The 60,948-nt window shown below is 36.5% G+C and overlaps 8 protein-coding genes across 9 annotated transcripts in view; 1 reads left to right on the top strand and 7 right to left on the bottom strand.

Annotated features, from left to right (window-relative positions):
• Positions 1-8,160: 8,160 nt before the first annotated feature.
• Positions 8,161-12,389, top strand: LOC18032515 (leucine-rich repeat receptor protein kinase EMS1). The gene is given in 4 exon segments (XM_024180667.1): positions 8,161-9,069; positions 9,072-9,146; positions 9,149-9,276; positions 9,278-12,389. Coding segments are annotated over 4 exon segments (3,894 nt in total). The 5' UTR covers positions 8,161-8,360; the 3' UTR covers positions 12,260-12,389.
• A 1,102-nt stretch (positions 12,390-13,491) lies between these two features.
• LOC18031428 (putative wall-associated receptor kinase-like 16) lies at positions 13,492-14,834 on the bottom strand. Its single transcript, XM_006421439.2, has 2 exons — positions 14,804-14,834; positions 13,492-14,568 (listed from the first exon to the last, which is right to left on the bottom strand). The coding sequence occupies exon 2, from the start codon at positions 14,561-14,563 to the stop codon at positions 13,568-13,570; it is 996 nt and encodes a 331-aa protein (XP_006421502.1). The 5' UTR covers positions 14,564-14,568; positions 14,804-14,834; the 3' UTR covers positions 13,492-13,567.
• A 900-nt stretch (positions 14,835-15,734) lies between these two features.
• LOC18031690 (non-functional pseudokinase ZED1) lies at positions 15,735-16,821 on the bottom strand. Its single transcript, XM_024188080.1, has one exon. It carries the CDS (start codon positions 16,819-16,821, stop codon positions 15,787-15,789), a length of 1,035 nt encoding a protein of 344 aa, XP_024043848.1. The 3' UTR covers positions 15,735-15,786.
• Positions 16,822-17,582: 761 nt separating this feature from the next.
• Positions 17,583-18,377, bottom strand: LOC18031439 (putative glycine-rich cell wall structural protein 1). Its single transcript, XM_006421437.2, has one exon. The coding sequence runs from the start codon at positions 18,270-18,272 to the stop codon at positions 17,787-17,789; it is 486 nt and encodes a 161-aa protein (XP_006421500.1). The 5' UTR covers positions 18,273-18,377; the 3' UTR covers positions 17,583-17,786.
• Positions 18,378-24,524: 6,147 nt separating this feature from the next.
• On the bottom strand, positions 24,525-26,373 carry LOC18032514 (cytochrome P450 93A2). Its single transcript, XM_024188073.1, has 2 exons — positions 25,453-26,373; positions 24,525-25,142 (listed from the first exon to the last, which is right to left on the bottom strand). The coding sequence occupies exons 1-2, from the start codon at positions 26,371-26,373 to the stop codon at positions 24,525-24,527; spliced, it is 1,539 nt and encodes a 512-aa protein (XP_024043841.1).
• An 8,560-nt stretch (positions 26,374-34,933) lies between these two features.
• Positions 34,934-36,052, bottom strand: LOC112098266 (sporozoite surface protein 2-like). Of its 2 annotated transcripts, XM_024184070.1 has the most exons (2): positions 35,031-36,051; positions 34,934-35,000 (listed from the first exon to the last, which is right to left on the bottom strand). In XM_024184070.1, the coding sequence occupies exons 1-2, from the start codon at positions 35,788-35,790 to the stop codon at positions 34,960-34,962; spliced, it is 801 nt and encodes a 266-aa protein (XP_024039838.1). In that variant the 5' UTR covers positions 35,791-36,051; the 3' UTR covers positions 34,934-34,959. The 2 variants fall into 2 exon arrangements, with proteins under 2 accessions (XP_024039838.1, XP_024039830.1); XM_024184062.1 differs by having other exon boundaries at positions 34,934-36,052.
• An 18,333-nt stretch (positions 36,053-54,385) lies between these two features.
• LOC18031684 (putative F-box/LRR-repeat protein At4g13960) lies at positions 54,386-55,663 on the bottom strand. Its single transcript, XM_006421435.2, has one exon. It carries the CDS (start codon positions 55,661-55,663, stop codon positions 54,386-54,388), a length of 1,278 nt encoding a protein of 425 aa, XP_006421498.2.
• A 4,789-nt stretch (positions 55,664-60,452) lies between these two features.
• LOC18032513 (3,9-dihydroxypterocarpan 6A-monooxygenase) overlaps positions 60,453-60,948 on the bottom strand; it is a 2,622-nt gene continuing 2,126 nt past the window's right edge. The window contains exon 2 of the mRNA XM_024188047.1: positions 60,453-60,948. This exon is cut by the window's right edge and continues 164 nt beyond it. Within this exon, the coding sequence (XP_024043815.1) occupies positions 60,453-60,948 (496 nt within the window).

Below are 60,948 nucleotides of genomic sequence, written 5' to 3'. Positions count from 1 at the left end.
TGGGCAAGATGGAAGAGACTAAGCCATGCAAAGTGTAGAGGTGGTATGGGCTTTAGAGAGTTTTGTAGTTTCAACCAAGCGATGGTGGCAAAGCAGGGATGGAGAATACTTCAGGATCTGAATTCTTTGACTGCCCAAGTTCTAAAAGCCAGATACTTTAAATGTTCAGATTTCTGGAATGCTAACTTGGGATCAAACCCATCCTTCCTCTGGAGGAGCTTGTTATGGGGTAGACAAGTTTTAAAAAATGGTGCTAGATGGAGAATAGGTAGAGGCGATATGGTGCAAGTTTATAAGAGTAATTGGATCCCAAGGCCAAATACCTTTAAACCCTCTCAGTACCATCTTTGCCGGAGGATGCTAAAGTGGCAGAGCTAATTGATGCAAGGAACCCGTGGAAAGCAGATCTAATTTTGGAGCATTTTAATAAAGAAGATGCAGCAGCCATAATGAAGATCCCTCTCCCTAGAAGCCCAAAGATGGATGAAGTTTGCTGGCATTTTGACAAGAAAGACATGTACACAGTTAAAAGCGGCTATCAAATTGCTCTAAGACTGAAATATCCTGATATCCCCAGCACCTCGGAGGATTGCTCTTGTTACTGGAAGGCCATATGGAGATTGGAGCTGCCTGAAAAAACAAAAATCTTCTTATGGAGAGCTACTCAAAACATACTACCAACGGGGGAGAATTTATGGAAAAAGAAAGTGACTGCATCCCCTTTATGCCAAATTTGCAGAAGAAGTGTGGAAACTATTTCTCATACCTTGATCGAGTGCAAAGCAGCAGGTAAGATTTGGAAGAAGTCAATCCTAGCTGATAAAGGCATTGAAGTTTATAAAGGGCAGGATATGCTGGAAGTGTGGTTTCAGATGTCAAAGAGGCTATGCAAAGCAGACTTGGAATTATTGGGTGCTACCTGGTGGATTACTTGGAGTGCTAGAAATCGGCTGATTTTCAAAAGGGAGAAAATTAACTCAAATGTCTTAGTTGCAAAGGCCCAAGCTATAGTCGAAGACTATCGAAGAGTGAAGCATGGTGGAAGTTCTCAAGCTGCAAACCGAGATGACAAGAAGCATCATCAGTGGACTCCACCCCCTGTTGGAAGCTTCAAAATTAACGTGGATGCTGCTATCAATGTTGAAGCTAAAACAGTAGGCTTGGGGGCTGTTTTCAGGGATGATAAAGGAAGAGTAGTGGCAGCTGCAGTTAAACCATCACGACTAAGCTTGGACGTGCAGTTTGCAGAAGCAGAGGCTGTCAAGCTGGGACTTCAAGCGGCCAAAGAAGTTCAATTGACATCAATTATCATTGAGACAGACTGCCAGAAAGTTGCTGATTTGGTCAACCGTAAGAAATGGAGTAAAACAAAAATTTACTGGGTGATATCTGCAGTTCAAGATATGAGAGGTGACTTTCACAAGGTTACTTTTCAACACACCCTAGGTTCACCAATGAACTAGCTCATAGATTAGCTAAGTATGCCCTTAAGAGTGAAAAGTCTAGTGTTTGGATGGACTCTTTCTCGAATGATATTGCTTGTATCTTTGAAAATTTTGCTTAATGGAAAGTCTATTTTCTTCTAAAAAAAAAAAATTAAACATGTGTATACATTTTAGAAATTATCTTTAAAAAATAAAAAAAAATTAAAAAACACCACTGTCACCCCCCACACTGCTAATATTTCATCGTCAGTTAACCCAACCAAAAAATTTCACAACAATGGCGACCAAAAACTCCTCATTTATTTGATTAATTCTGCTACTAGAGAGTTTCAGTTTAAGTCAAAATAGCTGGAAATTATGACCATCAAAGCAAAATATATATCATAGTGACGACAACTACTTGATATTCAGACATGATTTTTGGATATTACTTCTTCTTTTTAAGAAGAAAGAATTAATATTTAGGTTTGAAAGGAAAAGACAGGTCTCCAAAAAATTGTAATAAAAGTCAAATGGGTCTGCTCACGAGTGGCTTAGTGCGATGACAAATAAACGAGGGATTTTGGTTGGTGGCTATTGAGGAATTTGTCGGTAGGGTCAATTGGCGAAAAAGAGCTAGTAATGTGGTGGCTCAAGGAAGTGATAATGGTCGTGGAAGGTAGCTTAAGACTTCTAATTTTTATTTTTTTTGTATTAATTATATTTTTATTTGTAATAAGGATAATTTTAAAAATAAATGGGATTAATTGAAAAGTGGGGATTGATGAGAGAAATTAAGAGACTAAACATCATCACTTTTAAAGAGACTAAACATCATCACTTTTAAATAGGCTATTCATAAATGGGATTAATTGAATACCTATTTTTTAAATTAAATTTTCCTAACCAAAATCTACAAAGATAATCAATGAACATCATTTCTGTTGTGGCATGACCCTAATTACTATTTCTATGTCAAAGAAAAAAAAACAATTCTTATTTAAAGAGCAATTCTACAGTTGTAGGATCTGGAACTCCCACATGCATGAGAGAGCGGATTGTTGCCACGCTGACTACAAAAGCCCAATCACCAATTTAATGTTCTTTATAACATTTTACTATCCTGCTATCTTTGAAGAAGACTTTAACAAATAGTGTAGAACCTCTGTATGCGGAGAACGCATTGAAGTACAACTCACGCAATCGATGGCGGCTGCTTTCTTTGATGAAATAGCCGCTGTCCACCACCCTACTACAAATGTCTCTTCCTCATCCCCACCAGCAACTACTAATAAAAAAAATCATTTGCAGAGGTTACTGGAAAGCCGGTTGATTTCACACTTCCATTAAGCCAACTACCCAGGCGTATCAAAAGAGGTGATCTCTCATGTATCAAGATTTCAGAAAATGTTTTTCAACAGCGACTTCAGTCCTGCAAAACTAATCTTATTGGTCGTCTGATTCTCAACAAGGGAACAAAACCAATGCGCACCAATGATTTACAACTGCTTCTTAAAACAATTTGGAACCCTTCTGGACTTTGGCGACTAGTGCCTCTTGCAAAAGGCTACTTTGACATCCACTTTTCTCTTGAAGAGGACATGCGCAATGCATGGGCAGGAGGCACTTGCTCTTTTGGTGGTTGTGGTGTTTTTTGACTTTATCAATGCTAGCCTGATTTCGATCCTTATGCACCAGCTGTCCAATCCCACTCGCAAGTATGGATTCGTATGTATAGTCTAAGCCAGGAATATTGGGATGGTGCAACACGTGATGGTTTATTTGGACATTATGCCCAGGTCTTGGTTGAGGTTGATTTATCAGACATTCCTACATCAATCCTTGTCGAGCGCGAAGGATATAGCTTTTCAATTGGAATCCACTATGAGAATCTTCCCCCCTAATGTGATAGTTGTGGCCTCCTAGGTCATAAATCCTCTCAATGTCGACGCAACAATGATTCTGCTATAAACAAAAAGGACATTAAAAGGCATTCAATAATGGTATATAGACCAGTTTCTAAACCTTCTGCCGACGTTAATACCACAACAGTGCCGCAAGAAGTTTCCAAGATATCTATTGATGTTAATGCTGGTATGATGTAGCAAGAGGTATCCATGGCACTGGATGTTAATGCTACAATGTTGCATAAAGATGTGCCTATTCCGGTTAATGAGACTGGGATTATTAATGATATAACTCCTGAACAGAATGCCCCAAATGATGAACTAGTGGAGGTTGATAATGAGATAGATGTGAATGTTAATAATGATTTGAGTGAGCACTACACTGCTGATCCAGCTTTGAACCTTTTAGACAACTTTGTGCATGATTCAACTCAAGCCTTAGCTGCTGATGGCTCTTCAGTATCAGCAGCAGAGATAGCTACTAGTTCGGATCAATTGATACAAGAGATTAATGCAGTGACAAAAATTATTAAGAATCAGCCTATCAAGGACGCTAGCCAGCCGATTGATGCAGATGGTTTTCAACTGGTGATCTCTAAATCAGAGCAAAAAAAATGGAAGCAGCGTGCTCGACACGCATCCTTGTCCACTTCCTCAAGCCTCACCCGAGGCAAAACTACCCTATTGTCTAAATGAAAGTTCTCTATTGGAATTTGAGGGGTGTGGCTAATTTAAACACTCAATCTGAATTAGCCAATCTCTGCCACACACATAAACCCGACTTATTGTGCATTTCAGAACCAATGGTGTCCTTTGACTCTATTTCGCCATCATTTTGGAAATCTTGCAATATGAAGCTTGTCTGCACAAACAGTAGAGATTGTTTGCCTAATCTTTGGCTTTTTTGTGCTTCTATGCATAATTTACCAAATATCATTGTTATTTCTAGCCAGTCTATCACAGTTGAGATGATGGTAGATAATTTTACCTGTTATCTTACTTTTGTCTATGCAGCTACGTCTTACATTGATCGTAGATTTTTATAGCAAGAGCTAATTTCCTTAAGCTCTTTGTGTTCTTGCCCTTGGCTTCTGGTAGGAGATTTTAATGCTATTTTAGGAGCTCATGAAAGGCACAGTGGTGGTCTTCCTTTGGGTACTTCTTGCTCAGACTTCTCTAGTATGATTAACAACTGCAATCTCTCTCATTTGGAGGTGGAGGAAAACCAATTCACCTGGTCTTATGGCTCAGTTTTAATAAAAAACTGTATTACAAATTCAATTTTATTGTTAATAATAAAAAACAAAATTATTTTATAATCGTGAAACCGTAATATTTTAAATAAAAAATTGTAATATTTTAAATACAATTTTATGTCATCCTCCCATCATTTCATGGGTTAAAGTTAATACTGACGATCTATCTAAAGGAAATTCATGTCCAATTTCTTGTGGCGCTATTTATAGAGGTCCTCATGGAACGTTTTTGGGCTGCTTCACAATGTCAATTGGGAATCAAACTTCATTTTATGCTACTATTTGTGCTATTGAATTTACTTACCATAAGGGCTGGCATTCGTTGTGGTTAGAATGTGATTCGATGACTACTTATTCTTGCCTAAAAAGTGACATCTTCTTTTCTCCTTGGTAGCTCCACACTAGATGGCTCAATTGCCTAATTATGATAAAGTCTATGCGCTTTCATTGTTCTCATATCTATAGAGAAGGTAATGATGTAGCTGACACTTTACCCAACATCGACTTAAGTTTTTCCGATTTCACTTGGTGAGATTTTCCTCCCTCAAAAATTAAAAAGTCTCTGCTTGATGATACTTGGGAAATTCTTAAGTACCAATTGTCTTAATTTCATTATGGTCTTGTATTATTTTTAAGTTCTTTTATCTTTATTATTTTTAAATGAACTTTGTACCTTTCCTTTTCATTTAATAAATTTTACCTCTCTTGAGGTTTATTTAAAAAAAAAAAAAGAAGACTAGAGAGTAAGAAATAGGAGACACAAGTTGTGGGGCTCTAAACAATGCGTTAACATTAACAACCAAAAGATAATAACCAACGGCTTCAAGTTATAAAATTAATGAGGCACATGGCTTTTAATGTTGAGTCCCTATATATTCTAATACGTGAGCTTAATTTTTCTGGAGGTAGTTTTTTTCTTTATAAAATATTAGTAGGGTAAACATTTTTTGAATATTAATAAAAATAAAAACTAATTTTAATAATTATTTAATTATAAATAACAGTAATAATTTTATGTATTATTAATTATACTTTAATTGTAATACCAAGATAAAAAAAAAAAGAAAAAAGTTATAAAATTGACAATGAAGACAAACACTCTCAACCCAAAGCACTTTTTAATTAATTCTTGATCCATCAATCTATCAATGCATCATCATCGTCATACCGAAAATACATAAATTCACCAGTTCATCTCAATCATTCAATTTCGGCCTCTCCCATTATTTACTCTTACAGTTCCATAACTTAATTTGATCATAAAAGCAAACTTACCCATGCAAACAGATTAAATTTTCTCTCATTTAATGAATGTTCAGAGCGTGCACGCATAACTTATTAGTAATGCACTCCTTCTCCATCCGCAAACACTTTCTTGTTGATGCTTTTTTCGCTTGGTTAAGAAATCTCCGCATAGAAATTGATGCCCAGTAATGCAACTGATGAACGACATTAAACTGATTTCAGCTACTCTCCATTTATCATTTTGTTTTTTTGCTTTTATATATTTATCTGCAAAATGTAAGTTATAATAGTTTCTGAAAAAATGTGGTTAAAATTTTATTTTGGTCGGCCTGTTCGCACATGGTATGCTGATCTAAGCTGAGCAATTGCTCAGTTATGAGTAATCATATGGCATGGTATCTTTTCTCCATAACTTCTGCAGAGGAGCATAAGCCAGCCAATGGGGACATTTAAAGTTTCCTGAACCATTGCAGCTTTCCTTCAACTAACGTCAAAACATTTTGCAGCTTTGTAAATTTAAACTTGTCTGCAGTTTTATTCATGGGCTTAAAAAATTACCAATTTCTTTTTGACATTTTGGGTTCTAAAATGTTCAAAATTTTGGGTCCAATTACAACGGTTTGGACACCGACAAATGATCAAAAAGTTAATAAATATTAAAATCTGATGGGCGTTCAGAATATGGGAAATGATCAAATATCATAATCATAAGCCATAATTTTTATTAGATTAAAGTTGAGAAGAGGGGAGAAGTGAACAAAAATGAAACAATGAAGCCAAAGATAAAAATTGTAAAGAATCAATGCAAGATCAGGAGTAGTCTGACTCTCTGAAGAAACCCTATTTCTGGACAACTCATCTCCTATAAACTTGCAAGCTTTATTCTTTAGCCTGCTCATACGTCTCAACGTTTCACAGGAACCTAAAATACCCTCTGAATGTTTTGGAAATTAGCTGAAAAATTAGGGGCGTTTTCGACATTTCAGACGGACCCTTTTTTTTTCTTGGACTCGGCCCCAATAACATTATGCGGACTTTATTGTCGCCGTATTTCTTCGGAATAATTATATTTTCAGATTTTGTAGGGCCATAAAATTGGGACAGTTTAATGTTTCGTCTTTATTTGAAGATATTCTGTATTTTATTTTCAATTTTTAAAATTCAACCAATAAGAATTCAGAATGTAAGTTAATTTAAAAAATAATGAAAAAAAAAAGTAATTATTTTGATCTTTATCTCAAGGCGGAGGACACTCACGCAACTCACGTCGAATCAGTCAACCGTCTGTGATCCTCAGATATTTTATGTATTTGTACATTTATCCCAAATCTTGTGGGACCGTAAAATATGATCCTATTTGCAGTTTTGGCTGTAATATATCACTCTCTCTGCCAAATCATGTACATTTTGGCAGCAAAGTTGTTACGCTTAGCACAGCTGCAAGTCGGCTCCACATAGTGTATAATTAAGTCAAGCAAAATAAATGCAAGGTGAAATGTAATTAATGTAGTGTGAGATTTTAAATCAAAACTCATATTTTATTGGTTAGATACTTAAGAGATAAATGTTATAATTTTAATGATTTTAAGTTGTAGGTTTTTAATTCTTGACTTTTTGGGCGGTGATAACATAATGTCAGCCCTCAAAATTTTCCTCCCAAGTACTAATTATATAATTGAAAGAATAAAAATTTATTTTGTAAAAATGTTAATAGACCGAATACCACTCTTAATAATATTAACGAAGGTATATATAAGTTAGTTTTAGTATTTTTTTAATCGTAAACTGATTATAACGTAATGTGTACTATTAAACAAAAAGATTGTAAGTGTAAAATAATCACGAGTTTTACAAACTAAATTGGTTTAAATTACTAATCATAGTACCCTATTATATACAGTGACTCGTTAATAAGATTTGATTATTATAAAAGTTCATTAGTAACTAGATACTTGGCCTATACATAGCACCTAAACTAGCAGACGTCTTCTTTTTTAAACAAGGCGGGTAACATCACACATGGTTTGACACCGTCCAATAAAATCTATAGATAAATATTTTAAAATATTAAAGAAACAAAGAAAAACATTTAAAAAAAGAATTAAAAGACAGAAGTACAAAAAGTAGATGGGACAAGAACCGGATTCTCTCAAAAGTAGGCTTTGCTTTTGATATAATTCTGCATAGCATAGGCATCTCTAGAAAAATATCAATATTTTCAGATAATTTCGAATAATGAAACTCTTGAGGGACTTTTATGAAAATAACTTAATTGCCGTTGCCAAAACTAGAAAGTTGATCATGCCACGTGAGTTGCGTGCCGGTTTCTGAAACAGTGAAGCTCATTCATGCTGAAGCTTTTATTATGGCGCTTGAGCTTCCTATCTGAAAGTTCCTTTGTTGCCTCTTCATTTTGTAAAATGGCTTTTGTTCTTCTTCACCCTATTCTTTGTGTGTAGGAAAAAAAAAAAAAAAAACACTTGCTGGGTTAAAAGTTCTCATTTTTTTTTCTCTTGTCTGTAACAAAAATGGCTTTTAAGCTTCAATGGCTGACATGGATGTGTGTTTTTATGCTGTTTGTTTTAGAGTCTCAACAGGCGTTTGTAGAAGTTGACGAGCAAAACCCCGAAAGGGAATGTCTCATTTCTTTCAAAAACTCTCTTGAAAATCCGCAAAAACTGTCTTCGTGGAGCCAAAACACACCACATTGTAACTGGGTCGGTGTAACTTGTGAACTCGGCCGAGTCGTCTCACTTGTTCTCCCAACTCAGTCACTCAAAGGCCCTCTTTCTCCGTCTCTCTGCTCTCTTTCAAGCCTCAGAGTCCTTGCCCTCTCTCAAAACCTGCTCTTTGGTCAATTGTCACCTCATATATCGAACCTTCAACGTCTCAAACAGCTCTCTCTTGCTGAAAATCAACTGTCTGGTTCTCTCCCGAGTCAACTCGGTGATCTGACTCAACTCGAGACCCTCACCCTCGGTTCCAACTCTTTCATTGGTAAAATCCCACCTGAGCTTGGAAACTTGGAAGCACTTAAGATCCTTGATTTATCTGGCAATGGGTTGATCGGGACCGTGCCGAGTAAACTCTGTGAGTTGACACAGTTGCAGTTCTTAGACTTGGGTAACAATCTTCTCTCAGGTTCACTTCCTGTATCTCTCTTCACAAATTTACAATCTTTGAGTTCTCTAGATGTGTCAAATAATTCACTGTCTGGTCAAATCCCTCCTGAAATTGGAAGTTGAGGAACCTGACTGCTCTTTACCTTGGCATTAACAAATCACTGGCTCGTGCACGAGAAATTGGCGAGCTTTCACTCTTGAGAGCCTTTTTTCACTTTATTGTTCAATTAGTGGGCTTTACCTGAAGAATTATCCAAGTTGAAATTTTTTAAGCAAGCTTGATCTTTCATACAAACCTTTAAAGTGCTCGATCCCAAAAAGCCATAGGAGAGTTACAGAATTTGAGCATATTGAATCTTGTTTACACTGAGCTCAATGGTTCAATACCGTCTGAGCTTGGAAACTGTAAGAATTTGAAGACTGTGATGCTTTCTTTCAACGCATTATCTGGGTCATTGCCTGAGGAACTATCAGACCTCCCAATTTTGACGTTTGCCGCTGAAAAGAACCAGCTTTCAGGATCACTGCCTTCTTGGCTAGGAAATTGGAACCAAATGGAGTCCCTCTTGCTTTCTAGCAACCAGTTCATTGGCAAAATCCCACCTGAGATTGGAAATTGTTCCATGTTGAAGTCCATTAGTTTGAGCAACAACTTTTTGTCTGGTTCTATTCCAAGAGAATTGTGTACTTCAGAGTCCCTTGAGGAGATTGATCTTGATGGAAATTTGCTTACAGGGACAATTGAAGGTGTATTTGACAAATGTAGTAATCTTTCGCAGCTGGTTATATTCAGGAATCATATCTATGGTTCTATTCCTGAGTATCTATCCAAGCTTCCACTGATGGTTCTGGATCTTGATTCTAACAACTTCACTGGTATCATACCAGTGAGTATTTGGAATTCTGAGACTTTGATGGAATTTTCTGCTGCGAATAATTTGTTAGAGGGTTCTCTTCCTTATGAGGTTGGTAATGCTGCTGCACTGGAGAGACTTGTCCTTACTAACAATATGTTGAAGGGGCATTTACCTAAGGAAATTGGGAATCTCTCAGCTCTTTCAGTTCTTGACTTGAATTCAAATCTTTTTGATGGGATCATTCCTTATGAGCTTGGAGATTGCATTTCACTTACCACATTGGACCTGGGAAACAACAATCTCAGTGGGTTAATTCCAGAGAAGATTGCAGACTTAGCTCAGCTACAATGCTTGGTTCTGTCTCATAATAATTTATCGGGGCCGATTCCTTCAAGGCCTTCTTCCTATTTTCGTCAGGCCAATATGCCCGATTTGAGTTTTATTCAGCATCATGGGGTATTTGATCTTTCATACAATAGGCTGTCTGGTCCAATTCCTGAAGAATTGGGAAGCTGTGTGGTGGTGGTGGATCTTTTGCTCAACAATAACATGCTTTCTGGTAAGATTCCTGGATCACTCTCTCGGTTGACAAATCTTACAACCTTGGATTTGTCTAGGAATCAGTTAACAGGTCCCATTCCTTCAGAATTTGGTGACTCTATCAAGCTTCAAGGCTTGTATCTAGGCAATAACCAGCTTACTGGCTCCATTCCTTGGAGCTTAGGTAGTTTGGGTGGTTTGGTTAAGCTAAATTTGACTGGCAATAAGTTATCTGGCAAAGTTCCAACTAGTTTTGGAAACTTGAAAGAGCTAACCCACTTGGATTTAAGCTTTAATGAGCTTGATGGTCAGCTTCCTTCGTCTTTGTCGAACATTCTGAACCTAGTGGGGCTTTATCTTCAGCACAATAAACTTTCTGGTCCAGTGGATGAGCTTTTCTCAAATTCAGCAGCTTGGAAGATTGCAACAATGAACATGAGTAATAATTTATTTGATGGGGGCTTACCACGGTCTTTGGGTAATCTTTCATACTTAACAAATTTGGATCTTCATGAAAATAAGTTTACTGGAGAGATTCCTCCAGACCTTGGTAATCTTATGCAATTGGAATACCTGGATGTTTCAAGGAACAGGTTGTGTGGACAGATTCCAGAGACAATGTGCAGTTTGTCCAATCTGTTGTACTTGAGTTTGGCAGAAAATAGATTAGAAGGAATGGTGCCGAGAAGTGGTATTTGCCAAAACCTCTCAAAAATTTCACTCACTGGCAACAAAGATCTTTGTGGGAAAATTATAGGTTCAAATTGCCAGGTTAAAACGTTTGGTAAATTGGCACTGTTGCATGCCTTTGGACTTGCTGGACTTGTTGTTGGGTGTGTTTTTATTGTTTTAACTACTGTCATTGCTCTCCGAAAGCAGATCAAAAGAAGAAGCAGGTGTAGTGATCCTGAGGAGATTGAAGAAACCAAGCTAAACAGTTTCTCGGATCATAATCTCTATTTCTTGAGTAGCAGCCGGTCAAAGGAGCCTTTGAGCATCAATATAGCTATGTTCGAGCAACCTCTCATGAGACTAACTTTGGTTCATATTCTTGAAGCCACAAACAACTTCTGCAAGACAAATATTATTGGAGATGGTGGCTTTGGAACCGTATACAAAGCCGCTTTGCCTGATGGGAAAACAGTTGCTGTTAAGAAGTTAAGCCAGGCTAAAACACAGGGGCACCGTGAATTCACTGCTGAAATGGAAACTCTGGGCAAGGTGAAGCACCAGAATCTTGTGCCGCTGCTTGGTTACTGCTCATTTGATGAGGAGAAGCTTCTTGTTTATGAATACATGGTAAATGGAAGCTTGGATCTGTGGTTAAGAAATCGGACGGGTTCTCTTGAAGTTCTTGGCTGGGATAAACGCTACAAAATTGCATGTGGCGCTGCTCGTGGGCTAGCTTTTCTTCATCACGGCTTCACCCCACATATCATTCATCGCGATATCAAAGCAAGCAACATCTTACTCAATGAAGAGTTTGAAGCCAAAGTTGCAGACTTTGGGCTTGCTAGACTGATCAGTGCATGTGAGACACATGTTAGCACTGATATTGCAGGCACATTTGGTTACATTCCCCCCGAGTATGGGCAGAGTGGGAGATCTACCACAAGGGGTGATGTATACAGCTTTGGTGTAATCTTGCTGGAATTGGTGACTGGAAAAGAGCCTACTGGGCCCGAATTCAAAGATATAGAAGGTGGGAACTTGGTCGGTTGGGTGTTTCAGAAGATGAAGAAGGGACAGGCTGCTGATGTTCTAGATCCTACAGTCCTTACTGCAGATTCAAAGCCCATGATGCTTAAAATGCTCCGGATTGCTGGTGATTGCCTCTCTGATAACCCTGCTATGAGGCCTACCATGCTGCATGTGTTGAAGTTTCTGAAAGAGATCAAAGTTGAGTAAGTTTCTTTTTGTTACTCTGGATAATAGAGCAAAAGATGGAATAACTCTGTGAAGTATGTAGAATTAACTTAGAAGGATAAGCTGTAAGAGTTACTTATTTTAATCAAATCATAATATAGCGTCAAATTCTTCTTGATTGTCAATTAAATTCATTACGTGGGGAGTTGCACTGACTTTTAGAACAATCCTATTACCATGATAGCAGAAAACTACAACTGAGGCTTGTGCATCTGAACACTTTGCTATGTTAAATACACTTTGCTGTCTCACAGCTGCGACCTGCTAACTAGGCTAACATTATCTTGTTTGCATCCCCTGTGAAAAATTGTGATACTCTAGTCATTTTTTTGTTAGCCATGTGCTGGAAGGTGCTTTTTAATAATTGGTCAGTCCGAAGTTGTTCAGGTCTACCTGTTCTGAGCCTCTCTGGACCAGTTAAGACTCAGTTCTATTGCTGCTAACAGGTGGCGCATTTTCATCTGCATAAAATTTAAGCTTGCTGCACTATTTGCTGAAGGCTATCAAAGCATACTTAATGATCATTCAACTTTCATACATAACAATATAGTATCTCAAAATCGTCCAGCTACCCAGAATTGATCTGTAAATATAATCGAATATAACAATTTCTTCTAGATTACATTTGAGCATAGGCATCTCACTGCAACCTGATCTCTTTAGTCTTTAGTCAATAATTTGAAGCAATAAGCACGGATATATGTTGATTCTACTGGTGGGATATTATAACCCTGATGCCACTTTGTCCGGGAAAGTCACATGGGGTTGGTATTTTGCTAACTCGGGCAATTTTGCCTGGATGAAGCAGAACTTTTAATGTTATGAATATTATATGTTGAACCATCGATATGCTTTTAGCCTTAAAAATAGTGAAAAGTTGTGTCCCATGCAAATACGAACAGCATTGAGTTACCAAGATTCAAGAATGATGTATCCGAGTATTGAATTACTACATCGAGTGAACAGCGATTGAACTTCAAACTTTTTATTTTCATGTAAGTAGAAGGATAGTAAGGCTTTGATTATCTAGTTCTTTGAACATCACCGGTTAATAGATCATTCAAAGTTAAGGACAGACAAGAAAAAAGGACAAGTGCAATGTGGACTTCAAAATTTACTCATCCACAGGTGTGTGCGGTCTGCACAATCTATCACGTACATGATGTTGAGTGCAGCAACTACATAACGAGTAACACAACATGCACACACCCGATCATGTGGGAGCTTTTTAACGTCTATTACATACGTTTTCTAATACAAAAGATATACACATGAGCATAAATTTAGATATCAAACAGCAGATAGATACATTTGCCTGAGTTGCTTTGCAGCATAAACCATTGTTGGCCTATCTCCCGCAGATTCATTGACACATTCGAAAATAAGTTGTAACAAAGCTTGCAGCTGCTGCTCTTTCTCAGGACAGGACTTGTCTTCAACTACTATTGGATCTACTATCTCACCAAGTCTATTATTTTCAACATGTTTCTTCACATGTTCTAGTAAAATGTTATCTCGTCTTCCCGTGAGAAGCTCTAGTAGCAACATCCCAAAACAGAAAACATCCGTCTTCTCATTGCATAAACCTGTTAAAATGTACTCAGGTGCAAGATATCTCTTTGTTCTAGTCAGCATATGACTTGTTACATGGGTTTCGCCTTCTGGGATATATTCGGACTCTGAAAAATCACTGAGTTTGGCAACATTATATTCGTCGAATAAGATTTGTGATAGCTTGATGTCCTTAAAAACAATAGGCCTGCGGAATCCTATGTGAATATACGCCATTGCATTACCTATCTCCATTGCTATCTTTAACCTATGTCTCCATAGTAAAGGCTCCAAGTGAGGTCCATGAGGACTGCAAATACGATCAGCAAGAGTGCCATATTCTACAAATTCGAAAACTAGAATTGGAATTTCGGTCTCTATGCAACATCCGATTAACTTTAAAATATTTCTATGGTTCATCTGTGCAGCAAATACAATGTTATTGAAACAAAAATTTTCTCCATTCTCGCTATAATTGTCTCCGAACTTCATGACAGAAATCGGGCGGTTCTCCAGGAAGCCTTTGTACAATTTGTAGTGTTCAGATGCTATAACTTGATGTCCATTGTAATTGTTTGTTGCTATCTTGAGTTCTCCAGCAGAGAAACTACGGATTGGATTCCGTTTACCATCACAAGAGATGATCAACTTTTCTAGCAAAATTTTGCCATTTCTCAAAAATGTTTTTTTATCTACTTTTTCCTGGTTCTTTGTTTTTCTCAAGAACCAATTCATTGTACCTATTCATAAATCCACAAGCCCTATATGTTAAAAAAACTAGAAATATAGTCTTATAATGTATATTACTCAATGCTATAAGCTTGATACAGTTTGAGAAAAAGGTGCTCTGTTAGAAATAAATCAAGATGTGTATCATATACAAACAATTGATTATGAGAATTCAGAGTCAGTTGAAAGTACAAACATGTCGCGCAAAAAATTCACAAAGCAGCTCAGATGGAGGACAGGACTTACCTGTTAAGATCACGAAAATGCGAAGACGAAATTTTGAGAGTTCTCTGGAATTGGCAATATTATGTAAATAGGAAATCTGAAGCAGCGGATGAACAAATGTAACCAGATACTTTGGTTTCTTGCAAGTATAGAAGTCTTCCCAGTCAACCGTTAATGCTTGAATGTAGTCTTTTATTCAATATCAGGCGCCTGACATGAGGAGAATTTGGACACTAGGAAAGTTCCATAAAAATGTGGATGTTTTCCAGTCAAACACCATATAAATCTGTGTGGATGGCATGATAAAAAAAAAAGATAATAACTATTCTTTGTTACACCTGGAGCACGCCATAAGATTTCATGATAAAAAAAAATTGGTTTAAAAGGAAAAGAGAAACCAATCACGAGCATAACTTTGCGGATTAAACAAGAGATAGATACAATACTATGAGCTGCTGGGCAAACATGCATCATTCTTGGCCTATCTTCCGGTGATTAATCATCCGCCCTAATTAAGGCAAAGTCTCAGCACTTTGCCAAGTAGCAACATACTAAAACTGAAAAAGTCACAGCACTTCTCATTGCAATCAGATGTAGTCAAGTACTGAAACAAATCCTACTGTTCCCATCACTTCACCGTATTTCTGGAATGAATGGGGATAGCGAAAAGTAAAACCGTTTTGTCAACATTTTGCTTTACATGACTGCTTGATATGATGATATCTCTAAAAGCAACAGGCCTAGAGAATCCGATGTGAAAATATGCAACAGCATTAGCTATCCCCATTGCAAAAGTGTCAAGCTAATGTAGCAAAGAAAAAGAGGAAGAATGCTAGGCCTCAGGACCAAGATTTTAAATTGAGTATCACATTTAGCAAAACCTACGCGAGCCAAAAAGCTTACATCAATTTTTGATGAATACATGAAATTCCAATTACAAGATCCATGGGGCTGCAGAATGAAGAAGATTCACTTCACAAATAAGAAAGTCTCCGCTCTGCATATTAAATAACAGATAGATACATTCGTCTAAGCTTCTTTGCCACGTCCATCATTGTTGGCCTATCCGCCGGTGATTCACTGACACATTCAAAGATAAGCAGTACAAAGGCTAGCAATTGCGGCTCTTTCCCAGGAAAAGACCTATCTTCAACAACTACAGGATCCACAATCTCTTGCAATCTATTATTTTCAACATGATTCTTCACATAATCTAGTAGAAAGAAACGATCATCTTGCGCAGTGTGAGCAAGACTATGTATTGCCTTTCCTGTCAAAAGCTCGAGTAGCAACATTCCGAAACTAAAAACATCGCACTTCTCATTGCTATAAGCTGTCATCATGTACTCAGGCGCAACAAATCCAGCCGTTCCCATCAGCACAGCATCTTTTATGTGGGTCTCGCCTTCAGGAATCGATTTGGATGCTGAAAAATCATACAGTTTGGCAACATTTTGTTCATCGAGTAAAACGTGTGACAGCTTTATATCTCTAAAAACAACAGGCCTGCGTAATCCAATATGAAGGTACGCCACCGCATTAGCTATCTCCATTGCAATCTTTAATCTGTGCGCCAATAGTAAAGGCTTAAAATGGGGCCGAGAACGACGACGGATACGATAATCAAGAGAGCCTGACTCCACAGATTCAAAGACTAGTGTCGGAATTTCAGTTTCCAAGCAGCATCCTATCAATTTTAGGACATTCTTGTGACTCATTTGTGATGCAAATACGATGTTGTTATAGCAGTATTCTTCTGCCCACTTGCTATTATGGCCTAAAAAGCACATAACGGAAACTGGGCGGTCCTGAAGAAAACCTTTGTACAATTTAAAGTCATCATCATATGCCATAACTTGGCGTTGATCATAGTTGTTTGTCGCTGCTTGAAGCTCTTCAGCTGAGTATCCGCGGATGGGATTCTGTTTACCATTACAAGAGCGAATTAACCTTTCTAATAGAATTTTGCCATTCCTTAAAAATCTAGTGTTCTTTTCCTTTTCCTCATTGTTTCTTCTCCTAAATAACGAAATCATCATCTCACCTATTCACAAATTCATGAAACATTCTTTAATTACTTAAAAAGTAGAAAAAGGAAATGGACCGTTATGTTGATATAAACTAGGAATATAGATAGTGTGACTAGGCAAAATTGAAAAGCAGCTGAGGAAGAAAATTTACCTTGTATGGATGCCCAATTAAGGTATCAGGATCAAGCAAAGGCATAGATTGAATTTGTGAGACAGCTCTGGGATTGGCTGTAATGTGCGACTATGAAGTAGCCAAATCATTAACATATATAACCAAAAAATCGTGATTTCTTGGAAGTATGGAAGTCTACATGGTCAATCATAAATAATTGAATTTTTATTAGCCAGGAAATTTCGTAAAGGTAGTAATTTGAGCTGTCGGGTTGAAATTCGTGTCCAGTTCTACATGAATCTTGTCATTGTCAACTTTTAATTACCACGGATTCAACATGTTTATTATTTATGAAATAATATAAATTTTGAATTTAAACTGTTTAATAAATGACTACTACGAGTCAATTCATTTAAATTCATTAGACATGGTTAATATGATTAAACTCAAATTCGACCCGTTTAACTTAAATTTGAATTTAATTTAGAAGTTATATACAATAACAATTCAAACATATTTTCATCCGAAGTTTCAAACTCCAAACTATCAATCCATAAATGAGTTTTAAGCACAACCCTAAGGTTTCCATGAATCATGCGGCCATAAGGCAATGAGAAAGATTGCCAACCAAAATAAATAATAAATGAAGACAAACAAATAAAAGAAGTAAACACTCTTTATATATTGGTGCTAATGTAACATAAATAGCACTAGCACATTAAGCCAATAACATAATTTAAGTAGCCAATCATAAACTATATAAGCTTATACCACACACCATCCATGCATGAAACATAAACTATAGCCACATATATTCTCCTAAAAGTACACACAAGCCAAGTGAACAAACAAACTCATTTAATTAGCCATGGTGGCTCCTGTCCCTAGCATCCGACGGAGAGTGACTCCCGTAGCCACCACCACCGGCGCCACCGCTTCCTCCACCAAACCCACCGCCAGCAGAGTTGCCGGACCCACTTCCGGACCCATACCCACCACCATGAGCACCACCACTTCCGGACCCATATCCATAGCCAGAACCCGATCCTGACCCAGAGCCAAACCCAAATCCGAAACCTCTTCCAAACCCATTTGGTGACCTCCCCGAGCCCGACCCATAGCCCCATCCACTCCGAGGGCTTGAACCCCAGCCCCAATTGGAATCCCAATTCGGCCCATGTGCTGAACCAGTAGCACCATTCGAAGAACCACTCGGCCCATTGGTCCCCATGGGGGAGTCTACTATTTTCTCAATCTCACCGCGGGTAACAAAATCAAAAGCAAACGAAGCTTCAAAGATGAAGAAACAGCAGAGGAGAGTGATGAATTTGAATAAGTTAGCTTGCATAATTTTTCCTCCTTTGTTTTTTGCTTTGTGGGTGTGTAGTGTCTAGGCTTGTGAAATATGATGCTTTGCACTTGAATGACTTTGGGTGCATGAAAGTGGAGGGGGATTTTATAGTGGTCATGATAATGATATTGAGCACTCGTGATGGCATTTACTAGTGCACATGTCGGGTTTTTGGAATTTACCCGCAAGATAGAAAGGGAGAGCCTAATGATACGCACCACCGCCTCACACTAAAATAATGGTTACATTTATTTGGTGATCATGACTAATGACAAAGTTGTTTTATCCGCAAAAAGGACACCGTAAACTTTCCAACTACACCCTATCTCATATGGGATTTAATTTCGAGGATATACTGTTCACTAGCCTCATTCTTGGTGTGTTCGTCTGCTTTTGTTTTTTCAACAACTTTTGGAGGGTACCTAAATCATTCTTGCATGCAATATTTTATATATGTATATAACAAAAGATGCGGTTTTACGATATTGATTAGATGAGATTATTGCACGACTCATATAATTTATTTTTATTATTTTATTTCTTATAAATTAATTTATATGAAAAAAAAAAATTAATGAAAGCTAGGCATGAAGCAATGCAGCTTATCCTTATTTGCAGGACTAAAATTTAATAGGAACGTTTTGAGTTATGCCAAATAAAACCATCATTTAAAAAAAAATATTATAACGAATGACTTATTGATATTAACAATTATAATTTTGGTTGAAACCTCATTTTTTTCTAGAATTACAATTACAATTTTAATTTTTATTAACAATTTGAATTTTATGAGGTTATATTTAGAATAATTTTTTTTTAATTTTTCATTAACATGCAGGAAGTGATTCGAATTCATCCTCATAATTTAATACATCATTCTTAGCCGATGCGAGATAATAATATTTCACTAGTTAAACAAATTAGTATATTCTTTATTATTAGTGTTGGCTAAAATTTAAGCATTTCTACACTCAGTGTGAAACAAATTTGAAATATTCTCAGTTGCAGAAATTTTCCCATTTTCTACTTGAACACATCAAGGACATATTTTATGGGGAAACACATGGAAAAGGAAAGAGTGCACAGTAGAGGTCCCCGTCCGGCAAGTTTTAGTGGCGGCAGATTTAACCGGCCAATAACACCCGGGACACGTGGCAACACGGAGCAATTACCACCTCCTCACCTCTCTCTTTTTTCGGCATTATTGTTGGTTTGGTTGGAAGTTGCCAAAAGGCCTTACTTTTTGTTGTGCTTGTGCCCTTCTTCTACCCATAGTGAGTGGCACATTACTAAACTTTTTGACTTTGAACAAGAATTTTTTTTTTTTTTGTTCCAATGGTGATTCATGGATCTGATCCAGTTGTGCAAGTGACCTGATCTTGCCACGTGTACATCCGTTCATGATCATCTTTTCTGTGGTGGGACTTTATTTATTTTATTTATTTTTTTAGTGCACGTACCGGATTTAACTGCTTTGCAATTCAAAAATATCAGAGAATTTTTTTTTAAATGTGTATTATGTATTTTTTCTGGACCACAATTTCACTGCTGCTTTTGCATTTCTGCCGTCGTCGTCATCCAAATTCGTACGTGTACAGCGCCATTTCCATAACATCAAATCAATCCCCACTAATGTTCTTTCCATCTTAAGAAAATGTCCGGCGTTAATTTGACTTATTAATATAAAGAAGAGGAGAAAAAGGGTCTCCTCTTTTTGCCTGTCTCGCATAAATGAAATTCTTATTAATTTAAAAAAAATCTCAGGTAGGGTTAGGGTTTTGATTAAAATTTTATCTGTTTTTCAGTCTCTTAAGATTTGCAAATTTAACAACTTAACATTATCTCTCCCGTGAAATCAAAATCCTGATTCTGTTGTTAATGGACTGACTTCTTTATTTAAAAATTCTGATGGAAAAGGTTACAAAGTTTTAGAAGAAGAAATCTTAACTAAAATCTTATTACATGGCTCTTCCAAGTATTTAAGTAGTTTTATTTATATATCATTAGTTATATCCCATTTGGACGTAATTTTATATAGGACAAGGCAATCCCTAAGTTGCGTTTAATGTATCTTACAGTCTGATTAATATCAACAATTAAATATCTTCAATTTCAATCCAACGGTTGACGTTTAATTTATGCAGCAGTAATAACAAAAGGGAAACCGGCTGAATTGGTTAGGAATAACTTATGGGCAACCGACCAAAATGTTTCACCTTTCATCATCGTTTGAGAAGGCAAAAATCACTAAGAAATGGAGAGAGGGAATGATTTAGGGATTGTGGAGGAGAATAGAAATTTGGTAAATGTTTGACGAAATAAGAGATGGGATTTGATCTAATTAACCAATTCTATAGATCTCCAAACCATGAGAAAATTAAGGAAGAATGAATATAGAAATTAAAGAGGCCATTACTGTTGTTGATCAGCTGCCTGCAGAGAATTGCAAATTTCCAGTAAATTACATGTATCGGTAATTGATTGATTACCAAATGCAAGAAAATCAAATTATACTCAGCAATTTATCATAAAACTAGAATTAAAACCCTAGAAATTTATGTTTCTCTTAAGAATTTGAGTAGCCAAGAACTCGGCTTTGAAATTGGCTAGCAACAACTGGAGATCGGAGGAGAGGATAGAGGTTGCGACCTCCCAAGCAGCGTTGGTTTGTCGAAACTAAATGAGCCACTAATTTGCTGCCAACCGGTTACATGATTTGGTCTTGTCATTCAAGAAGTGAACAGCGTGCGCCACTTTGATTTGCAAGTCCATTTGCATTAATTGAAGCCTAGTTTGTAGAAAATTCGATGGTGGATTTTGAGTAGGATGGTCGTTGGAGGAGATGCAGCTTCGGCTTCTCTTGGTGGTGGACTTTCAGTAGGATGTTGGTTGGAGGAGATGCAGCTTCAGCTTCTCTTCGTCAATGTTTTTTATTTTTTATTTTAAGAGGTGAGGGATTCAATTGTGAAACGAAGTTGTTTAATCGATTGCAACCACCTGCAACAGTCGATCATTTGGCTTGACTTTTTCAGTCAACCCGGTCTGCAACCGTTTCAACCAGTTATGCTTTCTCTCTTTTTTATCCATGTGGCAGATTTTTATTGGCTAGTTAGTCAAATCGCAGGCTGTAAGTTACGAAAATTGTAACTTAGGGGGATCCATAGGACAAATGCGCTTGAGTTGAAGTGGAGGGGAAGGAAGCATGTAAGGATGGCTTAGCTTGGTTTCAACTTGTCAGAGTGCTACTGGTACCCTAAAGCCTGAAGCTGCCAAGGATCTAGGGCACAGTGCTACTGGTACCATACTTTCAGAATTCACGTGCACCCACTTGTGAGAAATATCTAAGCCCCCATTTAGTTGAAGCTCATTTTGGGCCCCTCTCAAGTCTCAACTAGCCCAACTGTGTGGGGTACTTTACCTTTGTTTCCTCAGTCCTCACATGCACCCATTGGATTTGGATAATCACGTTGCAGTATTTTTATGTTGTTAATGGGAATCAAGTTGGATACTTGTACTGGTTCAACGAGTCACTTGAGTATACATTGGCCCAACTCATGTGCAATACATATATATGTTCAACAAGATCCTGGGTGATGCTGTCGTTTGGATAATTTTTTCTCTAGTAATAAACAAAATAAATAAATAGAGACTCAGGTGACGTTTGTTTTTTAACTTAATAACTTAAAGTGACTTAACTTAATTAATTAAGTTAATTAGAGGTGTTTATTTTTATAACTTAATAGGATTTTTTAGATAATTTTAACTTAATAAAATAAGCCAATTTTTTTGATTTTTTTACTTAATGGAGACATTTGAATTAAGTCAATTACTTTCTAATGTAAAAAATATCCATACTTTATAATTTATTTTTCATGTCTATCCCAAAACTCACCCATAGACATTTAACTCACATAATAATCTCATCATTATTTTTTAGCCGTTATGGAATCCCTCCTCACTTTGGTATCAACTCCTCAAGTATTGAAGATCAAAATTAAATGCAACAACTTTGAGATGAAATGGCAAATCAACTGTTTCAAGCATCTTATTAGATTTTTTGTCTTATATTATATACGATAAAATTTAAAATTTATGGTATTTTATATATTAAAATTTCAAAATCATTATATATTCACTTGAATATAGTTTTACTTATAAATGTTAAAATATTGTGGTATTTAATATATTATTTATTTGACATTCAAATTTAATAAGGATACAAATGTAAAGTACATATTTTTTATTTTTTAAGTTGAAAAAAACAACAACTTAATAATTATTTTTCGAGATTCAGATAAAAAAATAAATATATTATTCAGATTTAGACATTCGGATCTATTCAGAATTTAGACTAATTCATGTTTATTCAGATTTTAGAAAAAAAAAAAAAACAAACGCCACCTCAATATACATGTACGTTAAGTAAAATATTCAGCTCTTTGGTGCTCTTTCTTCATTCAATTTTTTGAATATTCATATTTTCTTTTGTGGATGATGACACGAATACTATTGGGCATCCAATTATTGCAGACAAGACTTGAGAGAGGACAATGGAACCCGGATGAAAAGATGTCCCAGCCAGCAAGGTTTGGCTAATTATTTTTCTTTCCATTTTACATCAATTTTTAAAAAAAATTCGTCAATCATCTATCTTACAATGACATCATCAACTCTTAATTTCTATCAATCAATTTCTACCGTCTATCATAATTACGAGGCAATCATATATATGAATACAATCATTAAGATTTTAAAAATACGTAATTTGATATTGATATTGACATGGACAAATTTCCAAAAATTTAATTTTTTTATACGTTGCAAGTTGCGAATAAAAAGTAGAAGCTTGTTGTACGATGAAAAGGGGCGTGCATTTGTTTACAAGCTCGTGGATTTGCATAAACAGCTTAAAAATATATAATACAAATGTTTTATCTTTTATGCTTCAATTATTTTCCTTCTGACTTCTTAATTGAATTTTATTTATAGGTAGCCAATCTCATCAAGGAGTTTGTGATGTGGTCCATGACATAGAAGAAGCTAAAAAATGCAGATTAATTAGTGAAATGTCTAACGAAAGCTTCTTCTTCTCCTCAGATTATTTTATAATTGATTGAATTCTAAACATTGCAAATCCTTACGCAAAGGCATTATTTATATGGTAATATGATTATGACATATAATAATGTTATAACTATGACAATAAGTTTTATTAAAATAATTAGTTCAACAATTTGTTATCGAAATAATAAGTCATTTTTTAGTGTGGTGTCCGCGTCTTTTAAAATACAAATTCAAGATTTTATAATGTTATAAAAAGCTTTTACAATATTGTAAAATGATTTTTTAGTTTACAACATTGTAAAACATCCACATTTAAAAAAAAAAAAATAGACATCGGTACCTGAGAATGATTATGAAGATACATATCTCTCAATAATGATTTCTTTAAAGGACTTGTTTATGAATTTAGAACTTAGTTTTTGATGATGCAAGAGGCTTAAATTTTTCTCATTTATTTATGTTTCCGTATATAAGGCTCATATGTATTAATAAACAAATTAAAACAATGAAATAATTAGATTGAGACTAATTTTTTAATAATATTATATTATATAGGACAGTTAACTCAACATGCATTCGTGCAAGAAGTGAAGTTCAGCTTAATATCTGTCGAGATCTGTCTTAATTAGTGTATCAAATTTGAAGTTCCATTCAAAAATTTAAAAATGAAAAGTAAATAAAAATGATGATGACTTCCACACACATAAAACAGAAGAATAAGGTATCAAGTCATGATTTTGGGAGAAGATTCTGGGAAGGGACTCCATAGGAAGATTTTTCTATCTGAGTTGACATAGTTAAATTTTTCTTAATTTTTGCAAATCTTACACTGGATAAAGCATCTTCAAAAAGAATTTAATTCAAGATTGGAAAAAATGAAGGAAAAATTAAACTTTGTCAACTCAAGAATTGAGTCCCTGCCTATATAAGGAATATGTAAAGATTTCAAGGATTTCCTTCAAAGAATTTAGTCCCTACCTAAGGAAAGATTTCAAGATTTAAAATCTTCACACATACCGTGCACTAAATTCTTTGTGATGTATCAAGGCATGGAGAACCTAGCAAAGATTTCCTTCAAATGCTATCAACTGTTGTAGTAATATTTCAATAAACGTTCCAAATTAGAGTAATACACTCAAAGACTCAAACATCTACTGAAATTGATCACTTCTTTACATCATGCATCTAATTAAAAGGATCAAAACGTATGATAGGGTAACAAACAAGAGGACGCGCCAAAGCTCCTGTGTATCCCGTGACAATATCAATACCAGCCTCGTTTTCATCTTTGAGTTTCCAATCAAAGCATTGAACCAAAGATCCCACCGTGGCGTGCATCACAAATGAAGCATGTGATGAGCCTAAGCATGCTCTTCTTCCGCTGCCAAATGGAAGGTAACGAAAATCTTGGCCCTTGAAATCGATCAGTCGGTAATCAGGCTCCAAAAATCTCTCAGGCAAGAACTTATCAGGATCATTCCATTCGTTTGGATCACGCATGATTGCGTAGACATTCACAAAGAATTTAGTCCCGGCCTTTATGTCATAGCCGTTGAGCTTGCAATCCACGGTGCATGTTCTACGGTGCATGGGTCCTGGAGGATGTAGTCTTAGGGTTTCTTTAAGGACTGCCTGTAAGTATGGGAGACTTGGGACGTCTGATTCTTTGATCAGCCTATCTGATCCCACCACTGTATGAATCTCCTTCCTCAGTTTCTTGAATATTTGAGGACGGTTGATGAGCTCTGCCATAGCTGATTGCAAGGTCGTTGCTGTAGTATCAACGGCTGCCATTAATATTTCCTTGACATGCATAAACAATAGAAGGATAAGAAAGAATTAGAGGTATTGCAAAAGGGCGCCGGCAGTGGTCGAACCAAGATTTATTGCCTCTTTCGGGGCCAAATGAAGAAACTAGAAACTTCCTGAGAATATTGTAAAACTAAGGCGGCCTAAATTTAAAAAAAGAAATTGAGTTAAATTTCAATTAAATCTTTTTCTTCAGAAATGAAGAGGAAAATCTTCCAACCAAACAACAATATTCCTATTTTGTGAACAAGTTTTTACTTTTTTAAATCTTAATGTTTTAGCATGAAATTGCAATGAAACTCACCATGAAGAAATATTTGATATGATCTTTGGTCAGCTTGATTTCAGCATTTGTGTCATTATATGTGTCCAGCAATATATCCATCACATCTTTCTCTTCCTGTTCACTTATGTTCATCCGATTATCCTCATACTCCTGAATAATCTGATCTAATTTCTGATCATACCGTAAAAATGCATCTTTAATTCTTTTCCCATTTCCAAATAGGTCCAAATTCTTCAATGGACCATATACCTCAATGAGAGAAAACTTTGCCCCACACTCCATAATGTCCCTAATTAGTCTCCTAATCTCCACAGCTTGATCAGAATATGCTTGTGATGTGCATCTTTTTCCCATAGCCATCCGATAAATCATACGATTTGTCAAGGCCTCCAGTTCCAAACTCAAGTTACATGACTCTCCTTCTACAGATCTTTGCAGTAGAAATTTAATTAGCTTCATCCTCTCTTGCTCTCTGATATAAGTGAACCGATCAAGTTGTGACCCGGCAAACAGCTTAGTAATGCATAGCTTCTTCATGAACCGCCAATATGGTCCATAAGGGGAATTAACAAAGCTTGATCCTCTATACACGAGATATTGTGCAGGACCAGGCTCAAACTTAGAAGCAAAATTAACATCATGGACTTTCAAGACTTTTTCAGCCGTGCTAGCATCCGAGACAATGACAAAAGCTGTGTCCCCCATACGTATCTTCATAAGAGGACCACAGCGTTTGGCTAGGGTTTGAAGGGACTTTGGTAATGTTGAGCTTAGTAAATGTAAGTGACCGATGAAGGGTAGAGCCGGTGGGCTGGGCGGTGGCCGAGACTTGGTGGAATTATTTGTGAAAATTCTTATGATGAAACGCACCACAAGGGTTGATATTACCCATATGCTGAAGAGATAGCAGTATTCTCTAAGTTCAAATCTAGATGCCATGGATTGGAGCTTTAAGAGGTTCAAGCAATTAGCAAATGTTCGTCTTGGTTTGGTTTTTGCTTCATCTTCAGAAAAGGAATCCTAAATAGCACCTATAGTAAATGGCTCTACGTACTGCATGATAGCTCCTTTCTCATCGTGAAATATGAAAACAATTTATAAATAGCTAAGTTTTAATCCACATCATTGATCACGTACCTATTCATTTTTCAAATTTTGTGCTCCTTTCGAGGTCTCTTTTGATAATATTATTTTTGCTTCGCCCATGTCGTATGCAACATGCATCATTTTCCTCATGATGAGAGTGATGACAATTTGTTGAAATCAAGAAATTTTATATTTGTTTGAACTTTGAAATGAATAAGGTAATAAGAGACTTATGACATAAGAAGTTATTTTATTTAAGGTTTTTTTTTTCCAGCTAAGTCATTGTTGTTTGGTGAAAGAAACTCAAAAACAAAAGCTTTTAAGGATCAGGATCTCTCCTTCAATACATTCATCATCAAATTAAGAATGGTAAAAAAAATTTAATTTTGCACCTTTGATCTGTATATTCATCGATCAACTTCCATGAGTATTACTGTTACTTTTTAGTTACTTTCGGCTATTTTCCATTATGTCTTTTGTTGAAATGAACTCAAACTCGTCAGTACAACTTGTCGGTTTTAAGTTGTAAAGATGAGTGACGTGTCGTTTCATCTAAGCAAGATACCAGAGCTGACAAATTGCCAATGTCGTACAAGACCTTTAATACTCACATGTATAATGCATGCCTTATTTAAGCTTAAACGACAATGCTAGCAGTCGTTTAAGGAAGGCTTTATAATAGCACGTGAGAAGCTCGTGACAGGTTGGTTAAAAGGTTGTTAGATTTGGAGGGAAAATCTGGATCTGTTACACCTGCACAACTGGTATATAAACGAGATGGTTCTGGTGTTATCTTGCGTGATCAAGGGAAGAGAGATATAGCAACCATAGTGAGAGTAGAGCTTTGTGTGTAATCTCTGTTTTGTGTGCTTTCATCTCTGTAACCTTGATGCTTAATAAAGTTGCTCCTTGAGTTGTTTTCTCCAGTGGATGTAGGCACCCTCAAAGGTGCTGAACCACTTAAGTTCTTGACTGTTCTTGGTTTTTTGGGCTGTGTTCATTGATATGATCTTTGTTCTTGTTTAGCTTAAGTTTGATTCCTGAGTCTTTAAGTCTGAGTTAGGTCTTGGGGTGTGATTAATCTAGTAGTCATAAGGGTTGATTTCATAACAATTGGTATCAGAGCTTTAAATATGATTTCAAAGATTTAAGAATGGGTTCAAAAGTGGATCTTGAGAAGTTTACGGGGCAGAATGATTTCAATATGTGGAAGATCAAGATGGAGGCTTTGTTAATTACTCAAGGTCTGGGAGAAGCCATGATCCAATCACTAAGATTGAAGGAGGTGAGACTTCATCATCTAAAACCCCAGAACAAGTAGCAGAGATTGACAAGAAAGCCAGAAGCACAATCATTCTGAGTCTTGGTGACTCTGTAATTCGAGAAGTGGCTAAAGAAAAAACTGTTGCTGGTTTATGGGCCAAGTTGGAAAATCTGTATATGACAAAGTCTTTGGCAAATAGACTTTACATAAAAAAGAAGATGTTCTCACTGAAGATGATTGAAGGGGCATAATTAAATGTGCATATAGATGAGTTCAATAAGGTTTGTGATGAACTGGAGACTATTGAAGAAGGACTGAATGATGAGAGCAAAGCTTTGCTACTAATCAGTTCTTTACCAAATTCTTACGAACGCTTTGTGAATGCACTGCTGTATGGGAGGTAAACACTCTCCTTAGAAGAGGTTAAATCTGCTATTGGCACCAAGAAGCTGAAAGATAAGCAAGATAATCCAGAAAGTGAATCAAGTGAGGGACTGATGGCTAGAGGCAGACCTGAGAAGAGAGAAAGCAAAGGAAAGAAGCAAGACAGATCAAAGTCTACACAGAAAAATTTGAAGTGTTTCCATTGCCATAAAGAAGGGCATTTCAAAAGAGATTGCCCTGAAAGGAAGAACAAGAATTAAGAAACCAAAGAAAGAACAGGAAATGCAGCCATAGCCACAGAAGAAGAATGTAACTTTGAAACAGCTGGAGTACTCATTGCCACAAGTCAGAAACCTCAAGGTCAGTGGGTCCTTGACTCAGGTTGTACCTTTCACATGTGTCCAAATATAAGCTATTTTACAACATATCAGCCATGTGATGGAGGTATGGTTTTAATAGGTAATAACTCAATGTGTAAGGTGGTTGGTATTAGGATTGTTAGCCTTAGAATGTTTGATGGTGTGATAAGGGAATTGACACAAGCAAGGTTTGTTCCTGATCTTAAAAGAAACCTAATTTCAATTGGCATGCTAGATCAAATATGTTGTGTTATTAAGGCTGAGAAAGGTGTATTGAGGGTAATTAAAGGCTAAATGGTAATCATGAAAGGTATTAAACAAAATGGCCTGTATATGATGGATGGACATACTGTTGTTGGGGAGGAAAGTGTAACTGATAATAGAGGGAACATATCAATGTTGTGGCATTTGAGGATGGGGCATATGAGTGAAAGAGGTTTGAGAGAGTTACAAAAACAAAGAGTGTTTGGGGATGATCAGATAGGAGCTTTGGGGTTCTGTGAGGAATGTATTCTAGGAAAATCCTCCAGGTTAAGGTTTGAGACTGCAGCTCATTCCACCAAAGATAAACTTGGATACATACACTCTGATTTGTGGGGGCCTGTACAAGTGAATTCACTTAGTGGGTGTAGATATTTTCTGACTTTTATAGATGATTTTTCAAGGATGGTTTGGGTCTTTGCACTCAAAAGTAAAGATGAGGTTCTGAAAAAATTTAAGAACTGAAAGTTTTTTGTTGAGAACCAAACAGGTTTGAAGGTGAAAACTCTTAGGACAGATAATGGGTTGGAGTACTGCAACAAGCTGTTTGAAGAATTCTGTGAAAAGAATAGTATTCAGAGGCACAAAACAGTCACCTATACTCCTCAACAAAATGGTCTCGCTGAGAGGATAAACAGGACCTTGGTGGAGAAGGTAAGGTGCATGCTAATCTATTCTAAGCTCCCAAAAACCCTTTGGGCAAAAGCTTTAAACACAACATGCTACCTAGTCAACAGGAACCCATCAACTGCTATAGATTGTAAAACACCAATGGAACTTTGGTCAGAAAGAATGGCTGAATATGCAAAACTCAGAATTTTTTGCTGCACAACATATGCTCATGTGAAACAGGGTAAGCTGGAACCAAGAGCATTAAAATGCAGGTTTCTGGGGTATCCAGAGGGTGTCAAAGGCTATAGATTGTGGTGTGTTGACTCAAAGCCACCACAGTGCATCATAAGCAGAGATGTAAGATTCCATGAAGAAGAATTATTGAATAAACAAATGAGCCCTGTTAACAACACAGAATCAGGTACTGAGACTGAGAAAGTGAAGTGTCAGGTGGAGCCTTAAAACTTGAAAGAACTTGAGCTTGAAACTGAGGGTACTGAAACAGAACCTCAAGCTGGTGTTAAACATGAATCAGCAGAAAGTGAGGAGGACACTTATCAGTTGGCAAGAGACAGAAAGAGAAGGACAATAAGACCACCTAAAATATATGTAGTGGCTGATCTGATTGCATATGCTTTGAATGCTGCTCAAGAACCTTGGACTTATCAAGAAGCTATCACAGGCAAAAACAAGCTGGAATGGAAGAGGGCAATTGATGAAAAGATGGCATCCCTGATAAAAAACAAGACCTGGAAATTGATTGAAAAACCAGCTAAGAGGAAAACAGTAAGCTGTAAATGGATCTTCAAGATTAAAGATGGTATACCTGGAGCTGAACCTAGAAGATTTAAGGCTAGACTGGTGGCAAGGGGCTTCACACAAAAGGAGGGAATTGACTTCACTGAAGTATTTTCTCCTGTGGTGAGACATGCTTCCATCAGAATTATTCTTGCACTTGTGGCTGTCCAAAACATGTACCTTGAGCAGATGGATGTAAAAACAGCCTTCCTGCATGGTGAATTACAAGAGGAAATTGTAATGCAGCAGCCTAAATGGTATGTGACATATAGTAAAGAAGATTGTGTTTGCTTACTTAAAAAGTCTCTGTATGGGTTAAAGTAATCACCTAGGCAATGGTATCTGAAGTTTGATAACTTCATGATAACACATGCCTTCAACATGTGCAGCTATGATTGCTGTGTGTACTTCAAAGAGACAAGAGGAGGGGGAATGATATATCTTCTGCTGTATATAGATGACATGCTAATTGTATGCCATGACAGGGAAGAGATCAATCATTTAAAAAGGCTTTTGAGCAGAGAATTTGAAATGAAGGAGCTTGGAGAAGCTAAGAGAATTCTGGGAATGGATATCATCAGAAACAGGAGCAAGCAGAGTTTGTTCTTAACTTAACAGAGCTACATTCAGAAGGTTCTGGTGAGATTTGGAATGAATGATGCTAAGCAAGTACAGACACCATTGGCGAGCCACTTCAAGTTGTCTACTGCTCAGTGTCCTCAAACTGAAGCAGAACAATAGAAAATGGCTTGCATACCCTACTCCAGTGCAGTAGGTAGCTCATGTATGCCATGGTACTCACCAGACCTGATATCTCACATGCTGAGTTTGGTGAGCAGGTTTATGACAAATCCTGGATATGAACACTGGAGAGCTGTTCAGTGGATCATGAGGTATCTGAAGAGGACTCTGGAGGTTGGTTTGGTTTATGGTGGAGAAGACAAAAGTGGACACACATTGATTGGTTATGAGGATGCTGATTTTGCTGGTGATCTTGATAAAAGGAGGTCATAAACTGGGTATTTGTTTACTCTGGAAGGCTGCACAGTCAGCTGAAAAGCAACATTACAGAATGTGGTGGCTTTGTCCACAACAGAGGTTGAGTATACTGCAGCAGCAGAAGCTCTCAAATAAGCAATTTAGCTGAAAGGCGTGACAACTGAGTTGGGAGCAAAACAATAGTCTGTAACAGTATACAGTGACATTAAGAGTGCTATACATCTTAGAAAGAATCAATCCCATCACGAGAAAACAAAACATATAGATGTTAAGTTGCATTTCGTGAGGCTTGAGGTGTCAAGGGGAGCTGTAAAGTTGTTGAAGATTCATACTGAAGAAAATCCAACTGACATGTTAACCAAGGTTGTGTCAACTGCCAAGTTCATCCTTTGCATGAACTTAGCAGGTATCTGCAAGTTTTAAGAAGCCGCAGATGTGGAGAAGACAATGTGAAATGAGGGAGCTGGGAGTGTTGAGTTCAAGGTGGAGATTGTTGAAATGAACTCAAACTCGTCAGTACAACTTGTTGGTTTTAAGTTGTAAAGATGAGTGACGTGTCGTTTCATCTAAGCAAGATACCAGAGCTGACAAATTGCCAATGTCGTACAAGACCTTTAATACTCACGTGTCTAATGCATGCCTTATTTAAGCTTAAACGACAATGCTAGCAGTCGTTTAAGAAAGGCTTTATAATAGCGCGTGAGAAGCTCATGACAGGTTGGTTAAAATCTGGATCTGTTACACCTGGACAACTGGTATAAAAACGAGCTGGTTCTGGTGTTATCTTGCGTGATCAAGGGAAGAGAGACATAGCAACCATAGTGAGAGTAGAGCTTTGTGTGTAATCTCTGTATTGTGTGCTTTCATCTCTGTAACCTTGAAGCTTAATAAAGTTGCTCCCTGAGTTGTTTTCTCCAGTGGATGTAGGCACCCTCAAGGTGCTGAACCACTTAAGTTCTTGATTGTTCTTGGTTCTTTGGGCTGTGTTCATTGATCTGATCTTTGTTCTTGTTTAGCTTAAATTTGATTTCTGAGTCTTTAAGTTTGAGTTAGGTCTTGGGGTGTGATTAATCTAGTAGTCATAAGGGTTGATTTCACAACATCTTTGAAGTTATATATCTTGCTTTGACACTTGGTTCGTTGGATTTGCAAGGAATTAATTGTCCAAAGCTGCTTTTAATTACAAAGATTGCGATAAAAATACTTCATATTCACAAAACTATCCTAAAATCTAAGCAGTGTCGCAAATCTTATTGGTGGATAAAACTGAAACCATGAACCTGGAGCCAGACTGATCTTCAGTCACCATGAGATGCAAACTACAAAATATAGTGCAGTATAAATATGAAAAATATTTAGGACTCCTATCAATGATAAGAAGGAAGAAGACAAGCTTTTTTAGAGAAGTCAAGCTAAAGGTCTTAAGCAAGATTAATAATTGGCAGCACAAAATGTTTTCAAGTGGAGGCAAAGAAATCCTTATAAAAGCTGTTGCTCAAGCCGTCCCTGCATACGCCATGGGTGTCTTCAAGCTCCCTAAAGGCTTATGCGAGGAAATTCAGAGTGAAATCGCAAAATTCTGGTGGGGTTCAAAAAAAGACAAGCGGGGCATCCATTGGGCTCGATGGGACAAACTGAGTTGTGCAAAAAGTAGGGGCGGATTGGGTTTTCGAGACTTCATAAGCTTTAACCAAGCTATGGTGGCAAAGCAAGGGTGGCGGCTGATTCAATTCCCAAACTCCCTGGTTTCCAAAGTTCTTAGGGCAAGATACTTCAGAAGCTGCTCATTCTTAGACGCAAAGCCTGGCTCCAACCCATCCTTTATATGGAGAAGCATCTTATGGGGTCGGCAAGTGATTCAAAAAGGAGCGAGGTGGCGTATTGGAAATGGCAGTAACATTTTGGTGTATAAAGACAATTGGATACCAAGACCGGACACCTTTAAACCGATCTCCCCCCCAACCTTACCAATTTATACAACTGTAGGTGAGCTGATGGATAATGAAAACAACTGGAATGTGGCAAAGCTAAACCAACACTTTATGCAAGAAGATACAGAGGTTATTCTCAAAATTCCTCTCCCAAGAAGCCAAAAGGTGGATGAGATGTTGTGGCATTATGACAAGCATGGAGAATACTCAGTAAGAAGCGGTTATCAGATAGCCCTTAAACTCAAAGCCCCTGACGAGCCTAGCAACTCTGGATCAAACTCTAAAAGATGGAAAGCTGTATGGTCTATGGAGTTACCAGAAAAAATGAAAATTTTTATGTGGAGGGCAGCTAGGAATCTATTGCCAACGGCTGAAAATCTTTGGAAAAGGAAATGCTTGAAAGATCCAATATGCCAGGGGTGCAACAGGGAGGTGGAGACAGTCAGACATGCACTCTTGGATTGCAAAGCAGCTAGGAAAATCTCGTATCATGCCACTTCTTCAGTCCAAATATCAAATGCCCAGAATCAGGATATTCTAGAATTCATCCATGAGGTGTGGAGCACTTGGGGAAAAACAGAGGCTGAGCAAACAATAGCTTTCTGTTGGGCAGTATGGTTTGCAAGAAACAAAAGGATTTTCGAAGGAAAAAAGTCAGACCCAAGAGCCTCAGCAGCAAAAGCTGAATCACTTCTAGAAGCCTACCATAGAGCCCGAATACCAGATGCATCTCACATTCATAATGTCAAAAGGATTGTGCAGAAAAAGTGGGAGCCCCCACCTGGAAATTTCCTCAAGGTTAATGTGGATGCAGCAATAAATAACAGAGACCAAGTAGCAGGATTGGGAGCTGTTATAAAAGACCCAAGTGGCAAGATAGTGGCGGCAGGCACAAAGCAAGTACCACTAAGGGAGGGAGTGAGTTTTGCAGAAGCTGAAGCGATGGAGTGGGATTTGCAGGTAGCAAAAGAACTCTCTCTATCCGCTTTGATCATGGAGACAGATTGCAAAGAAGTTGTGGACTTACTTAACAACACCAAGGGCAGTAGAACAGGTATAAGCTGGGTGATTTCAGACATCCAGGAGCAACGACGAGACTTTAAAGAGGTCAAGTTCAGACATATTCCAAGAACCTGTAACACTTGTGCCCATTCCTTGGCAAAGCTTGCTGTAGGAGCAAATACTTCAGCTGTCTGGCTGGATCATATTCCAGACGAGATATTGAATGTATTAAACAGTGTTGTTTGATTTATGAAAAGATCATTTTCATTCAAAAAAAAAAAAACAGTGGCTGCCAACTATCGTACGCATATTATCAAATGCAGGGCATGCCACAATCCAAAAGAATAATACGGTTTAGTGTTCAGTGATCAGATCATCTTCGATGAGGATGAAAATTCTAACATATATTTATCATTAAATGGAGGACACTTAGAATTTGTATTTACAATAGAGTGTTAATGCTCCATTTTGTATATCCTTAGTTAAATAGTAAAAACAAATAAATAACACTGGCAAATACTATATAAAACATTTTTTTTTCACATATGAATTGATTATCCTAGATCTCTAAAATCAAATCTAATTAATTTGTTTGTGAGAATGTCAAAAGCTAGTTAATTGATCAAAAAGCATAATCTCGCCAAGGATACAGCAATAATTCTCTTGCCCCATTATAAAACATCGAACAGGGCAAAGAAATCAAATTAAAAAACAGAGGACTATAACATAGATTATATTGTTGCCCATGGGCTTATTTACCATACAACTGACTAAAGCATGTAATTGATTAATTGTGTTACCCAACAACTTTTTTTTTTTCTCCCTTTTCTTACTCGGCACCATCTTCTTCAGCTTCGCTTTCCTCGCCACCATCTTCTTCAGCTTCGCTTTCCTCGCCACCATCTTCTTCAGCTTCTTCTTCTTCTCCGCCATCTTCTTCAGCTTCAGCTTCAGCTTCTTCACCAACATCTTCTTCTTCTTCTTCATCTTCGCCTTCCTCGCCACCATCTTCTTCAGCTTCAGCTTCTTCACCATCTTCAGCTTCTTCACCAGCGTCGTCAGGAGGCTTAGTTGGCGCAGCGGGAACATTTTCCTGTGGTGTCGGAGGACCAGGCTTAGGAGGATTAGCTTGCTGAGCAGGAACATTCTCCAGTGGTGTTGGAGAGCCAGGCTTAGGAGGATTAGCTGGCTGAGCAGGAACATTATCCGGCGGTTTTGGAGTGCCAGGGTTTGGAGGATTATTTGGCTTAGAAGGCACATTATCCGGCCGTTTCGGAGTGCCAGGCTTTGGAGGATTAGTTTGCCTAGGAGGCACATTATCCGGCGGTTTTGGAGTGCCAGGGTGTGGAGGATTAGTTGGCTTAGCTGGTACGTTATCTGGCGGTTTCGGAGTGCCAGGGTGAGGAAGAATAGTTGGTTTAGCTAGTACATTATTGGGCGGTTTTGGGGTTCCAGGGTTTGTAGGATTAGCATTATCTGGGAGTTTTTTCGGAGTGCCAGGGTTAGTAGGATTAGTGGCTGCATTATCTGGGGGTTTTGGAGTGCCAGGGTTATTAGTAGGAACAGGAGGCAGCGGTTTTGCTTCAACGACGTCATCCGACACAAGGTCCATTACCACAATGCTGAACAGAATCAGCAACACCTTGATAACTCTCTCCATTTCTTCGATATGGATCTAGCTTTCTATGATCTTTGCTGCACTTTTGCGTAACAGCTAGCAATTTCCACCGATAATATGGCACATTAGCACCTCACTTTCTAGTTAGGAAGGTGGTTATGTAATGTGCACAGATATGCTCTTTAAGAATCAATGGATGAATGCTTTGGCTGAGCCAATTCAATTGGCCCAAGTTCTGAGAGCTGAAGAGAAAATGACCCGAATTTAATTAAAGCTGAATTGGCAATGGCGTCTACTTTAGCCAAGCGTCAGAATATGATAAAATTAAAGTAATGCTAAATTTTCAGGCAACCTTAAGGATATGGGAAAGTGAGAACATATCACGAGGCATGAAATTTGAAGCGTGAGATAGATTAATGGTACTGGTCTTGAGTACGCAATTGGCGCCCTTACCCAACAAAATACAAAGATGTTAACAGCCCAACAAATTTCTATAGACAGGGGTACATGGGTTAACTCAATTGATATGTTTCCACTTTCTAATATTTAATTCTCACAAATATACGTATACGGTATACCATTAGTTCATTTCTTTAAATAAAAGCATTTGAATGAACGATATGGTATTGACTATCAAGTAGGTTTACTACAAGTACATAAATTTGTTGTCAGCTTTATATCATACCCAAAATTCGAAAACTAGAATTGATCACTCTCTCGTAGGATTAGTGCGGCTCATGCATTTTTATATTTGGATCTCTCACTTTTGGTGGAATTATGTCTCTGGTACACAAGCTCATGCTTTTGTATTTAGCATTCTACCACAAGCACCAATCCTCGTAAAAGCTTTTCATTTTCATGCTCCACCAATATTGATTCTGAAGTTCAATGGCATTCGTTGTGTATTCTTTTCTATTCTTTTTATAACATGGTTCTTTTAAGGGATAAAGTTCATAATATTCTCTACTTAGATGTCTTTTTTATTTAATTAACAAGATTTTCCTCACTCATCAAGTTCGCTTAAAAAAGAAAGGGAGATTGCCAATTTTCCCTCTTATGTAATATATATCATTTACTCCTTTACTGTTTTTATAAACTCTCTGATAGTATTAGTTTACAATGTTATCCATATTTTCAAATTCACTTTTATTTATATTTATTATGAATTAAATAAATTATATGAATAGAAACTGAATAAAAAATAAGTACTAAAAATAAGAAATATATGTTTCGATGTGAACAAAAAAATTATTAATAAAAATTTTTCTTGTACTATTTTATTTTGTAAACATTTTCTTCTAATAAATATTTTATAATGTTTTAAAATTAAATGCAAGAATTACAAGAAAAATATTTTATTATTTATTTTATAATAATTTTTATTTATCATTCAAGTTTCCTCATAATAATTTTTTTTATCATTTTATAATAATTTTCTTATATATTTATCATAAGAAAATGTTTATAAAATAAAAAAGTACAAGAAAAATATCATATTATGATTTTTTCACATTAAAACATATATTTCTTATTTTTAATACTTAATTTTTTATTTTAATTTTTATTCATGTGATTTATTTAATTTATAATAAAAACGAATAAAAATGTATTTGAAAATAAGGGCAATATTGTAAACTTATGCTGTTGAGTGAAGTATTGGTTATTATAAATATAGAGAGACAAATGATATATATTGATTACAATAGGAGAAAATTAACAGTGCATACTGTTAACCGTGTGTTATTTAAATGTGTTATTGTCGTTCAGGACAGTGTTTGATCCTTGTAATACACGTGTAACAGTGCATACTGCCAACTTAATAGAACCGAAATTTGGCTGAATTAGTGACCTGTTTACTTCACATATGCTACTTCACTCAGTGGAGTATAATAAAGTGACAAGAAACTAGAAGCTGCTTCAATTCATTTGTATTTGAGTACTCGATAAACGAGAGCTAGCAGATTAGAGACGAGAGCAAAGTAGAAAGAGAGAACGAAAGAAAAATAAAGAAAATGAGAAAATAGAGGAAAAACAAAAAGATGCCGAGAGTGGAAAATGAAGGAAAAAAAAAGGAATTGAGACGGAAAGGTTACTGGAAATAAAATAGGATGGCTGGTTAGGATTATATTTTGTTAAATAGTGGATAACATATTTATAAATTTGGGTAAAAACTCGTTTAGTCCCTATATTATAAGGTTAGTACCTGTTTAGTCCTTATATTTTTAAAAATACCTCAATTCATCCCTATCGTTAAATTATTGACACCCTTATGGTTACTTTTTGTTTCTTTTGACTTACTTTTACAATATTACCCTTTCACAATAATTTTTTTAGACATTAATAAAAAATTAAATTACCATTTTCACCCAAACAATATAAAATGAAAATAAAAAGAATTAACATTAATTTTTGTGAAATACTCTATTGAGGAGATAATATATTAATTTTTTATTAATGTCCAAAAATTGGTAATTTTTTTTATAGAATATTAATTTTTTTGGACATACGTGAGCTTCCACAAAAATTAATATATATTCTTTTTGTGTTTATTTCATTTTTTGGGTTAAATTGTTAATTTATTTTTTTATTAATGTCCAAAAAAAGAAACATTATTGTAAGAGGGTAATATTGTAAAAGCAAGTAAAAAGAAACAAAAAGTAACCGTAAGGGTGTCAATAGTTTAACGACATGGATATTGTGAGGTATTTTTAAAAATATAAGGATTAAAGTGACACTAACCTCATAATATAGGAACTAAACGAGTTTTTACCCCATGAATTTTGAATAATTATTTTACAGTTTTCAATATATATACATATACATAAATGCATATATCTAAAATTTTAAAGAGTGAGAAAGTCCGTAAAACTCATATATCATGCGGCTTTAAATTTTAAGTCTCTTAAACTCCATGGTTTTAAAGTTTTCTTAGATTTTTTCAACACTTTAAAATCCCGAACAAAAAAAATAGATATAAGTTTTTATATCAGTTCTAATAGTTAATTTTTTAACACTAGTATCAGAATTAGGACAAGGCATATAGTTTGGTTTGACCAATAAGGTACGAATTTGGTTTTATTCTATGAAATTAATTATCTTGAGGGTCTAGTCTAGGTTTAACTTTAATCTCAACCGAACCAACAAATCGATAGATTTATGCATTTGGAAACTAAAACATAAAATGGAAAAGAATTACGGAAAAAAATAGAAAAGCCTAGTTCTAAATTGAAACAACCCAATCACTTCAAAAAACTAAAGGATAAAAGCCATAAACCTAACTTGAGATCCCTTCACGGCTCTATTGTCGTTCGTCTGTCCACCCACCATATTTGTTGTCTCACAATCCTTTCAGCACTGCTATTTGCACAAATAAATGAATAAATAAATAAACAGAAGGAAGACATAATTATTTATATGGTGTAAGAGAAAAAAGGACAAAATAATTAGTTAACACTATGATACCACAAAGTGGTATATATAGTTCACTCTTTCTTCCTTTCGTCTTCCATAAGTACCTTTAGCATTTTTCCTACCCTTTTAGCCCGTAGCCAGTAGTTCTGGACTTCGGTAGTTTTTTTTTTTTTTTTTTTCAGTTTTTTGAAGTTATAATATTTTGAAATCATGCTACATCCATGAATTTAATTTTTTTTTTCAAAATTTTGAGATTCAAAATTTTAAATTTTTTTGTACGCATAAATTGAATTTCATGCTTGGGTTTCGAAATTCGTGTGTAGAGACTAGGGTTTGCTTGGCACACTTGCTGTTTCATACCTTTTTCTTTTTCCTTTTAGTAAACTTCAGTAGAATGAGGAAGCTTTATTATGAAAAAGAATCGATAACGCCTAGGCAGGATGATGTAAATTCATGAAGAATTTTATTAACGGAATCCCCATTTACCCTAAAGGATACGATTGTACCTTCACTGAGAGAGGATTGTTGATGGAGAATTTTACACGCCCAAATCGATCAGGTTGTTTCTAAGAGCTACATATAATTTATGAAACAACAGTGAAGACTAGTAAAATTGAAAATTGTAGAGCAGAAAGTGTTATTCTCCTTGGATCAAATAAAACAATGAAGCGTACAAGCATAGCTCAAATGAAACAGCATGTAGATGGACTTATTTTAATCTGAAACTTTTATAAAAGCCAATCAGCAATTGAGCTGCTAGATGGTATCAGGAAGCATAAACGCGGCAAACATATATATACAATATTAAAACATCGATCAAACAAAGTACAAAATCTAATCAAATAAATAAATTAACAAAGAAGTATAATATTATAGATAACTATTTACATGCCGATAATGGGATTATTTACCCTTTAACAAATGAAACCGTCTATAATAAGACTTTATTATATATTAATTGATTGATTACTATCACCCGGCTATATAATTTATTTTTGAATTTTTCACTCGGCAGGAGGGGGTTCTTCCCCACCATCAGCATCACCAGCTTCAGCTTCTTGGTCATCAGCTCCACCAGCTTCATCACCTCCTTCTTTACCAGCTTCATCATCTTCATCAGGGTTTATGTTCACAGGCGTTTTGGAAATAACAGGCGCATGGCTTTTTATTTTACATTTATTTCCCTTACATTTCAAAACTCTGCCATCGGCTGTCGGAATATAAACTGTTCGCTTCCCTTTCGAGCTGAGCCACTTGGTTACACGACTTCTTGCTTCAACGACGTCAGTTACAAGGGTCACCAGAACAAGGCTGAGGATCAGCATCACCTTGATAAGCCTCGCCATCTCTTCAATATCGACCTAGCTTTTCATAACAACGAGCAATTTCCGCCCTTCTTATAGCACCCACAAATATTTATGTATTTTGCGTAGAGATGCAATTATTTATCGATAATGGAAAAAATCGCTGGGGAATTTTATATAAAAGCAACTTTCGCCCTGGCATATACTCTAGGCAAGTACCATAGGTATGATGAAATTAGAGTAATGCTAAGATTATAGGCAACCTTAAGGATGGAACACGAGAACATATCACGAGGGTTCGTAATTTCAAGTAATTAAGATGGAGATATATATAGACAATTTAGAGATGTCAATTTTACCCACGAACCCGCAAATTAATTGGTATCCACCCGAGTGACATGAGTTTGGTATTATCAAAATTTGCTGCGGATTTGGTCAATACATAGCCAAGTCCGTTTTTTCTATTTTAGTTTTGTTTATTATTATTTTTAACATTTTTAATCAAAATAAAGAATGTTATTTTGTTTATTGGGTTTTCCATCTTGCATTTAGACATTGCTGTTTAGAGATCATTGAGTTTTTCTAATTACAGGTTCATGTAAATTTTTTATTTTGTTTATGTAACTCTAATTTTACTCTATTATTTTTAACTTAAATGCGAAAAATTACTTACAATATACGTATGATTAAAAAAAAAAATCAGTATTTGACGTAACGAAGTTCTCATAAGATATACATAAAAAAAAAATAATAATAAGAGATTGTAAAAATAAATCAATTGCAACTAGACAATGTTGAGAGGCTGCACAACAAATATCCACTCTCAACTTAAATCTAGTGTTCCAACTGTTGAATACACCTGATAGAATAAATAATTCATGAAATTATCTTATCAAATGTAGCAAGTGGCGTAGCCAGGTTTTATGTATATCTAATAAAATTTTAAGTTAAATTCCATGCTGTAAAGAAAATTTAATTTGTACTTAATTAGCTTAAGTTACAATAGCAAAACTATGAAGGAGTTACAATAAAAGAAAGAAAAAAATAAATAAAATGTAAACACAACTTTAGAGTTGTGTCCATGAGTAGGAAGACACAATAAATTGAAGAATTTATTTTGGATTGATACATCATCTGTTTGGTTTTAATGTTAGAAATTTAATTTCTCATGTTGTACGTTGATGATGATTGGAATTTGATTATTTCATGTGGATTTTTTAAAGGCTAATTTTGCAAATTTATTGCTTTTACTATTTTTTTAAGGTTTGATGTTATCGAATGTATTTTGTTAACATTTGTGTTTGGGATTTAGAAACCACTAAAATCCACTAATTACATACCAATGCAGGATTAATGAAATTTATAAATTCACCATCCGGTGGGTTTCGTAATAAAAAATAATATTTGCCCTAGGCATGGACAGGTTTGGAACTTCATTTAGTGAACCTGAGTTTGGTATTAAGCGCAAACCCGTACCAAACCTACTTGTTACTAATTATTATAAAATACGAATCACGTTTAAATGTAAGCAGCGGCGGAGCTCAAAATAAAACTCCTAATTTTTATTATTTTTATTCATTTATACATGATTTTATTTTGACATTAATGTTCGTAGGACTTACAAAATGACATTTTAATCCAAATATGAAGTTATGAATTAAGTGTGCGAAGACCAATTTATAATTTTTATACTAACTTTTCGTATTTTATATAAAAACTCCAAATTTTTTTGCCAACTCTGCACTCTGCAGTATCGTTGCACCCTTTACCTATATGCTTCCTCCGTCTTTGAGTGTAACTGAGCCAAAATAATATAAAACGCCAATCGGCAATGGACCGATCAACTCGTCAAACATACAACAATAATTGAGAAAAAAAAAAAGAAACTAGCCTGAGGTTATTTTCAATAGAATTTAGGCTATGTAGTTGTATATAGTGATAAGGTCAAGTGATCATATGTATGTACGTAAATTCTTGTTTTTGGATTAATTATTTGATGCAAATCCAAAGAGATTAATATAAAATAAGAAAATTCATAGAAAATTGAAGGCATAATTAATATAGAAATCAAATACAATAACAAAAGACATTACTCTAACATACATAATATATGTAGTTGCCGATGGGCTTATTGATTTGCCTTGTAATATTAGAAACCGGCTATAATAATTAATAAGACGTTATTAATATTAATTAATTTACTATAAATATCACCCAACCAGAATTTACGGGGGACTGGATTCTTCATCAGCACCAGCTTCTGCTTCAGGTTCAGGTTCAGCTTCTTCGGCATCACCACCACCTTCTTCAATCAGATCACCGCCTTCATCAGCGTCGATCTTGGGCCTTTTCGGCGCCTTGGGCTTTTTGCACGCTTTGGGGGATTTGATTTTGCATTTCCTTCCCTTACATTTCAAAACTTGGCCACCGCCTATTGGAACTTTCATTTTTGGCGCCTTCCTCCTCCCTATCTTTTTCTTTGCTTCAGCGACGTCCGATACAAGGGCCCCTATAACGAGGATGAGAATCAGAAAAGCCTTTACAACTCTTGCCATTTCTTGGATATTGGACTCCCTTAGGTCTCAAAACTTAGTAGCTAGCTTTATCGAACTTATAGCACCACATTTTCTAGTATAAGAAAGTCATAATAGATTTTAATTAACGCTACTTTCGGTGTGGCACATACTCTAGGCAAGTATCATTTGCTTGATGGAATTGGAGTAATGCTAAATTTTGAGGCAACCATGAGGATGGGAACGCGAGAACACATCATGAGACATGAAATTAGAAGTAATTAAGATAGGGTTAATTAGGATTCATATTGAGTCCTTGATGCCCTTAACTAACCTAAAAAATAAATACAAAAAATCAACTATGTTAACAACCATAGAAATTGATAAAACATGCATGGCTACATGGATTAACTCAATTAATTTGTTACTTTTAAAAAATAAAAAAAGATGATTGATCAAAGTCATAATGTGTTTGATGAAATGCCTGTTGGACAGAACATAAGAGTGATCTCAAGCTTCTGACCATATCTTTGTTTAGATGAATAAGCTGTGACTCACCAAGAAAGTGATGATTCAGCACTAGCATTGCAATCACCAGTTAGAATGAAAACAAGTGTAACCGTTGCAGGAGGGGAGGATCCCAGCACACCTTCTACATCAAATTGTGTGGCCATATGATTAACTTCTGAATTAATATATAGTTGTATCAGGTACTTTGTTAATTTCTTGAGTAGAAAGAAATGTTTCACTATATAAAATGCAGTCGCATATTCATGACAAAACAACAATAATGATTTAACTATTGCTTGCTTCCACGGAACTACTCAAAATACATTCTAATAAAACTTTCACAAGTACGAGTGCATATTGCTTGGCTAATGCAATGACATAAATGGTTTCATGATCAAACACCCAAAATTGTTCATGGAAAAATTTGGGATGACAAATTTAAATCGGCTGAATTTTGCCGCCAACTCAATAGTACTCGTCCTGGCAGATTTATAGTCCTCAACTTTCCTGTACAACGCCTCCCATCTTATTCCAAGACAATGATCTGGACTACAAGGATCCATAACTAACTTCAAAGTGTAGCATTCTCAAGAAAGTCTGCCAGAAATTCAACATGCCAGCTGTATACTATTTGTGTTAGACTTGACTGTTAGCAACAACAAGTTTCTGGGAATTAAGTTTCCACTTTAGAGGGTGGAGTCCTTCAGAAATAGAAGGGTAAAGAGTAGAGACTAGAGAAATAGAAGATTTGTATTTTGGATTTAGGGAACTCCCCTTTTTCTTGTCCATTCATTTCCTTAAATACTCCTCCAAGAGAGTTACAGACAAAATATATTCACAGCACAAACTTGACAGCACAATATTCTCTCTAACAAACTTGACAGCACAGCAAAACATAATTGCAATAATAGTAAATAACAAATTCAGCATAATATCTTGAAGAGTGGCTAAGTGCTGTAATCGGTTGCACCATCATTCCCGCACAAAATCTTGAAGCTTGAAGGGAACTTTGGGCTGTCTCTTAGGCCTAGCTTGAGCAATCGGCTGTGCAGTGGTTGTATCATTACCACCCTCATGGAAATGAGCCTTGTCCTCAAGGCTAATATGAGGAAAAGTGGCGTGGAAAGGTTCCCAATTCTCCTATGTAGCTTCATCAGGTGTCGTGTTAGACCACTGCACTAAGACTTGCTTGACCTTTTGCTTATTTGTCTTGATAGTTCGCTGGTCCAAAATGCATAGAGGTATGGAATAAGGTTCTGTAGTTGGGGGTGGGTGGGCGGGAATAACTTCAGCAAGGTTTGGACATAACTTGAGGATTGAAATGTGGAACACGGGATGGATACGAGATTCAGGTGGTAACAATAAGCGATATGCAACCTTTCCAACGCTTGCCGCTATTTGGTAAGGACCATAATACTTTTTGGCAAGCTTGTTACTTAGACGGTGAGAAAGAGAAGATTGTCGATAACATTGAAGCTTAACATAAACCCAGTTACCAACCTCAAACTCCTTATCGCGATGATGACGGTTTGCTTGGGTGCGCATTCTTTCCTGTGCTCTCTGAAGGTTCAGTTTGACAGTAGCCAATAGAGCTTCTCTATCCAATAATGCAGAGTTTAAAGAATCAATAGAGGTGTCTTCGCTGGAGTATCCTACAAGAGGTGGTAGGGGCCTGCCATAGACAACTTAGAATGGTGAAAATCTTGTAGAGCTGTGTGTACTGGTATTGTACCAATATTCGGCCCATGGTAAAGCTGTAGACCATTTATTTGGATAGTCTCCAATAAATGCTCACAAGTATGTCTCGAGACAACGGTTGACCACTTCTGTTTGCCCATCAGTTTGCGGGTGATAAGCAGTGCTAGGCCGTAACTCCGTTCCCTACAATTTAAATAGTTCTCGCCAAAATTCACTAATGAACAGAGGATCACGATCAGTAATAATGGATCTAGGGAATCCATGAAGTCGAACGTACTCGCGAACAAAATATTCAGCCAATTTCGGTGCAATAACTCCCTCCGGCAAGGCACAAAAATGACCATACTTGGACAGTCTATCAACAATGACCCAAATAATTGTCTTACCATTTGATTGTGGTAAAGAAGTAATGAAATCCATTGAAATGTCTTCCCAGACTCTGGATGGTATGGGCAGTGGTTGTAAAAGCCCCTTGGAACAGAAGTTTTCTGGTTTGGTTTGCTGACAAATTGAACATTCTCGAACACGTTGCTGTACCTCTCGGCGCATTTGCGGCCAATAAAAATTGGCTGATAATCGAGCATAAGTCTTTTGTTCCCCAGAATGCCCGCCAATCACCGAGCCATGGAATAGGTTTAGAAGGCATTTTCTGAGCTTCATACTGTTAGGAACAAAAATTCTACCTTGATGGTAAAGTAAGTCTTGTTGAATAGAAAAATTATTATCTGTGCAAACCCCTTTCTCAATTGACTGCAGAATTTGTTGGGCCATGTCATCCAAAGCAAGGGCATCTCGAATTTCAGTTAGGAAAGTGCTAGTAGTGACTGAAATTGACATCAAATTACCTTGTGCTTCGCTTGTCCATCGTGAAAGAGAATCAGGTCCACTATTTTCCACCCCAGCCTTATGCTCAATTGTAAATTCAAACCCTAACAGCTTTGTCAACCAAGTTTGATGCTCTGGTGTCTGTATCGTTTGTGTAAGAAGTTGCTTAAGGCTTTTATGATCAGTGAATATGGTGAAAGGTCGGCCCAAGAGATATGGTCGCCATCGTCGAACTGCTGTTGTGATTGCATACATCTCACAACTATACGCAGATGCAGATTAAAGTCTTGGTGGCAACTTCTTACTGAAATAAGCTATTGGATGTCGATTTTGGGAGAGAATCGCACCCACAGCGAGACCAGAGGCATTCGTTTCCACTGCAAAGACTTTGGAAAAATCTGGTAAGGCTAAGATAGGAACTTCAGTCAGAGCACATTTGAGACGCTCAAAAGCTAAGTCAGCTCCTTCACCCCAGTCAAATCCGTCCTTCTTAAGCAAATCTGTTAATGGGCTTGTAATTTGGGCATACCCCTTTACAAAACGTCGGTAATATCCTGTGAATCCCAGGAAGCCCCTCACAGCAGCAATTGGTTTTGGTTTAGGCCAATTTAAGACAGCTTGAATTTTGGTGGGATCAACACTCACTCTTTGGGCTGAAACAAAATGGTCGAGATACTCTAATTTAGCTTGGCCGAAACTGCACTTGGATAACTTAGCGTACAATTGGTTTTGATGGAGCAGCTGGAGAATAATTTTGAGATGGTAAATGTGTTTCTCATGAGATCGGCTGTAAACAAGAATGTCGTCAAAAAAAACTAGAATAAACTTACGAAGATAAGGTTTGAAAATAAAGTTCATTGTGGCTTGAAATGTGGAGGGGGCATTGGACAGCCCAAAGGGCATTACAAGAACCTCATAATGACCTTCATGTGTTCGAAATGCAGTTTTTGGAATGTCGGGTGGGTGGATCCGAATTTGGAAATACTCACTCCGCAAAATCAATCTTTGAAAAGATGATGGCCCCATGTAATTCATCTAGTAATTCATCCACTGCAGGTATTGGAAATCGATCCTTGATAGTGCTGGCATTTAGAGCTCTATAATCGACACAAAATCGCCATGTCCCATCTTTTTTGCGAACCAAGAGGACGAGTGAGGAGAATGGGCTGGTGGAAGGTTGTATAATTTGATCTTGAAGCATTTCTTAAACTTGCCTCTCGATTTCATTTTTTTGGTAATGGGGGTAACGGTATGGTTTAACATTCACAGGAGTAGATTGTGGGAGAAGAGTGATTTTGTGGTTGAGGGGTCTATTAGGTGGAAGGCCTTTTGGGATGCTAAAAACAGCTGGATATTGGTTTAGTAGTGTTAGGAAATCTTAGTGAAGAGTGGAATCCATGGATTGGTGAATATTTTGGGTTGAAGGTGGACTGTCTGGTTCGAGTTCTAAACGGAAGTAATGAGCTATTGAGGTAGTCTGTTGTAGTCTTTTTAGTTGGTGGAAGGATATAGAAATGGGGTGGGGCCGAATGTTTTGAGCTCCTTCAAGTTTAATAGGCTGCCCTTTATATGTAAATGCCATAGTTAGGGCTTTGTGATCATTGATAATTTTCCCCAACTTCTCCAGCCACTGTACCCCTAAAACAGCATCAGCTCCACAAAAATCTAGTATATGAAAGTCAGCTTCAAATTCAACACCCTACATTTCGAATTTAACTTTCGAACAGTGACCTTCGCTACGAATCCGTTCCCCATTGCCGACAGCTACCAAAAACGTCATTGTCTTCTCAATAGCCAAATGAAGGAAGTGAGCCAACCGCAGGTGGAGGTAATTATATGTATTCCCAGTGTCAATTAATACTGATAAAGGTTGATTGTTAATTTTAGCACTGAGTCTGAAGGTTTGGGGACCAGTTGTTCCAATCAAAGCATGAAAAGAAATTTCAGGGCTTGGATTTGCTGTTTTTTCGGTAGGCACCGTATCCTCCACCAATATTTCTTCTTCTTGAAAACTCTCTGATGGTTCCTCTGTCAAGAATAACAGAAAAGGGCGAGTGCGACAACGATGACCGGGCTTGAATCGTTCATCGCAATTGAAGCACAAGCCTTAGGCATGACGGGTTTGCATTTCGGCGGTCGTGAGACGACGAATAGGAAGGGTTGTCTTTGGTGGGTTTGATGGATTTGGTGGTGGGAGGGGTAAAAGTGGGTTTGTGGAGGACCCAATCTGAGAGGGTGCCATCATGGTAACTCTGGCAGCAAGCTCTGCTATAGAGTTTTGTAGTGCTTGTTGTGCACCTTGTAGGTTTTGTTGTGAACTTTGGTTAATTTGCTGCTGTTGTATTATGATTTGGCGTAGGTCTTCAAGGGATTTTTGGGTCAATTCTTTAAGTTGTGTGACCTGTTCTTCAAGGGCTCGATATCGTGTTTGCATACCCTCGTTTGCCATCTCTCAACGAAAGCACCAAATGTTAGACTTGACTGTTAGCAGCAGCAAGTTTTTGGGAATTAAGTTTCCACTTTAGAGGGTGGAGTCCTCCAGAAATAGAAGGGTAAAGAGTAGAGACTAGAGAAATTAGAGAAATAGAAGATTTGTATTTTGGATTCAGGGAACTCCCCTTTTTCTTGTTCATTTATTTCCTTAAATACTCCTCCAAGAGAGCTACAGACAAAACATATTCACAGCACAAACTTGACAGCACAATATTCTCTCTAACAAACTTGACAGCACAGCAAAACATAATTGTAATAATAGTAAATAACAAATTCAGCATAATATCTTGAAGAGTGTCTAAGTGCTGTAATTGGTTGCACCATCATTCCCGCACAAAATCTTGAAGCTTGAAGGGAACTTTGGGCTGTCTCTTAGGCCTAGCTTGAGCAATCGGCTGTGCAGTGGTTGTATCAATTTGAAGCCAATCAAATCAGCAACCCTAAGCTTTGGTTCCAGCGCTATTAGTTTGAAGGGAGCCTATATAGTGATGGACATGCTTCTAAGAAAGCAGCACAAGCAAGAAAGCAATATTCACTTCTCAAGGTCGAGAAATCTAAATGCTTGAGATTTGGTATTTCAGGAAGACTATCGATGAGGACACTCTCAGGCGCAATGCCGGTCACCAGCCCTATCCTTAGCCACCCAAGAACACTAGGAAGCCGGTATAGATTGCATACAAAGGTACGACAACAATGGCCATCTTTAGACATCTCAGCAAGACTTGGAACATGTTCAAGACAAACACTTACAGAATATTAAAATAATATGAGATTCGCTGCATAAAGTTCAAGATGCTTTAAGCTGCACAAAGACTTCAACTCTTAAGTACTTCAAAGGACCAGAAACTCGGATGCGTGTCGGACTTCTTATCCCCTTAAAGCTTAACACCTCAAGAAAGGGACAGCAACACAACAATTTTTCAAGAGCCTATTTACTAAGTTAGATGGACCTCCGCTAAACGAAGGGATGAAAGGGAACCGAAGCTAGAGCTAATATCAAAGTAGTGATGGAAAATTGTAAGCGTTGTCCACATTCCACAGTACCGGGTAAGAAAAGTCCAATTCAAGCCTTTGAACTCTCTTTTGAATGCCAAATTTAACCCAACTATCAACATCACAGTCCGAGCCTATATTGGAACAAATCTTTAACTCCTCTAGAGATTGATTTTTAAGTGATCCCAACACAGGCCAGCAACCTTTGCTTTTTAATTACATCCCCTTGGGGAGCATAAGGTCTGTTGTGCGTAAAATGCGGAATTAAGCGCACCAACTAATTATCGAAAAATAATGGACACAAAATTTAACATGGTTCGACAGTATGACCATGTCCATGGGAGCAAGAGAAAAATAATTGTATTACTAACAATTATTTATAACAATTATTTGAGTACAAATTTGAGTAAAGAAACCGCACTTTTCCAAAACTCAAATACATCCAGTACTCTCACACACACTCTCCAATTGCTCACACTCACAGAACTCTCAAAAGTTTAGAAACTTATAAGCTTAACAAATTTTTGGAATTCTTAACAAATGAAAAACTCCCTCTATTTATAGGAAGTATTTTGCACTATTACAAATTCGGCGCTCACCAACAATTTATCAAATTGTCAAAGTTGTTGTGAATTTGTCAAATTGTCACATAATTCACCAACTTATTTGACTTCATTTTCCATGATTCCATCCACATGCTTCCAACATTGCAGCCAGAAGGTTGTGCATGTCAAAAAGTTGTTTTGACTTTTCAACATAAGGTCCTCATATCGATCACATCATTCAAGTCCAAAGAACCAGCGAAATATGTCCACAAATATCTCCATCTACTTGAAAAAATGCTGGTTTTGGCAGCCTCTTTAATTGTTGAGCGAGGGAAAACATATATCAGAATGTCGTCGTGTAATTTAGTGATTTGCTTATACCATCTTCTAATTCCATATTTTTTCTTTTTTTTTTTTCTTTTTTCCTTGGAAGAGCATTTCCGCTGCTGCAACTGCAGTTCCTTTCAAGTCGGTTTTCATTGTCTGATCTTGATAGGCTTCTAGGGTTTGATTAGAGAAATTAGGAGTGACGAGGAGGAAGAATGTAACAATTCAGAAGATAAAAGAGAAATTCATCAGCGAATTGAAATTAATTTTATTATTACTTGTTAAAAAATATGATGTAAAACTAATTATTGATAGCAGCTCAACATTATCATAATTCTAATCTAATTATAACCTAAATGGCTAAATCCGAATTGAAATAAGAAAACCCACTAAGAAAGAAATTAAAATAGACTACGTAACATGTTTATTATTTTCTTTTAAACGAACAATAAAACTTCAAAAAAAAAAACGAATGATCCATTTAATTTTTCGTATTTTGCAATTTGCTTTCCTAGGAGATCACGGCACGATATATCACTTTCCTTTAGTTGAAAAATAAATTACTAAACCCTATAGTACTCTAAAAGGAAAAAAAGAAAAGAAAAGTAGAACTCAAGAATAATTAGCTATCAATATCTCTCTCTCTTTTTTTTTTTTTTTTTTTACCGTATTGAAAATAGAAAAATCCTTGTGCTCCATACAAACTCTATTTATTCATATATTAGGAATCTCCAACCTTTGTCCAGGTTTATTTGTGTTTCATATAGTACGTAGAGAGGGGTGAACACAGTTAACAGTTATCAAATAACATAACTACGGAACAAAATCAAATAACATATCTAAGGACTATATAGTATAAAAGACATGTATTATATGTAGCTTCCGATAGGTTTATTTACCTTATAACGTACGAAACCGTTTATTATTCAAGACATTATTATATATATCAATTCATTAATTACATCATCCAGCTATTTTTTTTTCTCTTTTTTCACTCGACACTTTCTTCTTCACCGCCTACAGCTTCAGCTTCAGCTTCTTCACTAGTTCCACCACCTTCTTCAGCTTCACCAACTTCACCAACGTCCTTCGAAGGTTTACTTGGCGGCGGTTTGGGTGTTTTGAGGGCTTTGCCTTTAGCCGGCGTTTTTGCTTCAACAATGTCCGATACAAGGGCCATCAGAACAAGGCTGAGGATCAGCATCACCTTGATAACTCTTGCCATTTCTTCTATGTCGATGCTAGCTTTTCCTTTCTTTGTTACACAGTGAGTACCAACTAGCAATTTCCGTCCTTCTTATAGCACAACATTTTCTAGTTTAAGAAAGTGTCGGTGGATTTTAGTTAACGCCATTTATGGTCTGGCATATACTCTAGGCAAGCATCATTTGTTTGATGGAATTAGAGTAATGCTAAATTTTCAGCCAACCCTTAAGGATGGCAATGCCAGAACATATCATGAGGCATGAATTTTGAAGTAATTAAGATGTAGATATCGTATTGGTGTTGAGTGTTGAGTCCTTGACGCACTTACCTAGTCGAAAAACCAAATATGTTAGCAGCCCTACAAATTTCTAAGACTTAGGGTATATTAACTCAATCAATAACATGTTTCCATTCTTTCGTATACAATTAATTTTTCTCACTAATTCAGATCTACCACTAGTTCATGTAGTCTATAAGTAGGTTCATTATCGGATTGATGTCATGCACGAAATTTAAAATTAACGTGAAGAAATGAAGTGCTTGATATGAAGACGCATTTCTTTTACGAGAAGTGAAAACCGTTAAGAGAATTGGAACATTTCGTTTCCATGTAAAACTCCTCCTCAATTCGTTCCACATCAATATAATCGATAACTACCTTCTCCAACTGTGTAGCACTCTCGAACAAGTCTATCAGAAATTCAACATTACCTGTATATATGCAGCTCGAACCCAACTAATTCAACGACCCTAAGGCTTAGATGTGGATGATGCTTCTTGATCTTCCGTTCGTATGGAGATAGTAAACACCGTGAACTCAATGTGAGTGTATATAAAAAAGGGCATACTCTCAAGAAAGCTGCACAAGGAAGGAAGCAATCTCTACTTATTGCAAAGAAGATATCCAAATGCGCTCGAGATTTGGTAATTCAGGAATACTGCAGAGGATACCCTGATCAGGCTCATCGCCACGCTCTAATTTTAGTGTCCTTAGTTGAAAAACAACATCAGAAAATCGGAATAGATCAGGCAAAAGGGATTCACAACAATCGCCCTCTATAGAATATTCAAATGTTATGAGATTCGGTGCATCAATTTCAAGTTCCTCCAAGTTGAGCAAAGAATTCAACTCTAAGTAAATCAATTTGAGTGAAGGCCCAAAAATTCGGATACTAAGTAGACTCTTTATCCACTCAAGACTTAACTCCTTAAGAACGGGACAGTAACATAACAAATTTTCCAGAGCCTCTGTTCTTAGTTTAACCCCAGCAAAATGCAGAGATGTAAGGTAACCAGATTCAAAATGTGATGGAAAATTGTACCGATTAAACCTATTTATATGAAAGTCCAATTCAAGCCTTTGAACTCTCTTTTGAATGGTAAATTTCATCCAAATATCAAACATCACAGCTCGAGTCTAAGTGCCTGTTTGGTATGGCTTATTTAAGAGCCATAAGTGCTTATTTAATCGTATAAGCACTTTTTAAAAATTTTTATGGTGTTTGGTTATTTTTTTAGTAGAGTTTTTTTTAGCTTAAATAAGCTAATTTACCTCTACTAGCAAAAGCCCAAAATTTGAGCTTTTGGGAGTAGAGGTTAGAGGGCTTTTCTAAAAATATATAATAAAAAAATATCACACAATTTAATGGTTCAAAAGTACTTTTTTTATTGACAACCAAACACCCAATGACTTTTTGTTCAAAAGCTCTATTGGTATAAGTTCTACTGCTATAAGCTCTAATGTTATAAGCTCTATTTAATAAGCTGTACCAAACGGAGCCTGTTTGGTATGGCTTATTTAAGAGGTATAAGTGCTTATTTAATTCCAAAGACCAAGCAAAATTTCTAAAGGACTTTTTGCGACAAATGCCTAGTTTCGAGAGAAAATTTTAACTTAAAATCGAGAGAAATCCTTAACTCCTTTAGAGATTGATCCTTAACCTTTATTGATCCCAGAACTTTATCTATAGAACCCAGCAACCTTTCTCTTCTTACATACCATGGCAAATCGAAGCACCTCATGTCAGCCAAATCGTCAAAGTCTAAAGCACCGGTAAAATATGTCCACAAAAATCTTCATCTACTTGATAAGAAGCTAGTTTTTACCGCCTCTTTAAAGCTGCCATGAAAGCTGCCCTTCTGTGAGGCTGTCACAATAACACACCCGCAGTATTGGCTTTAATCCAGCAAGACAAAGTGGGGAGCCCCAACACAGGAGTGACCCTAAGGCGCCCTTCAAAAGATAACCTGGACGCCAATAGGTTTAAAATTGTCCATATTAGATAGCGAAAAAACGAAGCCTGGACAAGAAGGCCGGGAAGCTGAAGACGACCACGACAATTAGAAATAATATTTGGCATCCAAGTTAAAAAGTTTCCATAGATCACATCTTTACGAGCCTTCCAAAGACCAAGCAAAATACACAAACCACCAAGCACCCAAACATTAGGTTACTCTGTCACCATTAAGACTAAAAACAAGCTCGATGCAAGAGGACAGATGGATCAGAGAACAGCCATTGGATCAAATTGCAGCCATATATAAGATTAATACGAAAAAGTTGCATGTAGTGTACTTTGTATTTTTTTTTTTTTAAGAACCCTAGTACTTTGTATGTTGAGTAGAAAGAAAATGTTCAAATATCAGATGTAATGACACGGTTAGTAAGATTAAACTTTCATAGAACTGCTCAAAATATATAGCTTCTGATAAAAATTTCATAAGCAACAGTTATGACTAGTGCATATATTTGTTAGCTAATGCAAGAACATATGGTTTTTCATGGTCAAACAGCCAAAATAGTTGAAGAAAATTATGGGATCACAAATTCTAAATGAGGGAATTTTGCTGCCAACTCAATAGCAAGCGTCCTGGCAGATTTATACTCCCATGAGTTTTTCCTGTAAAACTTCTCCCCAGGTTTTCCCAGAAGATAAGCTCTACCGGGATCAATAATTATCTTCTCCAATAGTGTAGCACTCTCAAGCAAGTCCAACAGAAATTTAACATCATCTCTAAGCCACAAGAACCCAACCAATTCAGCAACCCTAAGGCTCAGATGTGGACTATGCTTCTTGACCTTCCGTTCATACGGAGATATAGAACGTGTTGACTGCACTGTGAGTTTATATAACGAAGGACATGCTTTCAAGAAAGCAACACAAGGAAAAAAGCCATATGTATATATATGAAATGAGATATCCAAATGCTTGAGATTTGGTAATTCAGGAATACTGTAGAACACAGCCTCAGGCATATTGCGAATCTCTAATTTAAGTGTCCTTAGTCGCCCAAAAACATCGTCAGGCACAAATGATAGACTAAAACAGCCCTCTCGAAGCATCTCATCAGCAAGAATTGGAACTGGTTCAAAGCAGGTAGTACTTAAACCAAATCTGGTCTCTTCAAATGATATGAGATTTGATACATCAACTTCAAGATGATCCTTTAACTTGACCAAAGAATCCAACTGTAAGTAGTTCAGTTTGAGTGATAGACCAGAAACTCGGATACTGGTCAAAATTCTTATCTTCTCAAGAGTTAACACCTCGAGAAAGGGACAGTGACATAACAAATTTTCCAAACCCTCTTTATTTAGATAAACCGATGCTAAACGTAGGGATGTGAGGGAACGAGATACAAAATGTGATGGAAAATTGTACCACGCACTCTTACATAGCCGCAATTGTAAGTCAAGCCTTTGAACTCTCTTTTGAATAGCAAATTTGAGCCAACTATCAACATCACAATTCGGGTCTATATCGAGACAAATCCTCAACTCCTCTAGAGATTGATCCTTAACCTTGAGTGACCCCAAAACTTGATCAATACAACGCAACGACCTTGGGTCTCTTCCATCCCCCAGCGGACCGAAGCTCTTCATGTAGACCAAATCATTGAAGTCTAAACAACCAGAAAAAAATGTCCACAAATACCTCCATCTACTTGCTAAGATGCTTGTTTTCGCAGCCTCTTTAATTGTTAAGCGAGACAAAATACATATCAGAATATCGTCCGGTAATTTACTGATACCATCTTCTGGTGCCATCTTTTCTTTTTTTCTCTGTAAATCTCTTTCCACTGCTGCCATTGTTATTCCTTTGGAAGTATGTTGTTCTTCTTCTGATCTTTGCATTTGGAGTACCAATTTTTACTTTTTTAGGGTTTTATTATTATTATATACAGTTGTTTTATTTTTCTATTTTTTTTAAATTATAGTTTTTTTTATAATAAACATTTTAATATTATAATTCGATTTACATAAGCCCATAGAATACACAAATAAGCCCCAAAAATAAATTCCATATAATACACCCTATCACTCAAACCTATCTTTAATTTTTCTCTCTCTATATATATATATATAACCAAAAAAAAAACTTGAATGATTCATTCTTTTATTTTCTTTTCAATTTTTTTATATTATTACATAACTGTAACCATGCTTGAAAAAAAAAAACACACAACACTACCTTAAAATAGGGATGGCAAAATCCTCAACGGTTTAGGCTCAATGGGATCCCACCTTAAATAGGATGAATTTTAAATAATTTTTAAGAATGAGAAATAACAATCCTCAAATTCTAATAGGATGGGGTTTGGTTTTGTACTCCCCAACACATTCCTCATTATATGTAAATATTTTTTTTCCAATTACAATGTTAATTAATAGATTTTATGTTTATTTTACCTAATATAAATAGGATATAACTAAAAGAAAATCCTATAATATAATTATTGTTTATCAAAATATTTTTATAGTTTTGATATCATTTCAAGTTATTATTTCAAACTCTTAGAAATTTTTTAATAATTTAAAAACCTTATAAGAATTTTTCCATAAAAGAATTCTCAACTGATGCTATTCTGATATCTTCCCATTATTCAATCTGTGGAGCAAACAAAGCATCAAGACTTGGACTGCCTCTCACTTTCGATGGTGCATCTATTGCTGAGTTTTCTCAGCCTAGTTTGTAATGAATTTCATAGTTATAACCAAGTAGTTTAGCCACCTACTTTTGTTGTTTTGGTGTTGTGATGGGCTGCTCCAATAAAAACTTGATGCTTCATTGGTCTGTTTGAATAAAGAATTTATGTCCCAATAAGTAAGGACGCTAAGTTTGTATAGCTTGGACAATAGCAAGCATTTCTTTGGCATATATGGAGCATGATCGTTTAAACACTCCCAAAGCTCGTCTCATGAATACAATTGGTTTGCCTTATTGAGTGAGGACCGCACCTATCCCTTCACCTAAAGTATATGGTTCAATCACCAAGGGTTTATAGAAGTTTGGCATACCTAAAGTTGGAGTTGAAGTCATGCCCTACTTAAGAGCATTAAAGGTACTTTCAGCTTCCTCAGGCTATCCAAATTGGTCTTTCTTTAACAAGTTGGTGAATGGACAGGCCAAGATGCCATAATTGCGAACAAAGTTCCTGTAGTAACTCGTGAGACCTAAAAATCCACGTAGTTCTAAAACGTTAGTAAGTCTAGGCCAATTGAGCATGGCCTTGATTTTTCCTTGATCCACTTTTACTCCCTCGGAAGTAACAATATTACCCAGGTACTCTAACTCCTATTGCCCAAATGGACATTTACCGACTTTAATAAAAAACTAATGATGCCTCAATATTTCAAAAGCTTGTTTAACATGTTCCAGATGCATGGTCCAATTAGGGCTATAAATCAATATGTAATAAAAAAGAAAATTAATACAAATTTGTGAAGGTATAGGTGAAAAATGACGTTTATAATTACTTAAAATGTAAGTGGGGCATTGTAAAAACCAAAAGGCATGACTAAATATTTATAATGACCATTGTGAGTAAGAAATGCTATTTTAGGAACATCTTTAGGATATACATGTACCTGATGGTATCTGACTCTGAGGCCAAGCTTTGTAAAATAGGTTCCTCCATAAAGTTATCTAATGTATCATCAACTGTAGGTATGGGAAATCCATCCTTCCTGGTTATGGCATTAAAGGCTCTATAGTCAACATAAAAACACCATGTGCCATCTTGTTTTTAACCAATAAAACAAGAGATGAAAAGGGACTAGTCCTTGATCTTATAAGCCCCAATTTTAACAAGTCATGAACTAGTTTTTCAATTTCGGCTTTTTGAAAATAGGCATACTTGTAAGGTGACACATTCATGAGCTCTAATCCTTCTTTGAGCAAAATGTGGTGATCTATTTCTCTTGGTAAAGGTAATTGTTTAGGTTCGGCAAAAATATCAACAAAGGATTCTAACAGGCACTGCATATTTGGATGGGCATCTTGTTGTATTATCTCTTTAGATGGCTGTACACAAATGGTGAAGATAGAACTTTCTTGCCGAAGTTCCTTCGAAATTGCTTTCAAGGATGTAGCTTGAATGGGTTGTTCATTGACCCTTTGTAACCTTTGAAATTGATTCTGTCATTGGAACTCCATAGCCATTTGTTTCCAGTTGCACACTATAGTTCCCAATTTTTCTAACCATTGCACGCCTAGCACCAAGTCCAACCCGGTTAATAGTAGAGAGTATAGTGTAAGAGAAAATAAAATGCTTTGAAGTAAGATTTGCACATGCTCAAATCTCCTTTAACATTTTAATGGGCTACCGTTAGCTACTCTTACATTGAAAGGCTCAGTAGGTATGACTGGCAGTTGTAACAAGTTGGCTATTTTCTCACTGATAAAGTTATGTGTAGAGCCACTATCAATTAATACCACGACTTTATATTGCCTAATTCTAGCTGAAAATCGCATGGTTTTAGAGGTGGTCCATCCTATTAAGGCAAGTAAAGAAATTTTAGGTTTAGGCGGAAACCTAGTTGGTGCTGCATCAATTATATCCCCATCTTTCCCGTCATCCAAAGAGTTTTCTTCTGGCAATAGAGTTGTGGTCTTTAACACTTATGTCCTATAATAAACATTTTGTCATAGTTAAAACAAAGACCTTAAGACAAAGACCTTAAGCATGCCTTCTTTGCATTTCGTCCCAAGATATACGTTTCAATGGAGTTGCTAGTTTCGTTTTTGTTAGGGCTGGTAGCTCCAGTGGTGATCAGTTGGATGATAGTGGCCAAGTGATTTTTTATTGGTGAATTATTTGCTCATCCCATATGCGAGCAATGTTGATTGCCTTCTTTAGAGAATTTGGATTGAACATCCGTATATTCTCAGCAATTTCTGGTTTGAGCCCTCGCATGAAAGTCCCCATCAATTCCTTTTGTATCCACCCTTGAACACGATTACCTAGTTTTTCAAACTCCTTTTGATAATCCCACAGTGAACCATCTTTAGAGAATTTGGATTGAACATCCGTATATTCTCAGCAATTTCTGGTTTGAGCCCTCGCATGAAAGTCCCCATCAATTCCTTTTGTATCCACCCTTGAACACGATTACCTAGTTTTTCAAACTCCTTTTGATAATCCCATAGTGAACCATCTTGTTTTACCCTCACACTCGAAAGGTCTAAATCGTGCATAATACTTCCTCAAAATTAACCCATGTCACCACTTTCCTTTTTTTTTTTTTTTGTAATCTCTGTAACCATTGTCACCATTGATTAGCCTCTCCTTTTAGGTGAAATGAAGTCAATAAAACTTTTTATGTCTCTGTGATACCTTGATATTCAAAGAATTGATTAACTCGGTTGAACTAGGCTATTGGGTCATCAACCGAATATCATAGGAACTCAACTGAAGTTTGGCTATCTTGGATGAGAACATCTATCGACTTCCTTTCGTACCTTCTCGATGTCTTCCTTGTTGCTACTGAATTGGCCATTATGGTCACCCTTACTGTTGGATCCTACTTCAGTGGTAAGTAACACTTCAGATAGCTTATTAATGGACTCTTCCATATGGCGCAATTTATCAACTACACTACTTATTCCATATTGAAGTCTGCACACTCTCTAATTGTTTAATTCGTTCTTTATTGTTTGCCATTGTAGTCACGGCTCTGATACTAATGATAGGTCCCACTCAAAGCTTGATTATAGTTGCTAAAAAAAAGAAATGATTCTCTTATGGCAAGAATTAACCCACTAAATTGGATGAAATTACTTGTTGCCTTCATTGAATTTTGATGGAATATATATACGTAAAGTTGAACCACATCTTGTAAACTCTAGATCGCGATTGCTACAAATAAGGGAAAAACATCTCACAAATAAACAACTAAATTGCATGACCTATTCTTATTTAAACATGTGAAAATTGGCCAACAATGTGGACTCATTCTTCAACAACAGTCCTCAGCACCGCAACAGCACATCCCTCTTACATGTACCTTGGATTTCTGACAGGAACACGCTGAGATCACCTTGGCCTATCAGTTTTGATGTTGAGGAAGAACATTTTAGGGTTTCAGGTTAATAATTTTACAATAGATCGGTGTGTGAGCACTAGATGTGTGTCAAAAGTATTATCGTTCTATTTATTTATATTAAATTGTTCTTATTAGTAAATTGAGTTATTAGTTTTTTTTTGTAATAAAAAATTTATAAAACATGAATGCTTGAAGTGGATTTTAGAGTGCACAATAGACTCACCTATACATATGGTTTTGTGATATCAAACAATCAAAATATATAAAGTTAATTTAAATTAGGGTATCATGCTCAAATTCTAATTGGAAAAAACAATAAAACTGGACAGAAAAATAATAATAGTAACACTCAAGTGATTCATTCTTTTCTTTTCATTTTTTTAATTTTCATTATAAGTTTCAAGTTTACAATTTATGAATGACTATGTGCTGCTGCTTGGAAGATTATTTCATAAGTGTATTTTTGCAGCTGTGTTATTACATTGGTGTCGCCATTAAGGGGAAAAAAAACCACAAAACAAAACAAAGCAAACGAAAAAAGCACAACGCCACATCAAAAAGCTTGATCCGGCAAGTAAGCCAAAAAGGGATCAAAACGCGTGATGGGGTAACAAATAAGAGGAACTGCCATAGCTCCTGCAAATCCCAGCCCTACACTTATATCAACTTTTTCTCCACCTTTGACTTTCCAATCAAAGCATTGCACAAAGGCCCCAATCGTGGCATGCATCACCGCATACGCAAGCGAAACACCTGAACATCCCCTCCTTCCTCCACCAAACGGAATGTAACTAAAATCCTGACCCCTCATTTCCATCTGATCATCTCGATCATTCATCTGACTAAAGTTGACCACAAACCTTTCTGGTATAAATTCGTTCGGTTCTTTCCATATTTCTGGATCCCGCATGATGGCATGTATATTTATTAGGGTTTTAGTCTTGGCTGTGATATCATAGCCGTTGATCTTGCAATCATTGGTGCATTGTCTGTGTATGATGGGGCCTGGAGGATGTAGTCTTAGGGATTCTTTGACGACTGCTTGTAAG

This window comes from Citrus clementina, unplaced genomic scaffold (assembly GCF_000493195.1).
Source record: "Citrus clementina cultivar Clemenules unplaced genomic scaffold, Citrus_clementina_v1.0 scaffold_9, whole genome shotgun sequence".
In the NCBI taxonomy this organism is placed as follows: Eukaryota; Viridiplantae; Streptophyta; class Magnoliopsida; order Sapindales; family Rutaceae; genus Citrus; species Citrus x clementina.
This window is presented reverse-complemented; position numbering and strand designations above follow the sequence as displayed.

Bases quoted from the DNA above. Each gene is read 5' to 3' on its own strand.
- LOC18031428 (XM_006421439.2), bottom strand. From the start codon at position 14,563: ATGAATTGGTTCTTGAGAAAAACAAAGAACCAGGAAAAAGTAGATAAA.
- LOC18031690 (XM_024188080.1), bottom strand. From the start codon at position 16,821: ATGATGATTTCGTTATTTAGGAGAAGAAACAATGAGGAAAAGGAAAAG.
- LOC18031439 (XM_006421437.2), bottom strand. From the start codon at position 18,272: ATGCAAGCTAACTTATTCAAATTCATCACTCTCCTCTGCTGTTTCTTC.
- LOC18032514 (XM_024188073.1), bottom strand. From the start codon at position 26,373: ATGGCATCTAGATTTGAACTTAGAGAATACTGCTATCTCTTCAGCATA. The intron at 25,143-25,452 runs GTGAGTTTCATT...ATGCATGTCAAG, and splicing joins ATATCAAATATTTCTTCATG to GAAATATTAATGGCAGCCGT.
- LOC112098266 (XM_024184062.1), bottom strand. From the start codon at position 35,790: ATGGAGAGAGTTATCAAGGTGTTGCTGATTCTGTTCAGCATTGTGGTA.
- LOC18031684 (XM_006421435.2), bottom strand. From the start codon at position 55,663: ATGGCAGCAGTGGAAAGAGATTTACAGAGAAAAAAAGAAAAGATGGCA.